This window comes from Olea europaea, chromosome 12 (genome assembly GCF_002742605.1).
Source record: "Olea europaea var. sylvestris chromosome 12, O_europaea_v1, whole genome shotgun sequence".
NCBI classification, from domain to species: Eukaryota; Viridiplantae; Streptophyta; class Magnoliopsida; order Lamiales; family Oleaceae; genus Olea; species Olea europaea.
In genome coordinates this window covers 9,089,877-9,161,965 of record NC_036248.1, presented here as the reverse complement: position 1 = coordinate 9,161,965, position 72,089 = coordinate 9,089,877, and the positions used below count along the sequence as shown (strand labels likewise).

At 33.1% G+C, this 72,089-nt stretch overlaps 5 protein-coding genes across 9 annotated transcripts in view; all 5 read left to right on the top strand.

Moving 5' to 3' along the window:
- The first annotated feature begins 13,618 nt into the window (after positions 1–13,618).
- Positions 13,619–22,254, top strand: LOC111405520 (cytochrome c oxidase subunit 5b-1, mitochondrial-like). Its single transcript, XM_023034449.1, has 6 exons — positions 13,619–13,914; positions 14,069–14,154; positions 14,282–14,332; positions 21,287–21,353; positions 21,471–21,550; positions 21,904–22,254. The coding sequence occupies exons 1-6, from the start codon at positions 13,770–13,772 to the stop codon at positions 21,967–21,969; spliced, it is 495 nt and encodes a 164-aa protein (XP_022890217.1). The 5' UTR covers positions 13,619–13,769; the 3' UTR covers positions 21,970–22,254.
- Positions 22,255–29,350: 7,096 nt separating this feature from the next.
- LOC111405518 (acyl-protein thioesterase 1 homolog 1-like) lies at positions 29,351–33,571 on the top strand. 4 transcript variants are annotated; one of them, XM_023034444.1, is made up of 11 exons: positions 29,352–29,527; positions 29,639–29,748; positions 30,057–30,133; positions 30,289–30,403; positions 31,278–31,314; positions 31,455–31,524; positions 31,613–31,717; positions 32,177–32,327; positions 32,540–32,622; positions 32,999–33,092; positions 33,171–33,571. In XM_023034444.1, exons 3-11 carry the CDS (start codon positions 30,103–30,105, stop codon positions 33,241–33,243), a joined length of 759 nt encoding a protein of 252 aa, XP_022890212.1. In that variant the 5' UTR covers positions 29,352–29,527; positions 29,639–29,748; positions 30,057–30,102; the 3' UTR covers positions 33,244–33,571. The 4 variants fall into 4 exon arrangements, with proteins under 4 accessions (XP_022890214.1, XP_022890212.1, XP_022890213.1 ...); XM_023034446.1 differs by lacking the exon at positions 29,639–29,748 and having other exon boundaries at positions 29,351–29,527; XM_023034445.1 differs by lacking the exon at positions 29,352–29,527 and having other exon boundaries at positions 29,564–29,731.
- Positions 33,572–43,212: 9,641 nt separating this feature from the next.
- On the top strand, positions 43,213–45,396 carry LOC111405517. The gene is made up of 2 exons (XM_023034442.1): positions 43,213–43,296; positions 44,072–45,396. The coding sequence occupies exon 2, from the start codon at positions 44,103–44,105 to the stop codon at positions 45,321–45,323; it is 1,221 nt and encodes a 406-aa protein (XP_022890210.1). The 5' UTR covers positions 43,213–43,296; positions 44,072–44,102; the 3' UTR covers positions 45,324–45,396.
- A 10,421-nt stretch (positions 45,397–55,817) lies between these two features.
- LOC111405519 (acyl-protein thioesterase 1 homolog 1-like) lies at positions 55,818–60,121 on the top strand. Of its 2 annotated transcripts, none has more exons than XM_023034448.1 (8): positions 55,818–56,390; positions 57,899–57,935; positions 58,043–58,112; positions 58,201–58,305; positions 58,769–58,919; positions 59,118–59,200; positions 59,570–59,663; positions 59,742–60,121. In XM_023034448.1, exons 5-8 carry the CDS (start codon positions 58,795–58,797, stop codon positions 59,812–59,814), a joined length of 375 nt encoding a protein of 124 aa, XP_022890216.1. In that variant the 5' UTR covers positions 55,818–56,390; positions 57,899–57,935; positions 58,043–58,112; positions 58,201–58,305; positions 58,769–58,794; the 3' UTR covers positions 59,815–60,121. The 2 variants fall into 2 exon arrangements, with proteins under 2 accessions (XP_022890216.1, XP_022890215.1); XM_023034447.1 differs by having other exon boundaries at positions 59,733–60,121.
- A 10,039-nt stretch (positions 60,122–70,160) lies between these two features.
- LOC111405516 overlaps positions 70,161–72,089 on the top strand; it is a 2,363-nt gene continuing 434 nt past the window's right edge. Inside the window, exons 1-2 of the mRNA XM_023034441.1 lie at positions 70,161–70,276; positions 71,036–72,089. The exon at positions 71,036–72,089 is cut by the window's right edge and continues 434 nt beyond it. Of these exons, the coding sequence (XP_022890209.1) occupies positions 71,067–72,089 (1,023 nt within the window). The 5' untranslated portion in view covers positions 70,161–70,276; positions 71,036–71,066. The remainder of the gene's footprint in view (positions 70,277–71,035) is intronic.

Below are 72,089 nucleotides of genomic sequence, written 5' to 3'. Positions count from 1 at the left end.
GTAATACTGAGTTGAATCCCAATGAGCATGTTCAAGCAATCATAACTCAAAGTTGGATGCAACTACTTGAAAGACACGTTGAGAGGCCGAGTATAAACAATGAGACAACACTCTCTACAGAAGAAGAGATTGTACAGCAAAATGAGCGAACACGTGAATCCACACCAAAGGAGAATTCAGAGACTTCACGGGGTCAGGCCACCATTCTAGCTAACCCCTATGAGCCACCCATTCCATTTTCCTAGAGGTTGAGGAAGCATATGATGGAGTAGCAATATAAGAAGTTCTTCGAAATCTTCAAAAAACTCCACATCATCACCCCGTTCACCGATGCACTATTCCAGATGTCCAACTATGCAAAGTTTCTGAAGGACATATTATCAAATAAATGCAAGCTGGAAAATCATGAAACAGTAATGCTAACTGAAGAGTGCAGCGCCAGGATCCAGAAAAAGCTCCCACCAAAATTGAAAGATTAAGGGAGTTTCACTATCCCTTGCACAATTGGTGATTTTTATTTTAATAAAGCATTGTGTGATTTTGGTGCATTAACTTGATGCCATTCTCTATTTTCAGGAAACTAGGTTTGGGAGAGCCTAAAGCAACTACAGTAACTCTACAGCTAGCTGATTGATCACTTACATATCCACGAGGGATTATCGAAGATGTATTAGTAAAAGTGGATAAACTTATATTCCCAGCGGACTTCTTAATTCTGAACATGGAAGAAGACAAGGACATGCCTATCATATGGGGCGACCATTTTTGCCAACTACAAGAGCTCTCATAGATGTACAACAATGACAGTTAACTCTGAAACTGGGGGAGGAGCTTGCCTCTTTTAATGTTTTCAAAGCAATGAAATATCCCACCGAGCCAGACACCTATTTCTAGATTGATGTGATTGACATAGGAATCCCCTACAATTACGAGTTGAAGAAATCGCCAGACATTCAGGAGGTCGTTATGATGTACCCTCAATCCACTCTCACTGACTCAAAGGAGATCGAGGTATACACCGTGGAGTCTCAAATGGATGATGAGGGAGAGTCATACCACTTGGAAAAGGACAGGCTTGAAGTGTGGAGGATAACTACAATGCAGAACAAGACCATATTGAACAAACTACGCAGGACCTCCCAATCTATATTTAAAGTACCTTAACACACCTATGCCAAAAATTGAGCTATAAAATAGCGCTGGTTGGGAGGCAGCCTAACGTTTCTATCATTTCATTTACTTCGTTTTGCAATAGTTTATGAACTTTTCAATTTTTTAGCATTATCAATAGTTTTAGGTCATCGATCATACATCCCTATCACATGGAGTCTAGGTATGGTCCACATGAGTCCCAATGCACTGAGCACGAGTCATGAGGTTGAAGTCCTATTTTAGTCAGTCATGTGTCAAATTGAACAAAGTGCATGTTTTGAGTGAAGTTTCCTTGGTGATTCACATTTTTATGATATAAACCCTATGTTGAGACATAAATTATGCATTCTGCACACCAACAATGTACACATGCACCTTTAAGCAAGTTTGATTTCACACACGCACATCGGGAATGCAATTAACAGGTAAAGGTTGGTTTCATTCTTACACTATTCAATTTTTTTATTTTTTATTTTTTGAAGTCAAATACTTGGTCTAGTCCTAAGACATGACAGGTTTTAAACCATGTTTGTTTAGTATTAAGCCACTATCTTGTTTGAGGACAAACAATAGTTCAAATTTGGGGGTTTGATAAGTCTATTTTTACACACTTTGTTAGTTCACAAACATGACTTAATTATGATCAAAGCGTTTGAATTATGGCTTAATTCTATGTAATTATATTTTGTATGACTATATTGATGAATGTGGTAGAATTCAAGAGAAAAGAAACAAAAAAGAATCAAGAAAGGAAGAAAATCCAAAGTATGAGGACTAAGTTGCAACATTTCAATAGTTGATTTGGATTACAAAATGAAGATTAATGATGGGTTCAATTGGATGCAATTAACAGTCAAAAGGTTGAAAATACAAGAGAAAGGACTTGAAAGAATCAAAAATTGACTTCGAGGGATAAAATGCAACATATGGAAGAAATTTTGTTTTGGCGACAGCCCAGTTATAAATACCAGGCAATCGTCCAACATGATTTTTTAATTACCGAGAAGAAATTCTTGGCCTAAACGACTGCCCAAGTTTTGCCTGTGCGATAGCCAAGCCAATCGCGATAAGAAAATCTGGTTTCCTTTTTTGAATGAAATTCTTATGGAAACAAATCTTGAGAAGTCTTTTAAAGTCCTAGGGACGTCCAAAAACATACACCCTGCATTATACATTATTTTGGGAGGATTTGAAGAAAAAGAAGAAGGAAGAACAAGAAGATTCAACCCAAGATTCAAGGTCTCACTTCAAGAATTTCAATAGGGTAATATCTTTTCTTGATTTTTTATTGTTGTATTCTTCTTCCCATCATGTTAGGCTAGAAAAATCTATATTAGAAGATCAATGAACCTTGTAATTTGATATTTAATTCTTTTTTCCGTATTTTGACATTAAAACACGTATTGATTGTTTGAATAATTTATATGCATTTAATTGCTTCCATGATTATGGGCCCGTAATTGTGTGAGTTTTGGTGGTTTGTTTTATCTATTTGAAAGAAGAGGAATAAATTCAACAAGGTACACATCATCATAGGGTCCGATAGGGGATAGAAATATACCCCTATGCTTTGCTTGGATCTTTAAGTACTCACAAAACTACATGCATTCTCGTATATTTGCATCCGTCATAGAAATATAAGCTGGTGGTGTATGAGAATAGGTACAATTCATCTCGAGAGAGAGTGTTGGATGGATTTAAGAGTATTAATTCTTCAAAATTTCATCGTGTTGTCAAAGTGTGGAATTAAGGTTAAATTGAACGTTACTTGGGAATTCGTGATCCTAGTATAACTCACATTCATTGAATACATTTAACCTGAGTCTCAATTATCAAACTATATTTTAGTTAAATTAAACTTTGTTTTGCATAGCATACCATCCAATTCATAATATCGGTACTCTAGTTTAGATTTAGGATTCCTTAGGATAAAAACTCATAATTGATCATTTAGATTCGGTTAATACTGAGATAAATACAATTGAACTACTCAATCTCTATGGGACGATATTCGGACTCTAAAAATCCACCTTATTACTTATTAACAAACTGTACACTTGCGATGATTTAAATCGAAAGAAAATATTTCGTGAACAACTATGTGGCTGCACAGCATTAATCTGTGTAGTCGCAAAGAAGCTGTACTTGTATCAAAGAGAGAAAGATCAGGCACATTGAAGATAGTTGAAATATTATACTCACTAAGAAGATCCAACTTGTAGGCAATATCATTAATCCTTTTCAAGAACTTGAAATGCACCATCTCCACGTAGCTGCTACAACTTTGATTTCCTTTGTTATGAAAAGCGTACATTTCTCAAGTGTACCCAAACCCTATCATCGAGTTTAAATGTAACGCTCTTTCGACCCTTGTTTGCTTGCGACGCTAGTACTTGTTCTTCTTTTCAATTTGCATTCTTACATTTTCCTGGAGTGATTTTACCAATTCAACTGTCTTCTTTCCATCTAAACTACCACGTTCATTCACAGGTAAATGAATTAAATCCAAAAGTGTTAGTAAATTAAGCCCATATACAATTTCAAATGATGAACATGAAGTAGTAGAATATATGGCCTATTAAATGCAAATTCAATGAATGGTAAGCATTCTTCCCACTCTTCAAATTTCTATTGAATATAGTGTGTAGCAATTGTAACATGGTCCTATTACCTACCTTAGTTTGTCGATCGGCTTGTGGGTGACAAGTTGTAGAAAACAATAACTTTTTGTCTAACTTATTCCACGGAACTCTCCAAAAGTGACTAAGGAATTTGATGGCTCTATCCGATACAATGCTCCTAGGAATGCCATGTAAATGCATTACTTTCTTAAAAAATAGATCCTTATATTAGTGGCATCACAGGTTTTATGGCATCGAATCTCATCCTTTCTTAGTCAGAGGTAAACCCAATACAAAATCCATAGAAATATCAACCCAATATTCACTAGGAACAGGTAGAGGTGTGTACAATCCTTGAGGTAAAACCTTAGACTTAGCATTTTTGTGAGTGATGCATCTACTACAAATCCTATCAATATCAATTTTCATTTTAGGCCAATAAAAATGTTCACATAATATCTAAGGTCTTCTTAATCCCAAAATGTCCCATTAAACACCCAATATGCATTTTCCTTACTTACAGCTCTCTCATTGAACAATTAGGAAAATACAAATTCTTTTCCTGAAATAGATAACCATCATGCCTAAAAAACCTATCCACAGCCACTTTATCACATGATTCATATATATTAGAAAAATCTAGGACATTTGCATGTATGTCCTTAATATATTCAAATCCAAGCAATTTAGCACTCAAGGAAGTTAAAAACACATACCTTTATGACAATGCAGCAACTACCACATTTTCTTTACCTTGTCTATACTGAATGACATATGGAAATGTCTCAATGAACTCCATCAATCTTGTACACCTCTTGTTTAGCTTATCTTGACTTCTCGAATGCTTCAAGAACTCATAATCGGTGTGAATCACGAACTCCTTTAGCCATAAGTAGTGCTTCCATGTCTTTAAAGCTCGAACAAGTGCACACAACTCCTTGTCATATTAGAATAACTGAGAGCTGCTCACTTAGCTTTTCACTAAAATAAGCTACCGATTTTCTATATTGCATTAAAACAGCTCCAATTCCTATCCCTGAGGCATTACATTCAATCTCAAATGTTTTGTCAAACTTAGGAAGCGATAAAACCAATGTCTTACACAATCTATCTTTAATAGTGTTAAATACATGTTCTTGCTCAATGCCCCAGTGAAATCCTATACTTTTCTTTACTATTTTCATGAATAGTGTGGCAATTGTGCTAAAGTTTTTAAAAAAATGCCTATAGAAACTAGCCAACCCGTGAAACTCCTTATCTCGATTATGCTTTTAGGTGTTGGCCATTGTTTAATAACATTGATTTTCTCTTCATCCACCTCTATCCCCTTTGCGCTAACCACATACCCAAGAAAGACAACTTTTTCCATGTAAAGTGTATACTTTTTAAAATTGGCATAAAGTTGTTCTTGTCTTAAGACCACAAGCACACATCGTAAACGTCATATATGCTCATTTAAGTCCTTACTATAAATCAAGATATCATCGAAGTAAATCACCACGAATTTGACTTTGAATGCACACAAAACATGATTCATCAAACGCATAAAAATATTAGGTGCATTATTAAGTTCAAATGACATAACTAACCATTCATACAATCCATATTTATTTTTAAAAGTAGTCTTCCATTCATCTTCTTCCCTCATTCTAATTTGATGGCTCTACAATCCACACATATTCTTTAGGTTCCATCTTTCTTTGGCATAAATAACACTGGCACGACACATGGACTCATACTCTCCCTCACATACCCCTTGCTCATTAATTTCTCCACTTGCCTTTGAAGTTCCTTTGTCTCATCAGGGTTACTTCAATAAGTCGGTCAGTTTGGAATGACTACTCCAGGTACAAAGTGAATTTGATGTTCAATGCATCGAATGGGTGACAACCCACTAGGTACGTCTGGGGGAGCACGTCTTTAAATTCCTGCAATAAAGAACTAGCCAAACTAGTAAAGGGTGCATTAGATTCCTCGAGATTGATGAGTGACTCTTTATAGACCAAAAAGATCATTGGTCGACTCTCAACTATTGTCCTCTTCAACTCACTCTCTTTTACAAAGAAATTCACTTATGATTTTTCTCTTTTCTTAAAAGACTCTTTTTCTTTTCGCTCTCATGGCTTTACTCTTTTTTTCTCACTACTAGCTACCTCATTATTTTCTCTCTTGCTCTTATCTCTTTCAATCTTCTCTCTTCCTTATTTTTCAATTTAATTTAATCATCATACACTTATGCCAGTGTTTATGGAGCAAGGATAATAGATTTTTTATTCTTGGTAAAGCTATACCTATTTTGGTACACATCATGAATCACTTTCCTATCATATTGCCTGGTCTACCCAATAAGATGTGCCCAGCATGCATAGGGACTACGTCACACATCAATTCGTCATGATAGCTACCAATTGAAAAGCTCACCAGTACCCTCTTATTCACCTAAATGTCTTCATATTCGTTCAACCATTGAAGCCTATAAGGTTTACTATATTTTAACAAGGTTAGCCCCAATTTTTCAACAAGTTTAGTGCTAACCACATTAGTACAACTACCCCCATCAATAATCATGGTACATACCTTGTTGTTGATATGGAACCTTGTATGAAATATGTTTTCGCTTTGCTACTCCAAATCATCAGCATTGATTTGAGCGCTAAGAGCTCGGCTCGTAACCAATAACTCGCCCACTGCATACTCCACCTTTTCACCATCACTAACCTCTTCCAATTTTCGGCATATCACCATAATCCTCCTCACTTTCGCTCACCACTTCTACATTGTCTTTGAAAATCATTACCCTTTTGCTGGGACATTGAAAAGTAATGTGTCCCGACTCCTGGATGGCTGAGATTTCACTTTAGTTATGACCTTGCTAGTACTTTCCTCTTTTCCCTTCGATATTTCCATTCTACTCTTTGAAATAGCTCCATCTCCCTTGTTGTTGTCTCACTTCGATTTTCAAAAAGAATTAGTCCCGAAAAACCCTATGGATACCCCAGATGTCTCCTTCTTCTTCAACTGTATCTTCACCTTCATAGTCACATATAGCATGTCCTCCAATTTCAACTAATGTTGTAACTTCACTACATTATCTATTTTCCTATTCAAACCATTCAAAAACTAAGCCATGATGGCCTTCCTATCCTCCTTAACATTTGCTCTAATCATCATCATCTCTATTTCCTTTTAATAGTCCTCTACACTCCTAGACCCTTGGTAGAGGCTTTGTAATTTCTGATGAAGCTCTCTATAATAATGACTAGACACAAATTTCTTCCTCATGATAACCTTTAATTTTTCCTAAGTACTAATAGGCCTCTCACGATTCCTCCTCCTAGATGTCACTACTTGATTTTACCATGTAACAGCATAATTGGTGAACTCAAGTACTGAAATTTTTACTTTCCTTTCCTCTGAGTAGTTATGACAATCAAATATTAGCTCGATCTTCTTCTCTCACTCCAAGTATGCTTCTGGATCTCTTCTTCCTTTGAATAAAGAAATTTTCATTTTGATATTACCCATACTTCCGTCCATTCCATCTCAAACAAGATCTCTACCCTTTCTTTCGAGCCTAACGCCTCTATTCCTTATTTTTCCTAACTTGGCATCCACTAATGTCCCATCATCAATGTCACACCTACTTCATATTCACCACAATTTTCCACCCTAGGCTCCCACCTATCCAGCCTCCTTGCATTGGGAACTCTCCTATGTGAATTGGCAAGCAATGGGTCTTGTCTTTCCATCCATGCCTCTTGCCTACCCAACCTATCCCTCACATCTTCCAACAGCCTTTCGAATTATCGCATCAATTCTTTCGACATATTAACTTGATTGTTATTCCGGTTTGAAGTAGAGTCGTCTCTATCAAACATCATAAATCTAAATAATGTTTGCCTCACGTGTATACGCTCGTGCATCACTCAAACTGGCTTTTTCCCTCTATTAGTCTCACCACTCTTACCTTTTTTCCACTCAATACTTTCACCCAAATGCTTCAAAGAACTAATTATGACTCAACCAAGTCCTATTCTCGAAAAATTCAAACTAGGATATGAGTAAGAAGTTGTAATTTAGAAGATTCAAGAATGAAATAAAAGAATTTTGTCACCTTTGAATGGGAACTACATTAATTCAAAAACGTGGTACTTGAATTTTGGGTTAAACAAGACTGTGTATATATATATATATATACACTAAAAAATTTGAACTTAAAAATTGATGGTAATTTTTGGATTTTTTGAGAATTTTTAATCGAAATTTCAACTACGGATCCAACAAAACAAACGAAAATTGATTTGGGTACTAAACTAGTCCAAAAACAATTTTTGAATTTTTTTGGTACTTTTATGGATTGAAGACTCAAAAAGACGAAGAACGTGGAGAAAAAGGAAAACAAAGACTTAAAATAAAAAGAAAATGTTATAACCCTGATTTTTGGAGCCTAAGTTCGGATACCAACTGAAGCGAACACACGTAGCAATCGAAGCTACGAAATCCAGAAAAGATTGATTTAAACCTAAGAAAGCCAAGAAACCAAAGTTTTGAGTTTGACCACAAATATTGAACCAAGCAACGAACAATCACTGACAATATGTTAACCTATTAGTCACAAGATTTGAAAATCTCACCTAGAAATTTTGAATGCCACAAGAATTAAAATCTTGATAAGTTCAATAAATTAGTTCAATGAAGAACGAGAAGAAAGCAATTTGCCTCTCAATTGAATATATGATAAAAGTTGTTTGTTAGAATGAAATAATAGGTCCTATTTATAGGTATCCTACAAAACCCAATTATAAGCAGAATTAAAGTCTAAAAGACTACAAAGATACCAAAGAAAATAAAATTCTAACCAAAATAAAAGATCTCAGAAAAATTGGAAAATTCGTCACAATTTTACACTATGTGGCGGCATAGTGTTAATCTATGCGGTCGCATAGAAGCTGCTTCTACCTCCTCCGATTTCTTCAAAAATGGCTATGCGGTCACGTAGCTAGGACAACTATGTGGTCGTATAATTGCTTGGTTGATTACCTTCCTTTGTTGCTCAAATGATCCAACCCGTTTCCTCACTCGAGTCCAACACAAAACTTGCTCATTTGCTTGCTAAGATCGATATTTCATCCATTGTAACTTGCACAAGTAATCCCATCACTTCCTTGACTCGCTTTGCTCACGATCGAGTCATCTGCCCTTCTTCGACTATCAACGGATCCTTGCTCACACTTGTATTCGTTGCATTCATTCCTCAGATCATATCATAACAAGTTCAGCTAAAGAATCTTTTAGAGTTGATTTTTTATATGTTGATGAATATCTTTCTTCACTTAAGTTATGGTTTGAACAAGTCCAATAAATATGAAGATATTTTTGGATTTTTGTTTGTTTCTTAGAAAATTGAAGACTGTAGATGATAATTCTTTAAAGAGTTTGTGTGATAATTTAAAGAATTTTTGAAGCACGATAGGAATTATGATATTATGGGCAAAAGTTAATTTTTGAGCTGCAACTTGAGAAATTGTTTGTCAGAAGAGATCAAAAAGATGATTGAAGTACTAGTCTATAGTAATAAAATAGTGATGGATTGTTGTTTTTCAAATATGTGGATTACTTGAAGAATATTATTGAATATATCAATTACAACTGCATTTGTCAAGAATAGCTTCTCAAAGTAAACTGATAAAATCCTACATTTAGTTAACAATGTCATGGTCTACATTGAAAAGAAGTTCAAAAAAAATTAATTGAAGTAGCGTAATTGTTGATTATCTATCAAAAAATCTAGAAGAGTAAATTTAATTTAGATATTTGAACTTCTCAGATTATTATTTTTATAATTTTGAATAGTTTTATTTAATAAAATTTATTATTTGTAACTATTATATATAGACAGAAACAATCTCCTAAATGCTGATGCTTAGCTTATCCTAAGCATCGATAACATGGTAGATTAACTATTAACAAATTCATCTACATCAACAACGTGAATTTGTATGTTTGGGAAATGATGGTGGGTCCCATACTAATTATTAAATTTGTTAATAGTTGACCAATCATGTCATCTGTGCTTAAGATAAACTACTTCATATAAATCCCTGGGGCCTTTCTTAAAACCGCTAGTGCAATTTATTCATTCACACACTATTACCCAACATCCATGAAGGGGAGATTTGTTGGGTATGTGCTTCATGTCCTGGGGATGGAATGTGAGACCAAGTCAAATAAATTGGTCCAATTAAGAAAATTCAATCTTAATTATCATTGAGAAATGGGATAAACTATAAATTTTAGTTAAAGCCTTAAGATATCAAGAAAACTTTGCACATTGTCTTCTTTTTATCGATAAGAAAAGGAAATGAAAAACGAGATTTCACTAGGAATTTTTCAGTCGATGCCTCAATACTATTAATGTAGGGCTGGACATGGTCCGGTTCGGTTCGGTTCTAACGAGAATCGAACCGACCCGAAATTTTCGGATATTTAGTAAGTGAAATCGTCGGGTCCAAATTTAATTACAAAATCGTTCGGGTTCGGTTCAGTTCGGTTCGGTCCGATCCGGTTCGATTCCATTCGATTCCGTATTATAATTAAATTTTTTAATATATACAAAGTTACGTTAATTTAATTAATGATATATTTAATATTAGCTCTTACAAAATAATGTAGTTCAATTTTATGTGTTTCACGTCTCTCTTTGCTGAATTCTTCATAAATTTGATTATTAAAATTACAGAAAAAGAAAGATAGCGAGCTCAAAATAATTAAGAAAGATGCTGTAGAGCTTTAATTCGATTTTCTCCGGTAGAAATGACACTACAGTAGAATAACAGATTTGGATAAAATTGAGGTCAATTTGATTAAGTCGATTTTGAACTGAATATTAGAAATAGGAAAATCATATTTTGTGGTTTGAACTAAATTAACTAGTTAATAAATTTATTTAGAAAAAATAAAATAATTTTATTTATTTAAAATAAATTAATTTAAAAAATTAAGGAGATTCGGTTCTTTTTCGGTTCTTCGGGTCTTGGCCTAGAATCGAGAACCGAACTATATCCGTCAGTTCTTGATTCAAATACCCATCCGGGTATTTAACTTGAGAAGAACCGTCGGGTTCGGTTCGGTCGGTTCGGTTCGGGAGTTTTGTCCAGCCCTAATTATATGGGATCAAATTCAGCCCCAAAAGAAAGAAATGCAAAAGCAACAATAAGAAAATTCATAGATTTGCATAGACGCAGATTAAACATTGATATTTGCATGCTCCATGCACTTAATATACCCAACTTATTTTCTTCAGATCCAACAATTAGAATCAAGATCAAATGGTTCATTCAAGAGGAATCACTGTCTAAATAGTAAAATTTGATGAGATCTTTTTTGTTATTTGTTATTAGTTATACTAGAATAGTTTTATTTAGAAAGTAGTAATTGGATAATTTTATTGTTTCTTTTGAGGAATTTTGTCTTTAAATAGGCCAAAAAAAAAAAATTATGAGTCAAGAATAGTTGATTTTTTAAGTTTTAGTTAGCCTTTAGTGCATTTAAGAGATTGTTGTAAAAAAAAGGTTGAACTCCAACCTTAAGGGTCCCTCACCGCCCCGTCCTTGGAGTATCGTGAGAGAGGTTAATAGCGGGATGTGCCCCAACAGACAAGGGAACAAGAACTACCTATACACTGATGCCCACAAAGAGTCTTAATCCATGTTTTAGGAATCGAACATTCACACCGCGGTTACCAATAAAGCTGAGTATACATCACCCTTATCCTTTACACCATTAGGATATGCTCCAGAGGGCTGTTGTACTCATTATTGTTGATTGTAGTGGAAGATTATTTGGAGTTGGGGAAGTAGACATAGGCACAATACTGAATCACTTTAAATATTGTGTTGCTATTTTTCCATATTTATAGCTTACTGTTAGACTTGCACGGAAAAGAAGAAAATATTTGTACTGTTGCAATATTGCTCTATATTGTGTTACATATTGGCATAACTTCCTAACACTTTCTGCAATTGATAAAAGAAGAAAAATGAAAATCTCATTGTAAAAGCATGTAGCATTTTGGAGCCTTAAACATTCGGTACAGTATCATTAAAATGAATGCGATTTTATGAGTTTTACTTGAATTCACGACGAAAACACAACTCTTTTCTCGTAAGAGAAAACTTTGTAGAATATGAAAGAGTGGAAGGAGCAGAAAGTTAAACTCGAAGCTGATACCAATGATGAGAAATGAATGAGATAGTCGTGGGATAATTTTGCCCTTCTAAAAAGTAAGCATGTGAAGAACACATTATGTACCATGTTTGTCGTAAACATATCTGTGTAATCAACAAATAATTTATTTTGGACATCAAATATTTGTATATAAATATATTATCATATTAAAAATAAAATCATTATGTACCATGTTTGTTGTAAACATATCTGTATAATCAACAAATAATTCATTCTGAACATCATAGTTATGTGTTGGTGCATCCTACATTAAAAGAATTGTGTCAAATAATGTCATTGACATAAATTCAAAAGTAAATAAGATAACACTTAAAACATCTTGTAAGTATACGAAATAGCATATGAATTGAAACTTTTCTAAATACTTATGAAAAAGCCCACTACAATAGAGAGCAAAATAAATAAAATGCGAAATAGCAGATGAATTGGAACTTTTTTCTAAATACTTGTGGAGAAACCGACTACAATTGGGAGCAAAAAGAAAAAGGTTTTGTTAACATAAAAAAAGAGCAGAGACAAATAAAAAATAATAATAATAAATAAATAAAATAAAAAAGAGTTTTGTCCATTGTTATCCAATCCTCTTTACCAAATGTATCATAAAAGGAAAAACAAGCTTCATTTTAGGGCTGAAGGTTAAAAGTTACTAAAAAACAATCCCTCAGCAAGCAATCAATTAACAAACAAATATAATTATGCACTTTAAAGTTTATCTTACAATCTTTCTAGTTCAACAACTAAGCAACAATTTATTTTTGTACTATATCTACAAGAAATTCCATTGTAGCCCCTCGATAAGGGTAATGAACATAAAGTCATTTAAGGACATTGTGCATTTAGAAAAATAGCAATGTGTGTACCAAAACTTAGGATTCTATACAACAAAGAATTAAAACTAGATAAAACAAAAACGATTTTCTATCTTTTCTTCTTTTTAGAGAAGTGAGGTGGTTAATAATTTAAAAAATAGAACATCACTTTCAAAATAGGCACTATTAGCTCTCCAGCATAGTTGAAAGGGAAGGGAAAAAAAGGCAATCCAGACAACAATCAAGAAAGGGTTTTCACATCATGGATGGCTCAATGACCAAAAACCCTTGCCAGTTAGACTTAGGGATAACATGTAAAATCAAGAAAAGAAAATTAAAACGTCCAAATCCAAACAAAAAGCAAACAACAAAACACGATAAAAAGGCAATCCTTATTTTTTTCAAATTCGGCTTCATATATTGCTATGTCTGTATATATTTGCTCAAGTGGCGTCTATTTCATTGTTTATTAAATTCTTTTCGAACACATTCATGTAATTTTCTCGGATTTATTAGGATTCTAGTTAAACACAAATTCTAAAAGAATATAAAAGGTTTTAGATTAATTTAATGAAAATGAAAATAAAAATAAGTGAATGAATATAGAGTTACGTATTTTTATTTATGTCTCTTTCAATAAATTTACATAGAATTTAAAATATAATAAAATTTTATTTTTAAAAGTGGATGTAAATATAAAAAGTGTAGATGAAAATAATGGTACCCGAAAACTAATGCATTCGCACGTGTGATATTCACACTGGAGCGTGTGAAACCATCTTCATTGTGCCACCAAAGTCATTATTCCCCCACGCCCTCTAATCTTTCATTTCCCATTTACCATTCGCCATTTATTGTTCTTTCAAATTTTGATCGTTGATCTCACCATTCAGGAGGGGTGTGACCTGAGAACAAACACTGATTGGCGCCTGAAAGAACCATGTTGAGAAGACTATTTTTCCAGCTCCGAACTCTCGCCCCGACTCGATCCGCCCCCAGACCCACCCGATTTATTTGCTCTCCGACTCAAGCACCGGTCCGACAGTCTTTGCTCATCGTCTCTCGCCAATTTAGTGCTGAATCTGGTATTTTCTCTGCCCAAGACCTTAATATATATATATATATGTATTGTTAAGAATTTATATAATGATGTACAAATTGTTTAAGGGAATGTACGTGTCCATATATTTATGTCAATTTTTTTTATTTATTTATTTTTTTGCGAATTTTGTTTAATAGGCAATGTGACTACAAAGAAAAAGGTCGAGGATGTAATGCCTATTGCTACGGGTCATGAGCGTGAAGAGCTTGCAGCTGAGCTTGAAGTGAATTAATTTTATTATTCATAAAGTTTTTCTTTTCTCGAGGCTTTTGATTCGTGATACAGTAAATATCTTTAATCGTCTCATTCATATTTGCTCATTTTTGTTTGATTATTTTTTTTTTTATCAGGGAAAGGACCTTCTGGAAATTAACTATCCGGCTGGTCCTTTTGGAACGAAGGTCAGGTTCATGTACAGTTTTTTAAATGAATTATTATACTATCTTAGCTGATTTACTTAACTGATGAATTCCATCTTACTTCTAGAATATGGTGTTTCAATTACACACATAATGCTCGTGCTGTTTTGCAATTAAATATATTTTGTATTGATGATAACACTGAGAATACTTTCCTGGTGCATATGCCTTAGTCACCAAATATCATGTGATTGATGTTTTTATTTTTATGTGTTGATGAATTTGCAGAGTTATTGTATATCCTTTGTCATTTATCCTTGATGTGTGTTCCTTCATGTCACCGTTTCAGGGACCTACCATTGTTGTCTTTTCCGCCTGACAAGCCTAGACTTGAAATTTCCTGTTATTATTCTTTCAATTTTCATTTGCTTATGTAGATCACTACAATTTAAGCAACAATAATAAGAATGTAATTTGTTGAGTGTAGATTTTATTCACTAGACAGGCATTGTCGTGAGACCGACACAGTTGATGTATTTGTGAGATATTAATGACTGTAGTTTCCTATAAATGATAGAAGCTTGTTCTATTTTGATCAAGTTCTTTTTTTGACATATCTTGTGGTGGCTGGTGTTGTTTATCTTGAGCTAAGCACTCTGTGTAGAGTGAGAAATTGGAAAGATAGAGAAAGAGAGAAAGGAGAAGAATCGAAGAACTTATAGAGAAACTCAAGAAATTTCAATACATCGAATATCACAAAATCAATGATCTACATTATTTAGAAATATTAGTCCCATTTATACTTAAGCCCTCGTTTGGGCCCCATTCGTTTAGAATAGTTTTTGTAAAAAGTGAATTTTTTTTTTTTTTGGGAGAATATGTGGTTAAAAAAGTAGGTAAAGTTTTGGTTTTGAGTGAAAAATTATTTTATTGGTAGAATGTGTTGTTGATATGAGTTTGGAAAACATGAATTTTAAAGAATAGGGCTTAAACATTGGCTAAATTACAAACACAAATCAAAAGTTCCAAAATAACAAACTGAACACTTCCCCAACTTAAAACTAAGGTAAGAAGACAAATCAAAATCTATTTCTTTCCTTTCTGCGTAAACTTATTGCATATTTTTGGTAGTTTTTAATAAAATCTCCATCATTTCCCTAGTCAAAAAGAACACAACTCTAGCTGGCTAATCCATCTATAGTGATCTAATATATTTGGATCAAAATGGTAGCACTACTTTTTCTAACCAAGCCTTGGAATTGCACAGAACATGTCATAATAGAATTGGAGATACGTTGAAAACTTCATTTACAGTTCAGAATCTCTGATGGAACTTTACTCTAATTTTTTTTTTTTGAAAGGCCACTTTACTAACAATAGTATATCGTAGCTTTTGCAGGTGACCAATCAGTGGAACGAATAGGCTTTGGTACCAATTGATGTAGAATGAAAAGGAGGAATCAATAGGAAGAAGTAGAGATAGATAAAAACTTTTTGCACCATAGAACGCTAAGTTGTCTAGAGCAATTAACGTTGTCTCCACCTACACTCCTTTCCTAATTTGTGATTTCTATCACCATAAAAAAAAATAAAAAATAAATAAATAACCCACTTAAATGTTTATGAAAAAGTTTAGGCTCTCATAATCCTGTTCACGGACCTATAAACCGATTGAAATTCGCAGAAGATGCTCTAGTACGGTTAGTATGGATTCACACTGTTAATTTAGAGACCGCTCCTAGTGAGCATCATGAGTAGTCTACGTAGGCCATGTTAAGCACTCGGCACTCCCCAAGCCATATATGTCTAAAGGGTTCACGAGTAGTTATTATTAACATGCATCTGTTGTGTATAAATAGAATTATTCATATAGACATCATCAAGGCTATTGACTTTTTTACGATGATGCAAGTGAGGCCCATTGGTCTTTTACCACCATTTGCCCATCAATGTCCGAGAAATAGTTTTAGACGCGTGGAATCCCAAGACAGACAATGGTGCTCCTCACCTCTTCAATGTCCTTATGATGAAACTAGGAACAATTGTGGTAAAGGATATTATAGGAGAGTCAAATTAGAATTCACTTAATTTGATGGTAGACTTAACTCGAAAGCATTTCTTGATTGGGCAGATACTCATGGCATGCTAAATTTAATATGTAATAAGCCAACATATTCCTTTTGCTAAGATGAAGCTCATAGGATTTGCTAGGCATTATTAGCAATCAGTACTGCATAACATTTAGCATCTAAGTCTGGACTTCTTGTGAGCCCAAAGGAAGTCAAAGTTTAGATTAAAATACGTTTTAACCAATTATGGGGATTAAATGTATAATTAAGCATTATTATATGAACTCGCTAAGGAGCTAATATGAAGGTGTTAAAATTCTTTATGTCCTTGTTTCTTCATTTCTAATACTGTGAGCACTAATATTAACCATGAGGTCACAATAATTTCCTTAAAGCACGTTAAGGCCTTAGAACTTATACAATATCTAGGTTTATTACTCTGTGGGATGTGCATCTTGCCCACTTGTTGATTTTGGATAAGCTTAGTCCCTTTGCTAGTCCATGTAAAATATTTCAATTTGCACTTTTGCGAACATCAAATGGACTAAAGCCCACTATCTGAGTCATGAGTAACACTATTTTTTTTTTTTGTCAAGACAATGTCTTCTCCTTCTACCTTGTTCGCATGAAATCCGCAAGTGTAGGGATAGTTGTACGAATAATAGAATTAGTGAGTTTCGAGTTTATCATTCCCACAAGGAATAAGGTTTAAAATATAGTTCAACAGTTTGTATTAAATTCGAGTAAGTACTGACAGAAAAAGAGTGATTTGTGGTTGTTTATACTACTTCTAATCTATACTAATAAAGCAAGTAAATTTTGATTTTATCGAATGTGAATGCTTCTATTGGATTCATGATTCCCCCTATTTCCATCTATTTCAATTATCAACTAATAATCTAGTTAATTTCATGTATTCTTGACATTTGATAACGCTAATATGTTAAATGCTCTTTTCCAAGATACACCAACCTATGATTAACATGACCCGATCCTATTCATAACCTGAATTCATATGAAAATCATATATTTAGGTTAGGTTATCTACATGATTGCACATAGGGCTGGACAAAACTCCCGAGCCGAACCCGACGGTTCTTTTCAAGTTAAATACCCGAACGGGTATTTGTATCAAGAACTGACAGGTATGGTTCGGTTCTCGATTTTAGGCCAAGACCCGAAAAACCGAATAAGAACCGAATCTCCATAATTTTTTTAATTAATTTATTTTAAATAAGTAAAATTATTTTATTTTTTCTAAATAAATTTGTTAACTACTTAATTTAGTTCAAACCACAAAATATGATTTTCCTATTTCTAATTTTCAGTTCAAAATCAACTTAATCAAATTGACCTCAATTTTATCCAAATCTGTTATTCTAATGTAGTGTCGTTTCTACCGGAGAAAATCGAATTAAAGCTCTACAACATCTCTCTTAATTATTTTGAGCTCGCTATCTTTTTTTTCTATGATTTTAATAATCAAATTTATGAAGAATTCAGTAAAGAGAGATGTGAAATACAAAAGATTGAACTACGTTATTTTGTAAGAGTTAATATTTAACAATTCATTAATTAAATTAACGTAACTTTGTATATATATTAAAAAATTTAATTATAATACGGAATCAAATAGAAACGAACCGGACAGAATCGAACCGAATGGAAACGAACCCGAACGGTTCCATAATTAAATTTGAACCCGACGGTTCCACTTACTAAATACCCGAAAGTTTCGAGTCGGTTTGGTTCTCGTTAGAATCGAATCGAAGCGAACCATGTCCAGTCCTAATTGCACATAGATATTATTCCTAATATCTATTGCCCATGTGTTGATTTTACTTCGTTCTAAATTTATGGTGAGTATTCTACACTACAACAAGTAACTAACTATTCAATTGATGGCCAAACAATTAAATAGTACAATGGGAATGCAAAATCAATTAAGAAATATCTAAATTAAACTCTTAAATTTAAATAAACAAAAATAGGGTTCCTCAATTATCCAATATAATTGAAAAACTAGCGTAACATGTTTAAAATTAAATTACAAAAGAACAATTGGAAAATCATCACACGGAAAGAAGAAATAATGAAGAAACATGATTTTTTCACATTCTTGATGTGAATCTTAAATCCAGATGAAGAATCTTCAATATCATTACAATTTGCCATGATTCTACATTGTTAGCCTTGTTCTTTGCCTCCAAAATATGTAGAATATGTTATTTTTAGGTCAAAGGGAGGTTTTTTAACTTTTGGAATTGCTTATGGTTTAGTGTGCCAAAAGATTGTATACTCAAAAGTTTTCAAAATGGAATAAGGAAACAAAATTTTTTCCCGGAATTAAACCATGCGTACGCATGGTTCATTTGATGCATATGCACTATTCAGGTGATTTGGTCCCTGGAGTGGATTTTTTTTACCTTGCTTAAGCACGGCTTGCAGGTCTATTCTTAAGCATGTTACAATTTTTTGTCGAACATTCTCATGCGTGTATTTTGATCATTTTCAATAAATTCTCATTTTGTTGACTTATCTTTAGCTCCATTTTTCCTTGGCATTCTTGAATCATCATTTTGCGATCCGACTCAACTTTTGAAGTTTTGCATTTTAGTCCCCAAACTTTGTATTTGATTCGATCGAGCCATTTTCTCTTGTAATCATGCTCTTTTATCTTCCAATTGTATCCAATTAAATCCTTGGCATCTTTGATCTTCATTTTGTTGTCGTTTCATCTATGGATTGTTTTCAATTTAGTCATCGACTTTTGGATTTTGCCCTTTTTCACTATTTTTGCATTATTTTCTCTAATTCTTCATCAAACATTGAGTTTTACCTATTTAACATAATATAACACAAATTAGGCTATATTTCATGAGAAAAATTACAAAATATTATTATTTAAAGTCCCGAATAAGTGTATAAAATACACTTATCACACCTCATGTCCATTTGGTTCTCAACGTAAAGTCACTATTGTTATGCTTGATGACACATAAATTCCTATCCACGGCAAAATCTTTTGCAGTTGTTAAAACCCCTAAAATAACATTCTACTCTTGAAAAAACCAGTCAAAAGGTATGGGATCAGTAATAGAATGCTCAAAAGATACATGATGAACTAGTACGTGTACAATCGTTTTGAGATTTAGCCATGAGGCATAAGCTTTGACAAATAACAAAAAGGCTTTTAATGAAAGCCTCACATTAGGCATACTTCAGGTTCAACCTACAGCGCTTTGAGAACTTTGGGCATAAAAGTACTCAAGTGTTTTTCCTTGAACGTAAAACAATTGTGTTGAGATTCGCTAAGCTCTAGTTTTTACAAGCAAGCCCACAAGCAAATATCACCTCTAGAACCAAAAAAGAATGGGATTTAGCTGATCTATGTTTTAAGAATTTTGAGCATGAAGGTAAGTGATGCAATTTGGAAATTCTATTCGAGGCGTAGAAGAAATTAACATCAATTATGAGATAATATAACATTATCGCATTTGAATTTTCTATCACGTTTGATTCATTTTTGGTTAAATTGATTTTGTAAAAGGAAAAGTCCAACTTTCCTTAGTAGTCGTAATTTCCTTTATTAGTTATGTTTTTAGCCTATATAAAGAGATCCATTGATTGTAATAATACAAACTTGAATATTGAATAAACATACAATCTTTCCCTCAATTTTCTCTTCCTACTTCCATTTCTTTCTTCTTTATTGTATGATCATTACAATCGGCATCAATAAGTCATGTAGCTCCAAGGGCCTCATAACTCTTACTACTCATAGTTAAAGGTGCATTTGATTGCAAACATAAAATTTGTATGGAAGAAAATAAATTCTAAACAATTGAGTTGCCTGCATCTTATTTGTATGAAAATTATTAATTAAATGTGTTGATTGATTAAGTTTTTAACTTATAAAATATTATATTTGTCCTTTTTTATTGGTGAGTAGATGAGAGAGAGGAGATAGATAAGAGAGAGAAAGAGAGAAGAAATTACCTGAAAAATAAAAATCATCCCTCCCTAAAGAAATGTTATCCTCATTTTTGAGGAAAATATAGTCATATGACGAAAAGTTGGAAAATATTTTTCATGGAAAAATTGTCATTCAAACACCCGAAAAGTAAGAATTTGGGTGGAAAAATGATATTTTTTAAGAAAATAATGCCAATCAAACACACTTTTAATTATTTTCTTATAAGATTTTCAAAGTTTCATCTCGTAAAGATCAAAGTTGAGGAAGTTGTTGGATGGCTAAGTTTAGTTTTCCTTCTCACTTAACCTCATATGAAGCATATTCTTTCACCAACTTGCAATTTTCTAGGGAAACAAAGTTCTTTCTTATCATCTGTTGACTACAGGCAAGAAATATCAGGCCTCCTTTTGGAAGATGGTCAATCTTTTTTTCCCACAATTGATTGTACAATGTTAATCACAAGGACTACATATAATAATTTTACCCTTGTTAATAGATTAGGTGAATGCAAATGAAGTTGAGCTTGATACCAGAAATGAGCCTAATTTTATGTCTGCTTTGTTTATTATTTAAGATGTACTTAAAAAAATAAAATTTGATGAGTCAAAAAAGATCAGAAGTCGAGCAGTTTGGTTAATTTACTCTACATTTGTTACTTATTAGCTTAGGAATTGAATTCTAGCAAAGTTCAAATATTTTACAAGTTTGAAATGTGCTTATGCTCTCTGGTTTCATCCTTCCGCCAAGGTTGGATGAGTTATTAGCAGTCCAAGCTTGAGCCAAGCCTGAACTCGTTGAGAGTGTGTACAACCAGACCTCTTATAAATGAATGTATCAGACCATCAGCCATCAATTGACCTTTATTTTTGTTTTGAGAACTTGATTTGGTCTGTTCTTATCTCTTCTAATGATGATTATATGTGATGCCTTCCTTATCTTGTTTGCTTGCAGGAAGAACCTGCTGTCATAAAGTCTTACTACGACAAAAGAATTGTGGGATGCCCTGGTACTGAAGGCGGTAAGTCTCAATTTCCTGTCTGGTTTTTTCCTATTAATGAAGTAGTAATTGTACTTTGGAGTCTTTAGCTCAATTCTTACTGGCTTTTGACCATTTCTCTGCCCCGATATTTGACAGAGGACGAACATGATGTTGTTTGGTTCTGGCTAGAGAAGGGCAAACCACATGAATGCCCAGTATGCTCACAGTACTTTGTGGTAATTACATGATTGCCTTCAATATTATTCTTATTGTGCCAATGATTCGTAGATAATAATTCTGGAAATACGACGTAGTGAATATATTTGTATGCATTGAACCCATGTTCAACCTCTAGCGTAATTCACGCGAGCATCAGCTGAAATGCCTGCTTATAATTGATTTTCATGGTGGTATTGAATACCCATTTCAATTTTTTATGTCATCCTTAGTCGATAGAAACCTTTGTTTTATCATTTCACTTAAATTGTATATTCTCCGGACTTGAGATCGTTTTCATTGCTTCTGTTTCTAGATGTTGATAAGTATCCTGAGTTGCCCTCTAAATTTATTCATTTTTCTTTGAATGCAGTTGGAAGTGGTTGGCCCAGGTGGACCTCCCGATGGACATGGCGATGATGACGACGACCATCACTGACTATTGTTGGGATTTTTTGTGCCACGTAAATCTGGTAATATGTTGAGAATTTGCATAGTATATTCTTCAGCTTGTGGATTCAAAAGCTGTCTTTTGCTTGCATTTGATGAATCTGTCATTATGGTTGCTTTGGCTACGATGGAATCTGCTAGCCTTTCTTGAAATTTCTTTAAGATTTTAACATTGTCCAGTCGTCGGACTTTCAGCATTTCTTAGGCATAACGAAATAATTTATGGCTATATTCATTTATAATGCATATGGCATTCTTTTTTCTCTAAATTAAATCCATTTATTGATATATATATCAAATTTTAGAAATGTAATTTCATCACTGACACAACTTGTGGCTATATAGCAAAAATGAGGTAGAAAATGTTATATTGTACAATATTCAATATATTAAAGAAAATGAAGTAAAAATTTGCTGTTATAATGTCGAATTGACTTCAATTGATGAGCTATTGAATTTATGAATCGACTTAAATGCTTTTGTATTAGAATATAGACCAGTTAAGTATTATACTCTGCTCCAATATATACTTTTCCCAATATAATCTGATTGAAAATAAGATCTATTTTTTCTGTTGCACTTACCATATACATCTTCGACTCCTTATACAAGCTATTTGTTCATCGTAAGGGTAAGAATCTTCTACCTGACCATGCCTAGAGTTCAGCTCATTATCGCCAACAATGGCTGATCTATCCTCCGGTCTAGATTTAGGGGCTCTTTCTATAGTCGAACGTGCATACAAAACAATCGTTTCTATAGAGATCAAATGGGGGGATTTGGTCGATTTTGGTTTAAAAAAATCATTGGATAGTATTTTGAGAAAGAATTTGTTTTTTAAGCTATTTTTGAAACTTTCCCATCATATTGTTCTTTTTTACATTAAAGTGTTTAACATTTTGTAACACGATGTGGTGTGTCACAAAACCATTTTCATTGTCGCCGCCACTCATTTCCATCACCATCAACACTGCTGTCTCCACCATCGCAAAAGCAACCATCACCGTCAACACTCCCCCTAATCTCTTATTTCATTTAAGAACTCATCCCAAATAAAAGTTAAATCCATAGAGGATTAACATTTGCAGTTTCTCAATCACATCCGCGTTACCAAATCTTGATGGTTGCAGCAAAACTATAGGGCGGCAGCAAGGGTGGGAGAAGAAAGTCCAGACCTGTCTCAAGTCCATTTAGATTTATTTATTTATTATGTATATGTGAATTTTTTATTTTTTGTATTAGCTTAATATGAAAAAGATTGTCCGGCTCCTCTCACTTGTGGTCGGTGGTAGTGGTGGTGGTGTGCATGCTTCTTGTTTGTTTGTGTATTTGTATTTGTATCTAAAAGAAAGTCAGTAATCATGAAATTGAATCAAAAAAGAAATGGTAATTGTGAAATTTGAAAAGTAAATAAGAAGGTGGCATAATTTTCCCATTAATTATCGCACGTGTATAGCAATCGTCGAGTTATAAGGACAAATATACATGTTATTTATGCGGACTTAGTTTATTCCACTTGTACATCGAACTTTGTATTTGAAGTTCAAAATTTTGGTCTTGACATACCTTCGAATCTTTAGTAAATTTTGTGTACGGTTACTACTTATAAGGACGATTATGTGTGGATGTTCAATCCTTCTCAACCACGTGGTTGATACTCTCGACGTGATGGCTTTACTTTACATATATTTAATTTCCATTTTATTTGATACATGACAAGCAATAATAGAAAATCAATGTGAATGGTGTGATGAAGAGAGAATCAAACTAGAATAGATTCTAGAGGTGACCATATGTTCCCATCTTACAAATAATGGGAAAAGATGAACAAGAGATGTGTTTCCATTCCTTTGGAATATAATGAAGAGACAGAATTGCATGGAGAAGTGTTTTTTTTTTTTTTTTTTGACATGTAATTAAATAGTTCCTTCTAGAGGAATAACTTTTACATATATCCTATGTTTTTTTCATATGAATATAACTAAGTATATTTAAATATACTGTCACATCAAAGGTTCCTTTTGCTTTCACAAGGAAAAGGGTTCACTTGTCTTGTAGAATATACATTGGTGCTCCAATGAAGCCTTAGATTTCAAAAGATTTAATAAAGAATTTGTTAAGGGATAAATATAAAGTCAATTAATACTAAAATATTAAAAAACTTATATTGGCGTGGAAAAATATTCTTAATAACACTAATCTTTTTTAAGCTAAGAAATTCAGGTCTTAATACGGTATCAGAGTCTATAATTCAAAAAAAGCAATCCCATTCGTTTAAAACTCAAATGAGCATCAAAATTCCAAGTTTTATTTGTTCAACCAAGTAACCATCTTATATGTAACCATCTTATATTTGCGAGTCACTCAATTAAGTGATAGAAATTCAAGTTTAGTATACTCAAACAACTAAAAATCTTGCGTGGACGTATTAAAGATAAATTTCATATATACTAAATATAAAAATATTTACCAATATTTATGAGTTTGAGTTAATCCTCTACCAAATTATTATTTTTTAAATGAAATCTCAAGTCTTGATTGAATTAATATGGAATTAGAAATTCCATTTATTATGTGCTTGCATGTATAATAATAAATGAATAGAGTTAAACTGAATTGAAAATTCTTCAATCTTAGCTTCATGCAAAATTTATTAATTTCTAGAGTACACTTATGATTCAATACACAATTTATTTGGGTGAAATTAATACAAGTTTAGAGGTTTCAAATTTAGAAGACATCAGTGACAAATCATTAAATTTATAGTTTTTACCAAATTATTGATTTATGGTATCAAAGGACACAAATTTGTATAAGAAATTCCCAAAATGTATTATCTTATCGATTTATCAAAATTGTTTGTTTATTTTATTAGCTCAAGTCAGGATAAAAAAAAAATAATAGAGGTTATTAATTTATAAAAATTATATTTTATTTTATTTTTTAATAGCTGACCTATAAAAAGAATAATGTATTCTAAATCTTACTTCTTTAATTATAAGTGATTGTTTAAGTAAGCCAAAAATGAAATTGTGTATTAGTAAAGCGACCTCACTTCACATCTTTTAGCCCCCGTTGCGTAGTAATTTTTCACCCCAAAAAAATCAATTTTTTTACCGTCATTTCACAATTCAACAGTTATTTTTTACTTCTTCACTCATAGGTGAAACCCACTTTTCTCTCTAACGATCAAAAAATCAATTCTCATAATCACTATCGAATAGGAGTTTGATCTTCGATATATATAAGTTGGCCGTTTGACCTTTTTATAGTGGGTTAAGCTTTTTCTATAGACCACTATTTTAGAACCGCTGCCAAAACGAGGGATAAGTTCCTTTAAGTGTAAAGCTTTTTCTTTAAATTATCAGAAATATCTTTAAAAATATCAAATGAAAGAAATTCATTGAACCAAACATAGAACTTGTTTGGAAATGATTTTTCGGGAAAAAAATTCTCTTCAAAATCATTTTCAATCACATATTTTATAGGATTCGTAACATTTTTTTTCCTACTTTTAAGTTCTGACCTTAACTAAGTCTCTTTTTCAATTTTCGAAATGGTCGAGGGAATAAAGGCAGCATATAACAAACCAATTGTTGGTACAATAGACAGAAAATCGAACCAAAAAAAAGAGAGAGAACTTTTTATTAAACAGAAGTTAAAAGGAGCATTCCTCATTAGGTTTAGTGATCTTGTTTTAATAAGTGGAAATTATGGAATTCATTCAATGATAATAATTTAAACAAGAAGCTAGTGTTAGGAGCATATGCTTGATTAAACAAATTAAGTAAAAATTTAAGATTTAATAATTATTTTAAATTAATGTGGATTCTTAGGTTTTAGTGGAGTTGACATACAAAGATTCTCACTAAATTTACTCTTCTAAAGGTAGGGAATATTACTTAGGCTAAATAACAATTATTTTTCATTTTTATTTCTTGTTAGTGAGTTTAGATGTTTGAGAAATCAACGAAATTCAATAAATTAAATAGACCTTAAATAACTTCAAGTAGGAAATAACTCCGGTGTAAAGCTCATCATGTCTCTCTCGAGAACGTTTTGATCTTAAAAACCTATATTTTTTTCTCAATTTGCAGTCTTGTTTAGATTATTTTAAAATGGAATCCTGAAATTCTGAAATATGGTTTTGGCTCTTGGATAAGTGCAAGTATACAAGCAGCCTTCCACCCTGTACCCTTGGAGGCATAACCTGCGATTTACCTCCCTCACGATGGTCCAGGGGCAGGGGTGGTGGGGGACCTTTAAGGTTAGGGTTTAACCTTTTTTTAGATTATTTTAAAATGGTGTAAAAACTACTTAATAGTTATTTTGCATGTGTTTCCTTATATACTTCCAAGTAATTTCACTTGTAATAACAAAATTTTTGCCTTGAAACATTCTTCACGACCCCATTTCAGCATAATAGCTGAAAATGACTTTTCATGGAAAAAAAATAAAAAATAAAAAAATTGTTTAAATCGATGTTTGCCCTATAAATATGCCTACAAAAAATTTTTTGCCTAAAAATATTTTTTCCCACAAGTAAGAACATTTCCATACAAATAAATTTTGTAGGAAAGACATAAACTTCTTGTATTGCACAAAAATTGAAGTCTAAATCGATAGATGAGTAATACCCACAACATGAGATCTAACTCAACTCAGGACGATACGTGTTGAGGGACAAGAACATGCATCATAAACAAGAGAATCAAACGTATTTTTTTGTATCTTTCACTTCTTGTAGTTTTCAATTTTCGATTTGACATCTGATTGGTGACATGTCTTCCAATTACCCACTAAGTTATTTCGACAAAGCATAAAGTAGTGTTTGACATAATCTAAAGTGCCTTTTAACATGGCATCAAACACGACTTTACATGTAATAATGTTTGACATTCTCAAGAGTTGCTTGATGTAGCATTAAGCACTATTAAAATTAAGCACCATTAATGAAAGTTGAGTAAAAATTAAAAATTGCTCTATTTCGATAAACTATCTATGATCAAACTAAGAAAATCAAAAAGGGAAGGGTCGATTTGCCCTAAGGCTGGTCCAAAATCGTGAGAAACTTGTTGAGATATGTGTTCAAAATTATTTAGATTTTATTGTAGATAAGATAAATGTTTCAAATTTTAATTTATTTTATTTTCATAAAAGGGAGTTGCATTATATTTTGAGCATGAGCACAAAATGCCCTCTATTAAAGTGAAATATAAAATAGGGTGGTTAATACTGAAGATATTGTTTTGAATATTAATCGAGAAATTCAATGTCCACGACCATAGGATAAGAGGTTGGCACTCTATTCCTTTAAGATTTAAGATTGTAATAGTTGCTAATCTACCAATTGATTATGCAGTTTGTATTAATTGGAACGAGAAATCACAAAAGTAGTGACCCTAGTACATTTAAACCCCGTTTGTTTCTCATTTTCTCAAGAATGAAAATGAAAAATATAGTCGTTACGGGCCCCATACAAAAGATAAAAATTCAAATTTAGTAGCTTGATGTGATGGATAATGGTCATATTTTTCATTTTAATGAGGAAAGAATGGAAAACAAACGGCGTCTTAATATATCAGAAAATGTACTACTAAAATAACCAAACTTTTTAACCATGAAACAAGAATTATTCAAGTCCATATAAAGATTTAAAGTCTTGATATTTTTAATATCACGTTATCTTGATATCTAGTGTCAAGCTTCGAAATAATAGTTGTCAAATTGGGCTCTACATCAACCACAAAAGAGTCCCATTGCATGTGTAGGTGTCACAAAATAAATATTTACGCCTTAACCTCCAAAGCATGTCTAGCAAAAAATGCACCGAAATCACTAAAGCTTCCCTTATTGAGAAAACGCAGACCCTCAATCACTTTGCTAAATGAAAATTGGAAGCCTCGTCCAAACAACATTAATGGCCTTTGTTCAGTCTTGAATGTAGACGTCATTTAAGTGAGAACTTGACGCAATCATATTAACTTAGACTTCAATGCAATAAAATCATGAGTGCACCTAACGAATTACATGATAAATATCACTACAGCACAAAACCTCTCAGCGAAAATCTTGAAATTTGAACTTAATCATAACTTCAACATAATGATGGGAATAAAGATGATCCAAAAGCCCCTAAAAGTCAATTAAAAAATGATTGAAAATCTAAGATCCAATGGAAAATCTTGCCAAAATTTTGGCAGGAAACTTGAAAGTTGACTTTAAAAATATTTCCAAATCTTAAGGTTAACATCTAGTAACAAGTGCTTGAAATAGGCTCTTGTCTTAGAATTCTTAAACCAATCTTGGTGTTCACTCATCATGGTTAAACTCTTTATTGGTGATGAAACTGTAGGGAATGTCCTGCAGAAAAATAGATCGACACTAGAATGATAAAAAAGTTTAACACCACTAATTCTTATTCCCTTTTTAACAAAAAAAAAAATTAAAAATCAAAATGTCATCTTATTGAAAACCCCAATTATTACAACAATGTGGAGTCGAATTTGTCGATTCTCGCTTACTCCTACAATTACTTATTCGTTGAGAAAATATCCTACGTGCAATATGAACTTGAAGAATAATAAATATCGATGCTTAACTTATGTTAAATATCGGTGAGATAGTACATCATTTAATCGATGAATTATTAAATATATAGGATCTATCATTAACTTATTTATCAATTAAATGACGTGTCATATCACTGGTGCTTAACTTAAGTTAAGCACAGGTATTTAGGAAATCATTTTCGTGTGTGTGTGTGTATATATATATAATGATGAGGGAGTCCCTCACGATGCTCCAGGAGCGAGGCGATGGGGGCCCTCAAGATTAGGGTTCAACTTTTTTTTTAATGATGAGGGAGCGGTTGCCCACTGAACGTCCCTTTGCCTCTGTATTAATGGGATTGTGGAATATCAAAAGAAGGCTCGCACAAATACTCATCTTAATGACAAAAATAGTGTAGCATAAAATATCACTATCTTAGAATGAAAGCCCTTGTTTAAGCCATATTCTTTTAAAAATATATCTCTTTAAAACTCGTTTTCTATAACACATTTTTCAATAAAATAATATTACACGTAAATTGAAATTTTTTTATTAATTTTTAACCATATATTTTTTATTAATCTGCTATTCAAAATGCATTATTTCCCTTAAATGGGGGGCAAATTTCATCTAGTATTAAGGATGCTACACCCGAAAGTAACCCGAAGAGTCACAATCTTACCCTTATAATTTCAAAATCCTTCCAAGAATTTCTGATTCAAATTCTACTTTCAAGAAATTCTTATGCCACGTTGGAGCTATGAAAATAATAAGTGGCTAGCAATAGAAAGAAAGTTCGTACGCTTTTCCCAATGCAGTACCTCTCCACCAAGAACAATTCCTATTTATTCTGTACCGTCAAATGTTGTATTCTAACTCATATAGCAATACAAAACCTGTACCTACAATTTGCTGTTCCCTTATTATTTACATTAGTGCCTGTGACAGAATGATGAAAAATTGGACAGTTTTGAACTTCACATGCAAGATAACGGGTATAATCAGAAATATATAAACAATTGATTGAAAGAAAGTTATTTTTCTTGAATTTATTCCTTGTTTTCAGCTATATTCTTGAAATTTTAATTTGTGTACTTTATTTATAGAGACTGCCAACAAGCATAGATTCCTTTTATGCTGTAAATCTAGAGCCCCCAACCTCAACGGCTCAGGGAAATTCATGGAATGAATGTACTCTTGTGGGTTTTATTTTCTGGTTTGATTCCCCCCCTTTTTTTAAATTTTGGTTGTTGATAAAAAGATTTCTGCTTTTTGTCATTGTCTTCACCTCTCCTTTCCATGGAAGCTTCTTCTCTCTCTCTCTCTCTCTCTCTCTCTCTCTCTCTCTCTCTCTCTCTCTCTCTCTCTCTCTCGCTTTTTCAGTTTATAGGCAATGTTTAGCTGGTTCACACATACGTGTTTTGATTCCATTTTTTCAATTAATCTGAACTTTCGAGTATAAATAGGGGTGTGTCTGCTTTTGTAGTTTTCATTGCTTACAGTTCATTTCATATTGCATACAAGGTGTTCTTGAAAATTCCGAGCTGAACTTTAATCTCCACCCTCAAAGATGAGCTATCCAAATTTTTCCGTGGGCTCTGGTCAGTTGAGATTTTTGCTTTTTCTTTCAGCATTTTCATTACTTATAACGTAGAAATGAACTGCTTATCACAGTTATCTCTGTTTCTTTCTGTCATTATACTCGATGTATTCATTTTGTTGAGTAGAATAATGACTTTGCTAAACAAATTTGTAGGAAGTAGAACAGCTGGAAGGACATTTGAGTTTGGGAGGACATATGTGGTGAGGCCTAGAGGGAAACATCAGGCAACAATAGTTTGGTTGCATGGCCTTGGCGATAATGGCTCAAGGTAGAACTATTCTAACTTTTGGCGTTTTGTGATTATGAATTATGAGTTTTGATTTTCTCAATTTGAGTATCAATGGTTTATGATTGCGGAAAAAAGCTTAAATTATTAATAAGGGGACCATGATATGTTGATTTCTATATTCAACTTGACTGTTAAGTATTCCTTCTGATTAGTATATGCCTGATAATAAAGTGGTAGTAAACAAGTGGACCTTTTGCCACAAAAGAAAGGGGAAAGTTCCTCTTGAAAGAATGTCAATGGCTAAATAAGTCATGCTTACACACTTGTCCTTTTATCAAGACTACATTTTTTATCTCGGCCTCTAACAACTCTAAGTGCGTGTTTGAGCCACATTATTTTGAAATAATATATTTTGTAATAGTAGATTGACGGAGAATGTGTGGTTAAAAAATAAAGAAATTTTTTTATTTTGTTTGTAATATTACTTTATTGAAGAATGTGTGATTGAAATAATGTCAAATCAATGTTTAAGAATGTATTTCTTTCAAAAAATTCTGCTCAAACAGGGTCTAAATGTAATTAACATTAGAAATCTTGAATAAAACGTGTATGCAATGCAAGCCGTATGTTTTATTGAAATCACTAGTTCACTTAATTTTGAAGGCTGCCAGAACGGTTCGAATTCAAATTTTTTATTGATTCCTTCCCTTTGTACTTTGAGCCTTTTCATATAGTACTTTTTATGGAAATATTTACAAACTTGGTCTATATCTCCTTATAATCAAAATTCCTAGCGTCTGTACTTACACAAAGCACTCGTCCTTTATGATAGTATATAGCAGTTATTTTATAATGTAGAAAGCAGAAAGTTAAAATGAAAATTTTCTCCCTTTGTTTTCTGTACTTTTTGCAGCTGCTCGCAACTTTTGGAAAGTCTTCCCCTTCCAAATGTAAGTTATCTATCGTACTTTTAACCAGTATAATTTACTTTGTTCTTCTTTAGTTGCATAACTAGACTACCTGACTTTCCAAAAGAAATTGTTTTCAATCCTACCCTACTGAAATGTTGTGCTTAAACTTTCTCATGCAGGTAAAATGGATATGTCCTACTGCTCCTAGTCGCCCAGTAGCGATGCTTGGTGGAATTCCTTGCAATGCATGTAAGCAACAAGCAAAAAATTCAAATATGGTGATTTCAATGATCTATTAGTTGAAGTCACACGTCTCTTTTCATGGTTTTTATATCAGGGTTTGATGTAGGAGAGCTTTCTGAAAATGGTTCTGATGATTCGGAAGGTATAGATGCTTCAGCAGCACATGTTGCAAACTTATTATCTACAGAGCCTTCTGATGGTAAGATTATTACTCTTGCTTCATCTTGGATAGTTCACTATAAACAGTTTGACTACATCTTTAAATGTAACGTATCATCTCTTAGTTTTGTGTACTTCTATTTACTCGTTTTTTCAGTTTCAAAAGAATAAAAATAAATTTAACTTTTATCAACAAAGATTAACTCCTTTTTGGATAAAAGTGTCGTTTGGAATTTTATCGGTGACCTATGTATGAAGTTAAGAGTCTTGTTCGTATCTTTAGGTGATCTTTTAGCATGTCTTAAGTTCAATTTAACATCAATTTTGAAGATTTGTCAGTTCATCTTTACGAATCCCTAAAAGTTTTCCTTTTTTTTGAGATTTGCACCAAGTTTGCTCAATATCTTAGTCATCATCGACAGAATTCATACTTACTTTTTGGATCATTCTATATTTGGGATTGCATATTCTAATTACCAATGGATGCTGTCTTGTACAGTTAAGCTCGGTATTGGAGGCTTCAGCATGGGTGCTGCAATTGCCCTCTATTCTGCAACTTGCTTTGCTCATGGAAAATATGGAAATGGCAATCCTTACCTTGTTACCTTAAGGGCTGTTGTTGGTCTAAGCGGGTGGCTTCCTGGTGCTAGGTAAGATTCCATTGATTGGTCTCAAATGATACAAAAACTATAGAATACAAAACAAGAATTATCAAAGATCCAATGATTATTTGACTATATCTTATCTTGCTTGTGCTCATTGCATATACAAACTAAGATGTGAAATTTTCATATTCGTATTCGGGCAAATGATATTCGCTTACCTTTAGTCTCTAATTAATTGCTTCTATAATTAATTGCAGCAATGTGAGAAACAGGATAGCAGGATCGCATGAGGCTGCAAGGCGTGCCGCATCTCTTCCCATTTTGCTCTGTCATGGACTCTGTATGCTTATACTTCCTTAAGATGTTAAAGCAGTCATATTATATATCCTAAATTCCTAAAATATTTAAGCTTTTAGCATATTTAATAATACCCCAAGAATCCCTCTCAACTTCTCGTCTGAAACTTAATTGTTACTAAGCCTATGTTTGGCCCCCATTTTCTCAAAAATTCATTTTTTCGAAACTCATTTTCAACCACGCATTCTCCCATAAAATAATATTACCCGTAAAGCAATAACTTTTCGTTATTTTTTGACCATACATTCTCCAACAAAATCTCTATTCCAAAACTCATTTTTCCCCTAATCTCCATTAAAATGGAGCCTAATATTGTCAATGAGCTGTTTTGTTTCTCACCTCATTAGTTTCTTTAACAGGTGATGAAGTGGTCCCTCATACACAAGGAGAGAAGTCCTTCAACGCCTTGAGCTTAGCTGGATTTCATGACCTTGTGTTTAAATCATATGACGGGTAATTGAGTCTTTACATTTAAATCAAGCTATCTCATACATTTGGATGAAACTACAAATCTTATGTCGGTTTCTGCAGGCTTGGTCATTATACCATGCCTAACGAGATGGACGAGGTCTGCAATTGGTTGAATACGAGGTTGGGGTTTTAGGAGTAGAAATTTCAAGTTTTCCCTTACGGATTGAAGTGGCTGAGGGTCAACAAGTGGAGGAGCTAAAACAAGGGAAAACATACACACTTGTAGACAGACACATGGTAGTTAGCTGTGGCTTGCATTGGTGAATTCAGTAGTAAATAATATTCCATCAAGTTTTGTTATGTTTTGCATGCAGTAAAATAAAGGCTTTGTTGAATTCTATAGTAAATAGGTTACCATCTGGTTTTGTTATGTTATGCTGCAGTGAAATAAAGATTTTGAATTGGTACTATGTAATTTGCTGAGTATCTTTGTTTTAGTAATAGTATGTCACTATGATGTATCCATCGATCTCTCTTTTTCTGCGCTTGTCTGCGTGCGTGTTTTTCCTTCATATAGACACCAAAAGTCGACTAGTCACTGAGTTGGGACACGAGATTTTTGGAGTTCTATGATTGTTGCAGAACTTTATTAGCAAAAATGAATGTTCTTGTTGACCTCGAAGATGGATCAACAAACTTCTCTTATTTAACTTTTTTCCTTCTAAAATCGTTGATTTTATGATCAAGTAGGAGCAAGAAGAGAAATGTCAATTTGAAAGAAGGATACTTCGATTTGCATGTCTTTCTTTGTTCCCAGCTATACCTATTTATATGTTTCCAATGAGGACAAAGGGGGTAATTAGGTCCTTTCCATTAATGACATGTGATAATCTTTGATTAGTCAACTTTTAATTGAATGTGTTAGCTTTTCACGTTTTATCCACCCCTCCACGTGTTACTCATTCATTGGTTGTGAAGTCATGCTTTACATTCTTATTCACGTGTTTTTTGATGATGATTTATGCTAATATGGAATAGTTGGTGAAAACTCGAGGTTGATTGTAAGGTTGTGCCTTTCAAATGCTTGCTTATTTTATTATGAACTCGGATATGACTTTGAAAATGTTCGCTTGACAAGAGGTATAGTTTTGTCATTAATATTTTGTGAATTTTAATTGATAGTAAATAGTTTTTGAAGTTCAAGTTTAATCATTTATATTAGGGTTAAGACTTTATTGTTAAATTTATGTATTATGCAAACCTAAAATGATTTTATTTTGTGGAAATTACACCGATCCATAGTTTTAAAATATGCAATTTAAAAATCAGATTTAAAGAATTTTTATGCAAAAATCAGATGATTTTTTAAATAATAATAAAAATATTAAAAATTAAATTTAATCTATATATTCATCCTTTCATTTTCAAACCCTAATATTTTTCCTTATTTTTTATCTCTCTACCCTCTTCCTTCTCTCTCCTCTCATGTTCTATCCATTTTCTTCCTCATTTAACGATCTCGTCGGAAGACGAGAAGACGCCACCAGAAGACATCACCAAATGGCACTGCGATGCCGTTGTGCGATGACGCTGCTACAGCAGCGGAGTTGTGCATATTCTGTCTTTGCAGCTACCTCGAACTACAACTCCAAGGCTGCTGCGAACTCGCAATTGCGTTGCCCTGCAGTGCACCAACCGCCGTAGCAGAAAAATTGGGGGAGGGGTTGGTTTTGGATTTTGGATGTTATTTTAATTTTGTATTGTTTTCGTAAACTTGTAATGCTCAAATTTTTGCGTACATAATTGAAAATGTTATTAGATTTTTACGTAAATTTTTACGTTGATTTCGTCCGGGGGCCCAATTTACGGACCTCGCATCGGGCCTCCATTATCACAGGACCGGCCCTGATGGCACTGCGATGTCGTTGTGCGATGACGCCGCTACAGCAGCGGAGTTGTGCATACTCTGTCTTTGCAGCTACCTCGAACTACTACTCCAAGTCTGCTGCGAACTTGCAATAGCGTTGCCCTGCAGTGCACCAACCGTCGTCGCAAAAAAATTGGGGGAGGGGTTTTGGGGATTTTCAACAGCCGACAGCAGAGAACAGTTGGGAAGGGATTTGGGGTTTTTTGGCGTGATTTTGATCACCGCAACTTTGCTTGACGGTGTGCCCGTCACCATAACAAAAAAAAATTGGGAAGGGGTTTGGGGATTTTTTGTCGTCGTACAGAGAAAATTTCAGTCGCTGTAGCATAGACGTCTTCTTCGCAGTATTGGAGAAATCCAGTCGTGGTTTTGGTGTTAGTGGTGGTGTTGGTGGTTGGGTTGGGTTGGGTTGGGTTGATGGTGTTGTGGGCGCTGTGGTAGTTTTGCAGTTGCTGTGGTGAGTTGGTAGTGGTGGCAATAGGCGGAGTCGGCTCGGCCCTTAATCGCACGAGCTAGGTCGGCTCATTCAATTTGGGCGAGCACGAGCTCGTGGGCCGAGCCGAGCTTGGGCTTGTCAATTTTTTTTTTGTAAGAGTTTTACGAATAAATGAAATAATAGAAAACACTTTAAAAAAAAATAAAAAGTGTTAAAAAATACAAATAATTTAACGAAAACAATTTTTTATTTTTTTATTTCATATTGTAATACTTTTTATAACGTAAAAATTATGTATACAATGAAAACGAATTATTTTTTGAAATACATTTACAAAAAATATATATTTTTGATTTTCTTTTAAAGTAGATAAAATGTAAACACTCCTCCTTTATTCGGACTTGAGACTAGCTACATCAATTTTAAGTAGGCAGAGTTAAAAATTGTACATGAATAACTTGTTGTAACGTGTACAATTTTTTAAAGAAAATTAAATTTAACGATTAAAAAATAAAGAAATTTTGATTAATATAATTAAATCAATATCACTTACCTGACGACATGCAATTTCAACATATTTATCTTGTAATCTAAAATGAGCGTCCTGTCAATCCTTCACACACATTAATGCTTCCAAAACATATTCTTTTAGTCGGCTCCGAAATAACAGTACTAACCGAAGGTATCAATAGATATTTCGCAATTGTAGAAACAATTGGCCAACGCCTTTCATACTTTCGCTAGAATTCAATTACTTCTTCTGAACTTTTTTTAATTGTTCTGTTTGTTAGCATATTATGATTGAAGTAATCAATTAATTCGGTAGGAATCGCATTTTGAGTTTCGATCGATGTTTGATGATATGCAAATGTAGACAACATAGCATTAGATGAACACATTGCAGTTGCATCATATCTAAATGTATTAATGCCTTGAAATAAATTCATTATTTCGGCATCATCTTTTTCAATTTCAGCAGAAAAAGTAGATGCAGAGGGTACCCGACTAACATTCGCACACATTCTTTCCGCATATAAATCATACATTCTACATAAAGTTTGCTCTAAATTCTTATAGGTAATAGGTGTGTCAAGTATTAAAGTTTTATTGATTTGATCAATTACGTATTTAGTTCTCGAAATATTATATTGAGGGTCCATTGCGCATGCTAAAAGAAATAACGTAGGCAGTTCTTCCCAATATTTTCTAAATTTTAATTTCATAACAATTATAATTTCACTAAAAGTAGGATCATTTTTATATTTATTGAATGTTCTTGCAATTATATAAAGGCGTTCAAGAACCATACAACTTATGGGATAATAAACGCTAGATAAAATCTTTGTGGTCTCATAAAAAGATGTCAAAAATCTTTTAACCTTCAAAACTAAAATCCAATCGGATTCATTTAACATACCATCGTCATCACTTCTAACGTGTCTATTGTTGTAAAAGTCAGTTATTAAATTTTCGAAACCTTCACATGACTTTAACAGCAAGTAAGTAGAATTTCATCTATAGCCTACGTCGCTAACAAATGTTTTAGCAGTCGTCACCCATAATTCAGCACAAAAATCTTCAAATGCTTGTTTTCTACTAGGAGACATCGTAATATCTACTAATGCATTCCTAATCCTTTGAAATTCATCATTTATATGTTTTAAACCATTTTACACAATTAAATTCAAGATATAACACACAACGAATATGAAACAAATACCCACCAAAATTAGGTCGAAGTGTCCTACACAATTTATCAACGACTACCTTATTAACACTAGCATTATCAAAAAGAACAGATCAAATTCTAGTCTCGCAATGATATTCTCTAACAATACTGATAATAGCATTATATATGTTATTAGCATTGTGAGGAAACTCAATAATTCTAAAAGCAATAATTTTCTTATGCATGCACCAAAGTAGGTCTATATAGTGTACGATTGCAGTTATATATGCTCTTTTATTAACCCCTTCTCATATATCAAAAGTTAAAGATATAACACCCTCATATTGTTGCAAATCTTTAATTAATTGTTGTTTTGAATTATTGAAATAATTTATTGTATCGGCATGAAGAGTGTTTTGACTTACCCCCAACGTACCTCAGTTGTAGATATTCTTTCACGAACGAGACGAAGTGTTGGTTGTCTGCAATAGCCAGAGGCAACTCAGTGGTGGCAACAAATTTCACCATTCCGGTTTGAGTATTGTCCTCCGAGTACACCCACGTGGATAGGGGTGAAGTTGTAGAATCGGCATCTGGATTGCCAAATTGTAATTGTGTTTGACCAGTTGGAAGAAGTCCATGTCTGGCCGCACATGCTCTGTAGTGGCGGTTGAGATGGGTGGTACCAATTCCTTTTTACTAGGCCAATTTTTGTTGGCAGAATTTACATACTGCTTTAGATTCTGCAAGGCCATCGATGACTTTTCTCGTTGAAATCAATTTAAAGTTATCCCAACATTTTGCTTGTTTTTTGGTCTTTCGCTTTCCCTTCACATCTGGGATGTTTAATTTAGCATCTTCATCCTCATGTTCCTCTTCGAAAACGTTAATATCATCCAAATCAATTGGATTGTGACTTTCCTGACCGTGAATGAGAACATCTTCAAGTATCGGTAGGTCATTTAGACCGACAAATTCATTTGGAAATTGACTTTACGGTGTCCTAGGCGATTCGTCATAATGTGGCCCACATCCTGTATCGAACAAGCTTTCAACAAATGAGCGTTGATCCATTTGTTTGATTGTTTATGATGAAATCTTAACTAGAAGAATATAAATGTAGTGAGATTGTGAGAATTGAGAATTAGATGAATTGAAATGTAACTAATAAACTGTAAAAATTGAATTGATATTGTATATTTTTCAGCACAAGAGAGTAAAAACTCGATAATTGATATAATAAAATAGAGTTGGAGATTTGGAGTAGCAATCGGCTCGTGGGCGGCTCGTGCTTGGGCTCGTGATTTTACGAGCCCGATCAGCCCACGAGCCCCATTTTCACGAGCTGAGCCGTCGAGCCGACAAGCGGCTCGGCCCTTTTGATATCCCTAGGTCAAGGTGGTCATGGCTATAGTACGGGCGTCATGGTGGGGGTGTCTGTGATCAATTATTTGATTGATTGTGATCAATAAATTGGTTATTAGTGAACAATAAATATGTGACCTAAAAAATATGATTGTAACTCGTAATTTATTAAATTGTGATCAAGAAATTATTTATGATCAATTAATTCGATAATTTGTAACCATTAAATAGGTTGTGACTTATGAAGTTTGTGATTTAGTGAACGAAAAATAAATTGTGATCCATAAAATTTTTGAGTTGTGATCAAGAATAATTAGTAACCTATAAATTTTTTGATCTGTGATCTAGAAATAATTTGTCGCCTGTAAATTTTTTTATTTATGATTGAAAAATAATTTGTAAACAATAACTTCAATAATTATGATCAAATTGTATAGAATTGTAATCTTAATATATTTAATTAATAAAATGTAATTAATATTAGATTTTTGAAGTTTTAAACCTTATTTCCTAATTTTGAAATAGATAATACTTAAACTCTTATATATGAAATTTTCCTTTAATTTTACCAGAATTTTTTGATGGTTTGGGCTTTAATGATTCATCATAATAAGTTGATCCAAAATTTTATTTAATAAATTTTTGGCTTGATGTATTAGTGAACTAGCTCTTCACAAAATCGAGAATGGGTAAATCAAGTCCCGAAAATTCGAGCTTAACTATTTATGTTGAGTGGCGAGCTTGTGGACTTTAGGTAAGGAATAAATACGGCAACTTCCAACATTATTCTACGCACTAATGATAGTTGACGCGTGATTAGAAGAAACAACTTCATTATTATTGCATTTTAATTCATTTTCTTATGTCCATGTATTTCTATGCGCGTCATACACACGCATGATCTGAACTGTTTGCATTGGTATGCCCTTTCGTATTCAATGGGCTAAGATTATTTTATTTTTAGACGATCATAGTTGATTTTGTTGGGATCCAATGGCCAGGAGATATCTTCAAAGGTTACAATTACCGTCTTAGTGTCATTATCGTAATTTACCTCATAAAGTACAGGAGACGTTTTTCCATTGAGAGAGTCTACAAATACAGAAAATGAGTTTACAGAACTTGTATATAATGATTTATGCTAAAGTAACAGGGCATTGTAACAGGATTTGGGATAGGGATCGAGGTGGCACCACCTCGGCCCTTGACCTGATGTTTTGATCAGATCAAAAAATTAGATCAAGGGCCCCTGTTGCGACACCTCGGCCCCTTGTTACCAGTCCTGTCCCCAGCCCTGTTGTTGTAGCAGGGCTCGTATATAATACACACAATATGGGGTGTGGGTGGTTTTTTTGGACAATATTTTAAATACGTGGAGCCCACCCACATGTGAGCATCTATAGCAATTATGTGAAACCATTTGCTGTACAAATGGTTTAAACATTTTCCATTCTGTTATTAAATTTTTAGAATTATTGATCCTTAGGAAAAATATTTCAAATTGATTCTCAAAATAGTTTGTCTGATAGCAATCTTTCGCGTTGTTTTTCGCATTTTAACATATGTCATCTGGGAGAAATCACTAAGGAGGAAGAGGCATTGGTTCCTGCTGGCTGCTACACCGTATAGGCTATCAGACAACTGCGTTCCATTTCATCAAACTTGTTTCCACCAAAACTAGTTGTCGAACTAAATTTCTATCTGTGACAACTATTCACCTAAGTTACCATCCTTTTTTTATCAATTAGAGTGTGATTTTTTTAAATGGCTTATGCGAAGTCATTTTTCGTACTTTGTGATTTCTTTTTGTAATAAAAAGAACTTTTAGGATTTTCTATCTACTTATCCATTGTCAATTTGCTCAAATACTCACATTATGTATCACGCATAAGTTGGAAAGCTCGTATACCTAACTTGGATAGTCTAAAAAATTTGCGACACCATCGAAACTAAAAGTCATTTTGGGCGAACAACTTAGTTCTCTAAGAGAAATGTATATAATTTTAACGAAAAGCGAACTGAGTTTCATTATTTATTGATAATATTTAATTAGATGTTCACCATTCCAAAGGTGTATAAGATGTTCACTCATTTCATCCGCAAGTTTATATATTTTCAATCTTATCACTTCGACTATAGTATATGGCCCTTCTCAATTTGAACATAAACATATTTCTTTGTCTGCGACAAAGATTTTTTTCAAAATTATATCGCCTATCTTAAAGGTTCTTAAAGGTTTTCCTATGAACCTTTGAATTGAAATGTCTTTCCATCTTTCTTTGATATACCACAAGTGTCATTTTTGAGAAGCATCTCGCCTTTCTTCTAGGAAATTCAGGTTTTCATTCATGGCTTCATCATTTTGTTTTTCATCAAATTTAACTTCCTTGTAGAACTCAGGCTCACTATCATCGGTATCAAAGCTTCGACTCCATAAGCCAATGAGAATGTAATCTCTCTAGTGGCAATCACTGTAGTATACAATAGCAGCAAAATTTATGGTAACTCATTGGCCTATAGTCCCTTCGAGGAATCAAGCTATCTCTCCAAAATTCTTTTCAACATTTTGTTTACTATTTCCACTTATCCGTTAACTTGAGGGTATTATGGAGTGAAAAAATTCTATGGAATCCTAGTTCTTCGAACATGGCTTTTAGCTTTTTTGTTTGGAATTGGGAGCCATTATCTTATAGAGTTCGAGATTTCAAATTGACTGATGATGTTTTTCAAATGAACTTACAGGTATTAGCCTCAATAGAAGTTCTACTTCTACCCTACTTGATGAAGTAATCTGTTGCCACGATCATGGACCTAAATTTAGACATATTTCTGATAGGAGTCCCATAAAATCAACACCCCACTTTGTAAAAAGGCCAAGGGCTATTGGTGGTAATCAACTCTTGTGACGATTGACATGGTATAACTACGAATCCTGATATTTTTCATATTTTCTAGCAAAATACATAACTTTACAATTACCAATGCGGTTCCATTGGGTGTTTTCAGGGTGGGAATTAATTAACTAATTAATTTTTTATATTGTTATTGGACGGGTTCATTTCTGCCTTGTTTACTATTTAGGTCGAGACAATGTAGGACGAATTAGGGTTGGGAAATTTTGCCATCTTTGAAGTGAAAGTGAATAAGACATTACGAAAAGTCAATTCTTTGCCTCGAAGAAAGTATTATTTGGGGTCAATTTTATTCGTAGTCATCGTGTCATCATCCTTTTTAGGACATAAAATGAGCTTTTGCTACTGTCTTGTGTAGATTAAAATGAAATTTTGAAAATAGATAATGAAATGTATGGTTAAAAAGTTGTGATTCTCATTAAATATATTATTAAAGTTAATTATTGATTTTGACTTCGAATTTTAACAATTTTTAACACTTAATTATATTACTCCCAAAAATATTTATTATTTTTCTCTACATTTTATTTTGACTAGCTTTTCATTAGATTATTTTATTATATTCCTACATTAAAAATTGAAACAATTTGAATGTATTTAATTATAAAATGTGAGTTTGGTTTTCCAAATTTGGAAAGACAACATCACTCTCTAAATTAAAATGTTAATTTAAGGAGTCTATTAGAGTATGATTTTAAAGATTGACTCTTTAAAATAGAAAACATCTCATATTTAGAACAAAATTTAGAAATGAGCATCTTTCATAGACTCATTATTTGTAAAAAGAATATTCTATTACTTGGAGAACATCTCTGAATTTAGAGAGTTAAAATTTTGAAATACTCCAACAACTCTTTATATTTAATGCTTAATTTTACTCCTTCCAAAAATATTTATTATATTTCTCTATCTTTTATTTTAACTAGCTTTTTTTAGATTTTTTTATTATTTTCATTAATTGAAAATTAAAACACTATGAATTCATTTAATTTTAGAGGGGGCCAAAATCACTTTCTAAATTAAAATATTAATTTAAAGATTCTCTTAGAGTATGATTTTAAGGATAAACTCTTTATAATAGAGAGTGTATTCATGTTTTAAAAGTCTCTTGAAAATATTCTTAGTATTTAAGCTTTGTCAATTTTTAGCGTTAGACATAGTGATGAATTGAACGAAGTGATTTATATCATGACAAAATTAAAATACAATAACTCATCTCACATCAAATTAAAGAATAACAATCCAATTAAAACAAATGAAGGCATAATAACTCAATTTTGACACCTTCCTTAACAGAATGACACGTGACACTATATTATTGGGCAATTAAAACAGTTAATTTTATCATCCAATCATTGATTACCATACCTCATTTCGTCATTCAAGATGTTAAAAAAATCTGACAAAGTAGATTAAATCATCATCTAATGTGATATCCCAATTAAAAATTAAGTTAATGTACAATCACAACGACCACGAATAGAAATTACAATTAAACTACTTTGTCAGAATTTTGTTTAACATAATGGTTGACATCCTCTTATAGCGCGTGGACCCTGTATGAATAAAAAAGTTCAAAAAAGAAGTGGGCCCCGTTAATGTGAGTATTGATCATTCATTATATCAAAAAAAAATCTGCCACCATAGCATTATTATAGAAATTAATCCATATTATTATTATTATTATTATTTGTAACAAATTCCGAAGAACCTTCTGAATTCGGGTTACTGCCAAGCCCATCTAATATGACTGTGACGGGATCCAGAGAAGAGGGTCTTTATGTAATTTTACACTTTCAGTCTCTCAATATAAATAACCACCGCGTCCGCCTCTTTCATATTGCTCCAGCGCTTTCTCTAGGAAATTTTCTGCCGCTACTCAATCTTCCAATACAAAATCTCCTGCTTCACTTCCACTGAAACGGATCTGGCCTCAGGTCCGTATAAGTCCACTAGTTTCAAGATATTTTTAATCTTATGATCATAACTTTTGATGTCAAAATATTGATGTATGGAAATTATGCTTCGATTAAAATTTTGGCTGTTGGAGGTTGTTTAGCTCGTTTCTTGGGCTTCAGATGATTAATTATGGTGTAAATAGTGATTATATGAATTTTTGTAATAAAGAGGTATATTTTTCCGAATTTTTTTATGTTTCGCCCTTTTTAGATTTAGTTTCTGGAGGTATGGTGTGGTTGTTTTCTGATAAGTTGAGATTTTGATTGGTTGTCTCTGTCTTGGTTGTGCTTGATTTTTTCAATTGCTAGATGAAAACAATAATCATAATATATGTAGTGTCGGTTAAATATCTTGGAAAATTTTAGGCTTAAACTGTTAAATTCTATAAACTTGCCTGATTGGCTTGTGTAGAAAAATGTGAGATAGTAATTAATGTTTAATTGCTCAAGAATAAATTCAAAATCTCACAATTTCTCTTATTTGTAATGCCGCGTGTACTTTTCTGTATTGTGTTTAAACTTTAAAATTATTAACTTTAAAATTATTGGAGAATTGTTGTATTCAGAATTATCAGGGGTTGATGAACTGGATTTTAGGACAAGAAAATTGATTTTTTATATGAATTAATGTGGTCTTTTTTAAGTACTGAATTGGTTAACTTGTTAAAATCTAATATTGTTAACTTGTACATGTACCGTTAAGTATATGATAACTAACATCATCATGAAATTGTGATTGGATATATGGAAGCAGTCTTGGCACATTGATTTTGTTAAAATCTCAAATGCCGAAAGATAGAAGGGTGAATTCCTCATCTTTTGACCAGTCTAGGGTATCTCCTTGCGCTGGCAGCTCAAAGATTTCTGATTCTACCAAGTCAGAAAGATATTTGCCTCGTGTTGGTGATGAAGCTGAATGGGAAGAAGCTAGATGCCCCATTTGTATGGAGCATCCACACAATGCTGTCTTATTACTATGTTCTTCCCACGATAAAGGCTGTCGACCATACATGTGTGACACAAGTTCTCGACATTCAAATTGCTTTGGTCAGTTTCGCAAGTCATCTAGTGCATTATCACCAACTCCACTAGTGGACACTCCACAAGAAGATGACTCAGCACCGAGGACCTCAGCCCGCAGACACAGAGGGGACCAAACATTATCTAGGCCGATAAATTCCCTCGAGGGACAGCAACATGTTTTTATCTGCCCCCTTTGCCGGGGACAGATCACTGGATGGCTTGCTATGGAGCCTGCACGAAGGTTCATGAACTCCAAACTGAGGAGTTGTTCTTTAGAAAATTGTAACTTCAGTGGAAATTATTCCGAGTTAAGGAAGCATGCCACTCTCGAGCATCCCTCTGTTCGGCCGTCAGAGACCAACACCCAGCGGCAATCTGAATGGATGAGGTTGGAGCGACAAAGGGACCTTGAGGATGCACTTAGTATGTACCGGCCAGATTTCGAATATGACTGGGTTGACTTGGACGAATTGCCTAGCGGGGATGAATGGGGTGAAGATGGTCTGGGGAGTGATTGGAATTTCTTTGACTTCCCAAGTGGACTGTCGGATGACGAGGATGAATTGAGTGAAAACAATAATATATTTACGGATCTAGAGGTTGAGTTCTTTCTCTCATTCCTTGAGTATCTAGCTTTTCCTGAGAGATATGCGACAGCAAGTAATGACAGAGTACGTGACAGGAGACGGCTGAATTTAAGGTCAAGTGATCCCAGTGGAAACAACTCAACAGGTTCAAGGTCTAGATCAAATTTTAATAGGGAAAATGTTCCCCCAAGTTCAAGATCAAGTTATAATGGAGGAAATACCCCGGCAAGTTCGAGGTCAACTTATCTCAGGAGATACACACCGACAAGATCAAGGTCAAGGTTGGGGTCAAGGTCAAGTTATAATAGGGCAAACAGAACCCATGTGAGACCGAATGCATCAGGACGGCAGATGGCTGGCTCTTCACAATGGCGCCAGTCAAGTCGGAGATCCTGAAGATCACTAAATCTGGTATTTATTTTACGGTGCTTCTGCAACTGTCAATGAAAATCTACCTTTAGTTTACAGTTTCTATTGATGGTGTGGTGGGGGGGGGGGGGGGGGGGGGGTAAATAAAATTGTGATATTGACCAAAAATGCCCACAAGTGTAATGTTCATATTAGTCAACATTCGGCCAAATCCATATGCATGTTCTTGGGGGGTAAATAAGATTGTGATATTGACCAAAAATGCCCACAAGTGTAATGTTCATATTAGTCAACATTCGGCCAAATCCATATGCATGTTCTTGGGGGGTAAATAAGATTGTGATATTGACCAAAAATGCCCACAAGTGTAATGTTCATATTAGTCAACATTCGGCCAAATCCATATGCATGTTCTTGGGGGGTAAATAAGATTGTGATATTGACCAAAAATGCCCACAAGTGTAATGTTCAGATTAGTCAACATTCGACCAAATCCATATGCATGTTCTTAATGCCTAACTTCGGTTTACATTTCTCTGCTTAATGAATTAATTAACTTTATTGGACAATGTGAATCATATGATTGTGGTTCCATGACTACATTGACATGCATAATATCGTTGAGTCTGATTTTTTGCAACAAAAATTGGAAATTTCTTTGAAGTTTGCTCCTTTCATAGTTAAAGACCAGGAAATACAAAACTGTTCAAATAACTTGAAAATCGACTTGTTCATCCTGCAAATTGGCTAGATTAGCTAAGAAAATCTAGCCTCTTCATTCGGAGAGAAGCTGCAGTACGACGAATCTAGATGCATGAATCATATCTTGAACTTTGAGCCACTCAAATGGTTGATGTCTCGGTGCTGTACATTCATTTTGTTTTTGTTTTTGTCTCTTACACTTCATATGTTTAGGTATCGTGATTTTTGATAGCTGGCTTAAGGGACTCTTCATTTCGGAGATAAGGCAAAGGAGGTGTTTGATTATGCTCAATGTAGCAAAATAAATATATTATCTTAAACAGATAAGCGTATTATATATTATTTTATGATATTTGACTAAGAAAGCACCAAACTTTAGCCATCAACTGGTCCCTAATGTTCATTAGTCACATTGTGGACTAAAATATTAACCACTTAATTGGAAAATAATTAAGAGTTTTGGTACTTTACAGTAATTTTTTAGTTAGAGAAGTAAATCAAAATCAGTGACCTCTTAACATGGCCTTGCCCATAAAGAAGACAATTTTCCTCAGAAATTGATTCTTTATCAGCTCAATATGAGTGGAGATTTGTTGTCCTAATATCATAATCTCGACAATTGTCTTTCACTAATATTTTGACATCTCTATTCAATTTTAAGTTATCGAAAAATTAGCGAAACATAATCGAGCATATAAAAAATCAAAAGATTTCTCGGTTTCATAAATTTTTTCGCGCTTCAAAATATAGATATTCAAACATTAATGAAGGGATAGCCAACAAGATATTCCTCAACTTCTCACGGTGCTTGACGTTGAGCTGGTGACATCTCTTACCAATAAATTAGAACTTCTTTTCACGGTGCTTGACGTTAAGCTGGTGACATCGCTTGCCAATAAATTAGAACTCTGTTTTTCCCTATTATTTTACCTTGCAAGTGACAAAAATATAATATTCAACTCTACTCGATGTTTGATACGTTCTTAAAGGTCTAATGAGAAAATATTTTTTCAAAATATTCAAACTTACTAAGTTGATTTGTTCTGTTTGTGAAATTTTAAAATAACTAAGAACAGAAAGACAATTATTAAATCAAGAGTAATAACTAATACCAGAAAGCAAATTATTAAATCAAAGTAATCAATGGAATAAACATAATATTTTTATAATTGCAATTTAAGATAATCATCCATCTCATGCTTGAAAAGAGAGATAATAAGTAATATTTTACCTACTACTTTATAAGCAATTTTCATATGAAGAAGAGAGATCCCTAAATATTCATCTGGGAAAAGAGATAGATAAATAGGACTAGGACTCTTGAAAGAAGGGCGCATTAGTGAACTTATTGAAAACTAAAGTAAGAATGTGCTTATAAAATCATATATATATAATTTTTTAATTGCATTTTTGTGTACAAATTAGTTTTGAATAAAATATGTTGATAGGAAATAATTATTTTACTAAGGGTCCTTCTGATTGCAAGGATGGAATTTGAATGAAAGGAAAATGAATTCCAAGAAATCAAATTATTTAGAATTTGTTTTATTGAAAATTGTCAATTAAATGTGATTGTTTTGTATAATTTTTCACCTAAAAATGTTGAAATTTTATCTCTTTTGATGCTCGCTTGACTTTGTTTTTATGAAAATTGTCAATTAAAGAGATATAATTTATTACAATTGTGGATATAATTTGTTTCCATTGCCAAAAATTTGAAATTTTTTTTTTTTGCTGAAAATCACTTTCCCACCAAAATCAAAGGAAAACAAATTTCTTAAAAACCAAGAAAAGGGGTCACGTGGGGGGGGGGGGGGGGGAAACCAAATTTCATGAAAAATGTTGTCCATCAAGCAAGACAAAATGGGTGGAAAACGGAATTTGAATTCCAATTTCCATGGAATTGGCTTGTATCAAATAGGTCCTAAGTGTAAAATAAGAAGAAAATTCGAAAACGTGACAGAAATCACTCATTTAAGATTTATGCCTTGTATGATCTCCATTATTTACAAATTACAATTTTCTCTTTCTTCCTTTGAATCACATATTTTTTAATAAAATAATATTACATGCGAATTTAAAAAAAAAAATCTTATTTTTTTAACCACACATTCTTCATCAATCTACTATTTTAAAATACATTCTTAAAAGAAAATGTGGCTCAAACATACATTATACTTAAAAGAAATTACATCCCATGTCACTTTCTGATTTTACATTTTCAAAAATGTCACGTTAAGCCCTTGTTTGAATCCCCTTTTTTTAGAAAAAATGCATTTTTCAATAGTATTTTAACATCATTTCAACCACACATTATTCAATAAAATAATATTACACGTAAATTAAAAAATCTTCTTTATTTTTTAATCACATATTTTTCATCAATATACTATTCAAAAATTTATTCTTCCCAAAAATAGGGCTCAAACGAGGGATGAGACTTTTATCCCTGTAAACAATTTAAATCCCATATATGTCTGTAATTCATGTTAATGTAATTAGATGAAAAAAAAAAAAATTTGTAGAAAATAATACACAAACATCCCATCAAACCCGCCTAAACCACAACCCATCATTTCCCCTTTCTAAACCTAACCAAAAAAAGAATATTCAACTAATTCCCAAAGATTGAAAGAAACCTCTCGAACCATTCCGAAGAATTTGTGCGAGAAATCTCACTTTTGACATTTTTGGGAGATCTTTTTCTTCCCAACAATCAAGATTTTCTATTTCTAGGTTTGGATTCTCTCTATGATTTTTTTTTTCTTGTTGAAAAAATTGTATTTCGTTCTTTTTGCATTTTTGGAAATGTTTATTAGAAAAATGTGGGATATAAGAAATGAATAAATAAATTTAATATTTAAGAATTCCTTTTCAAGTTTCGGGATATTCAAAGATATTTGGACAGATTTAAAAGTAATTTATTTGCCATTTTCTCATTTTCTTAGGTGTATGAGAAAATTCAAAATTTTTATTTCTGGAATTGATTTTTGAAAAATTTATTTCAATAATTTATTTGTGCTCAACACGAATAAAACATTATTTTTTTGTCTAAAAAAAAATTCAATCCGACAGTCCATTTTCGTTCCCTACGAAAAATTTAATGTTATTTATTCTTCAATTTCATGAGTGTGAAGTGGTTTTAGTGTAATGTAAAATACATCCTATGTTAATATAAAAACAGTTTCTTAATGAGTTTGAAGTGGGTTTATTTTTTTCTAGAGGGTTTATTGTAACATCCCAAAAAAAAAAAAAAAAAAAAAATTTTTTTGGATAAAAATTTATTTAATATCTATATTATATTATTTCAAAAGTTGAGGGACTAAGAAGTAAAATATTTTAAATTCTTATACTTTGAGTCAAATAATTAAATTTCGATAGAGTAAATATAAGTATATTAATATCATACTCGTTGGATAGCCAGTATTTAATTATGAATTTTAGGCTTGAGAAATAGTCGATTTGGATAACTCAGCACCAAGAAATTTCGATTTGAAGAAATTGGTTTTCAAATTCAATTAAAACTTGGAAGGAAGATGTGATGTTCACACGTGTACATGGAATTGTCTTGATTTTGTATGGTGCGTACGTATAGAGATGGTTATGAATAAAAAGAAATAGGTTTATTTTAATAATTATTTGCTTTGATTTTGGAGAAAAAGAAGGGTAGGTTTCCTTGATTTTAGGGATTGATTATTTTAGTATTATTTAATTACTTGACTTTATGAGTTGATAGACTCCACGTGATGTTTAGATAAGGGAAAAATAACTGTAGATTATGCTGGATTGAGGCATTTTATGGGAAAAGCCGTCATGGAATAATGAAACAAGATTAAATAGAATTAGGAATTAATATAATTCCCTTTAATTAAATATTCTAGGCAGTGCTGACTAATTATGCTACATTTTGTTTAAATATAATATTTATTAAAATAAGATAGAATTTTAATTATTTTGGAGCATTTATTTTGGAAGATAAACTATATTATAATAGATAAGTGATGGCAAATAAATTTTCTATTTGCAAATATAGTATTGTAAATAGTCTCAAACTCATTTGAATTTAGATGATTTTTCAAAACAGTCATGTATGTGTACAAAGAATGAATATATTAAACAAAGTCAAAAGCTAGCTGTCGATTTCAGAATTTATGATAGAAGATATCTTTGATGTAGTCATATTAGAGTTTGAAAAGTTGATGTCTCATTTAGCTATCATGTTTCTTCACGTTGGCATGCATTGGATAACAAACCAACTCTCTATTTTCTTTTTGATAACAACAAAAAGGCCTAGTACAAATCAAGTAAAAATCTTTTGGTTAGGATAAGACCTATCTTCTACTCTAGTCTACACCTATAAATAGTAGGCTAGAACCCCACATTTTACCACACCAAAAATTCACACGTGAAATAGAGAAAGAGAAAAATAAAAGAGAGAGAGAAAGAAAGGAGAGAAAAAGGAAGACAGAAAGCAGCATTAGAAATAGAATTTCATACATCGAGTATTTTAATCACATACTTTCAAAGCGGAGGAACGATTTTCAACATACTGTAGATTCAACGAGGTAAGTTACATTTATATGCAAAGTGTTTACGTTTCCTTATGCTCTTATATGTGATTAAATATGCATGGAATGCTAGTGGACCTTCGGGTTCTAGAGAAAGAGATATGAAATTTCTACATGGAAATTAAGAGGACATAAGGTGGGTGTGTCGCTTGGTCACCGATATACTCCATAAGAGAAGAGCGGTATGAAGTATATTATTTATTTGTTATATATTTGTGTATGGAAATTTGCATGTATCTTGCTGGGTATTTTTAAAACTCACTCTTACATTAATTTTACAGATTAGTTCGGGTCGATTGGAACAGTGGAGAATTGGTGATGCGGACTGCCAAGTGGATAAAGAATAGAGAAAAAGAAATAAGTTTGCCATTTTAAATTTAGCAATTTGTTTATTTTAATTTAGAACGCATTATTTGAATTACTTAGGAGTTTATGTTTATGGTTAGATACGCTTTTAATAATTTTAATTTAAACGTTACAATTATTTGTTTATTGAAGAATTTTATATAGTTCCGCATTTTTAAATTAAAGAAAAATGAGTTTTCGTAACGTTTAATGTAAAGGAAAGAAAAATTGGGGCGTTAAATTTATTATTCATGAGTATGAAGTGATTTTATTTTTCGCCATCATTCTATGTTAATGTAAAATACTTGAATTTTGTTGCATGTCCAAGTTGGGGACCCTATTATTGGAGATTCACGAGTTTGAGCACGAGCCGAGCGGGTTTCACCGAAAGGCGAGCCGAGTGAAGACAAGCCGCCCACGAGCGGCTCGTGGCTCGCAAAGTATAGTGACCAAAACGATCACTTTTTCAGTGATTGAAACGGTCATTGAAATTTTATTTTTTTTAATTTTTTCCCCTTCTACTATAAATACCCCTTAACTATTTTTTTTTTCATATTAATTATCTCCTCTCAATCACTACATCTCATTTCTCAACTCTCTTTTATTATATTAATTATCGAGTTTTTACTTTCTTGTGCTGCAAAATATACAATATCGATTCATTTTTTACGGTTTATTCAGTTACAATTTCAATTCATCTAATTCTCAATTCTCACAATCTAACTACATTTATCTTTTTCTAGTTATTATATTATGATTTCATCATAAACAATCAAATAAATGGATGAAAGCTCATTTGTTGAGAGCTTATTCGATACGGGATGTGGGCCACATCGCGAATCGCTTAGGACGCTGCAAAGTCAATTTTCAAATGAATTTGTTGATTTAAATGACGTATCCATACCTGAAGATGTTCACATTCACGGTCAGGGAAGTCACAATCCAATTGATTTGGATAATATTAACGTTCCTGAAGCGGAAGATGAGGACGAAGATGTTGGATTAAACATCCCAGATGTGAGGGGAAAGCGATAGGGCAAAAAACAAGCAAAATGTTGAGATCACTTTCAGTTGATTTTAACAAAAAAAGTCGTCGATGACCTTGCAGAATCTAAAGCACTACGTAAATACTGCCAACAAAGATTGGCATGGTAAAAAGAAATTGGTACTACTCACTCAACCGCCACTACAAAGCATGTGCGGCCAAACATGGACTTCTTCCAGCTGGTCAAATACAATTGCAATTTAGCAGTCCAAGCGCCAGTTCTACGACTTCACCCCTATCTACGTGGGTGTATTTAGAGGACAATACTCGAACTGGAATGGTGAAATTTGTTGCTCCAACTGAGTTGCCTTCGGCTATTGCAAACAATCAACACTTTGTCTCGCTCGTGAAAGAATATCTGCAACCAAGGTACGTTGGGATAAGTCGAAACACTCTTCGTGTCGATATAATATAATATTTCAATAATTCAAAACAACAATTAATTATGGATTACTAACAATATGGGGGTGTTATATATTTAACTTCTGATATATGGGAAGGGGTTAATAAAAAAGCATATATAGTTGCAACCACACACTATATGGACCCACTTTGGTGCATGCATAAAAAAATTATTGCTTTTAAAATTATTGAATTTTTTCTCACAATGCTAATAATATATATAATGCTATTATCGGTATTGTTAGAGAATATAATTGCGAGACTAAAATTCAATCTTTTACTTTTGATAATGCTAGTGTTAATAAAGTAGTCGTCAATAAATTGTGTAGGATACTTCAACCTGATTTTGATGGGTATTTGTTTTATATTTGTTGTGTGTTTCATATTTTGAATTTAATTGTGCAAGATAGCTTAAAACATATAAAGAATGAATTTCAAAGGATTATAAATGCATTAGTATATATTACGATCTCTCATAGTAGAAAACAAGCATTTGAAGATTTTTGTGTTAAACTAGGCGTGACGATTGCAAAACATTTGTTAGCTACGTAGGCCATAGATGGAACTTTACTTACTTGCTATTAAAGTCATGTGAAGGTTTCGAACATTTAATAACTGATTTTTATAACAATAGACACGTTAGAAGTGATGATGATGGTATGTTGAATGAATCCGATTGGGTTTTAACTTTGAAAGCTAAACGATTTTTGACATTTTTTTATGAGATCACAAAGGTTTTATTCGGCGTTTATTATCCCACAAGTTATATGGTGCTTGAACGCTTTTATATAATTGCAAAAATATTCCATAAATATAAAAATGATCATACTTTTAGTGAAATTATAATTGCTATGGAATTCAAGTTTAGAAAATATTGGGAAGAACTGCCCACGTTATTTCATTTAGTATGCGCAATGGACTCCTGATATAATATTTTGGAAACTAAATACGTAATTGATCAAATCAATAAAGTCTTAACACTTGATATACCTATCACCTATAAGAATTTAGAGCAAATATTGTGTGGAATGTATGATTTATATGCCAACGTGCGAATGTTAGTCAGGGACCCTCTGTACCTACTCTTTCAGCTGAAATTGAAGAAGATGATGCTGAAATAATGAATTTATTTCAAGGCATTGATACATTTAGATATTATACAACTACAATGTGTTCATCTAGTGTCATGTCTTCTACATTTGTATCTCATCGAATATCGATTGCAACTCAAAATGCGATGCCTGCTGAATTAATTGATTACTTCAATTATAATATGTCAACAAACAAAACAATTAAAAAAAGTTCAGAAGAAGTAATTGAATTCTGGCGAAAGTATGAAAGACGTTGGCCAATTGTTTCTACAATCGCGAAAGATCTGCTGACACCTCCGGTTAGCACTGTTGCTTCGGAGTCTGCTTTTAGTGCAGATAAAGGGATTTTGATCGATGTCAGAAGCCAACTGAAAGAAGATGTTTTGGAAGCGTTAATGTGCGTGAAGGATTGGCAGGACGCTTATTTTCGACTAAAAGATAAATATACTGAAATTGCATGTCGTCAGGTAAGTAATATTTGATTTAATTATATTAATCAAAATTTCCTTATTTTTTAATCGTTAAATTTAATTTTTCTTTAAAAAATTGTACAATTTGTTCGTGTACAATTTTTAATTCCGCCTACTTGAAATTGATGTAGCCGGCCCTAAGCCCGGATAAAAGGATGAGGGTTTACATTTTATCTACTTTAAAAATAAATAAAAAATATATATTTTTTAAATGTATTTTAAAAAACAATTCGTCTTCATTATATAAATATTTTATACTTTATAAAAAAATATTACAATATGATATAAAAAAAAAAGAAAAAAAAGTCTTTTTTCAATTATTTGTATTTTTTCAACACTTCTAATTTTTTTTTAAAAAGTGTTTTCATTACATTATTTGTGTTTTTCTCTATTTTAAAAATAAATAAAAAACGAAAAAGATAACGAGCTTGTGAGCCAAAGCTCGGCTCAGCCCACGAGCTCGTGGGCAGAGCAGAGCTCACCCAAAATCAGTTGAAAACGAGACACGAGCGTGAGCCGAGCTCGTGAGGTTAAGGATCGGCTCAGCCCATTGTCACAACTATTAGTTTGCATGCCAAAATTTGTAGCTTCTTAATGACTCAAATATTTAGATGTTGATGTTGAATATGTAAATGGAACATTGCTCAAATTCATACATTGAAGCTATTAAATTTGTTTCTTGAACTTCAATCGTTGATTTTGTAGGGTTGTCAATAATGTCTTTTGCTTTTATATTTACCATGGAAAATCAATATGAAAAGTTAAGATTGCAATGATAAACATTATGCATAATTAATAGCATGAAAGTGGCACCTTCGAATATTTAAATCTAAACAATAGCAAATGGGTCAAATCGACAATTAAAATGTTTATCCCGACATTTTGAAAATATTGAATTTGACAATTTGTTTCGACAGCTTGTCAAAATTGACGAAAAACATTTAATGGGTGTGTTTGGAAGACATTCTTCACAATATTAAGTATTGATATCTTTATTCAAAATTATTTTAAGAGCCAAATCGAATTAACGAATAATAATTTAGAACATTTCAAATACATATGACCATGTTGTATTTAGTAATTCAAAAATAATAAATTATAAGATAAAAATATAAACAATTTGTAAATATCAACTTCTCAAAATGCAAAATGAATCTACTAATAATTTCTTCTTCTTGTTGGAATAGAGAATATGTGAAGAAAGTTGAAACTTTTTGAGCATGAAAATCAATTTATACATTCATATGAATCTGTTGTTGTCTCTCTCTCTCTCTCTCTCTCTCTCTGTACAATATACATATATCCAATAATTTTTAATATACAACTCAAAATAGCATTTAATACAAAGCATGAATCCCAAAAAGATATATTTAAGAATGATTTAAACATTTCATACTCAAAAAGTGACATTTTTGAATGTCATTTGTAAAATTAACTACTTTTGATGTATTTTGAAATTTCGTGATATCTATAAAACTATTCCCTCAAAGGAAATTGCAAATAGGCCCTAAGACACCAAAGATTCAAAATTTACAATCCACACCCCTAGTCGCCGAGTTAATTTTTCAATGGTTATTGGACTCAAATCCATATCTTTGATTGGTCAATGAAATTTAAAATATCAAGTTTATGATCTCTGAACTTTGAAAAATGTTGTACATTACTCCTAATAAACTTGACATTTTTCAGAGATCAATATTAATATTAGTGAGTAACGTACAATATTTTTCAAGGTTTAGTAGCTAAAACTCGAAATTTTAAATTTCATTGAACAGTTGAAAATATGGATTTAAGTTTAGTAATCAAAGCGTAATAATTTAAACTTAAGTGATCAATAAAAGACATGACCTAGGTTCAGTGACCATTGGGCAATTAATTCTCCGGTCCTCCTTCCGCCCCCAACTCAGCTCTTCCCGTCCCTCTCTGTCGCCACTATATACATTGTACTGTATGTATATACTTGGATTTCAAATTATTTCCCGTTAATCTAGTTTTGGCTATTGAAGTGATTAACAAAGAACTTTGGATGAAAATTCTCTATCCATTAACCAATTCTCAGTTTCGAAGGTACAGCTGTAGGTTGAGGGAGGAAGTGTGGGAAGGATGTGATGGTGGCACCCACCAGGAGAGTTATGTTAAAATGCAAGTTAGGCGATGACCGAAAATTGGTGGGTGGGTGTTTCAAGATGTGGCTAGGCTGAGATTTTGTAAAGGAGGTCTCAATGGCGGCCAATGGAGATTTTGTGTTGGGATGGCCGGTGGGAGAAGGAGAATCCTTTTTCCTTTTGTTTTCTTTATTATTATTTTAATTTAATACAAAAGGTTAGGATCCTCTCCTTCAGCGAGTGACATTACCTTGCTGAATAGCCAAGTCGATTGTAATAACTATGATGTTAACAACACAATTTCTTCGCTGTCAATCAAAGGCTAGAAGAGATGAATGACGAGTGATTTACAGTCTTGTCGTGAAGGTATGCGTTTTTTACCCATCTGCTATTACGTGATTTTCAGTCACTAAATTCTTCTAAAGTTTGAATATTTGTTTCTTTCTTAGTTTGATCTCCAATGGGTCACCATTTTCAGTGCTAATTCATCAAGGCACAGCAGCTGTTTTTGATTGATTTCGTGAATTGGCTCTCATTTTTAGACTAAGTTCGAAGGCCATTATTATTATTATTATTATTATTATTATTATTATTATTATTATTACTATTACTATTACTATTACTATTATGTTGTTTTAGTGCCTTTAGAACCCAATATTACGTGATATTGGATTTGATTTCGTATAAAATGCTGATAAATCATTTTTCCCCATATTGCTGTTACTTATAGACTTTAGAATCCAACATCTTGAGGGCGGAAGAAGAAAATAAAAAGCACGATGTGATTATTGTTTTCTAATTATTCAAGACAAGCCTAGATGATTGCATGTTCCACTTTGTTGCTGATATTCTCTATGTAATTGAATATCACGTTATTGCAAATTGGATATCCCATTTTACTTTCTCGTGACAGTCTATCATAGGAAGTAATTCAGAGAACGAATCCAGACAAGTTCACCCACAGGACACACATTCTAAATAATCAGTATTAGTAGAACTATTCTAAATTTTGGCGTTTTGTGATTATGAATTATGAGTATTGATTTTCTCAATTTGAGTATCAATGGTGGGTGATTGTGAAAAAAAGCTTAAACTATTAATATGGGGATCAAGATATGTTGATTTCTATATTCAACTTGACTGTTAATTATTCCTGGTGATTAGTATATGCCTGATAATAAAGTGTCAGTAAGCAAGTGGACCTTTTGTCACAAAAGAAATGGGAAAGTTCCTCTTGAAAGAATGTCAATGGCTAAAATAAGTCTTGCTTACCCACTTGCCCTTTTATCAAGACTATATATATATTTTTTTATCTCGGCCTCTATCAAGTCTAAGTGTGCGAGCCACATTATTTTGAAAGAATATATTTTGGAATAGTAGATTGATAGAGAATGTGTGGTTAAAAAATAAGAATTTTTTTTGAATTTGAGTGTAATATTATTTTATTGAAAAATGTGTGGTTGAAATAATGTCAAATCACTATTTAAGAATGTATTTCTTTCAAAGAATGCGGCTCAAACAGGCCTAAATGTAATTAATATTATAAATCTTGAATAAAACATGTATGCACTGCAAACCGTATGTTTCATTGAAATCACTTGTTCACTTAATTTTGAAGGCTGCCAAGAACAGTTCCGAATTCAAGTTTTTTGTTGATTCCTTCCCTTGGTACTTTGAGCCTTTTCATATGGTACTTTTTATGGAAATATTTACAAACTTGGTCTATATCTCCTTATAATCAAAATTCCAAGTGTCTATAGTTACGCAAAGCGCTCATCCTTTATGATAGTATATAGCAGTCATTTTATAATGTAGAAAGCAGAAAGTTAAAATGAAAATTTTCTGCTCTTTGTTTTCTGTACTTCTTTTCACAGCTGCTCGCAACTTTTGGAAAGTCTTCCCCTTCCAAATGTAAGTTATCTATCCTACTTTTAATTAGTATAATTTACTTTTTTCTTCTTTAGTTGCATGACTAGACTTACTGTACTGAAATGTTGTGCTTAACTTTTGTCGTGCAGGTAAAATGGATATGCCCTACTGCTCCTAGTCGCCCAGTAACGATGCTTGGTAGAATTCCTTGCAATGCATGTAAGCAAAAAGCAGAAAATTCAAATATGGTGATTTCAATGATCTATTAGTTGAAGTCACACGTCTCTTTTCGTGGTTTTTATATTAGGGTTTGATGTGGGAGAGCTTTCTGAAAATGGTTCCGATGATTTATAAGGTTTAGATGCTTCAGCAGCACATATTGCAAACTTATTATCTACAGAGCCTTCTGATGGTAAGATTATTACTCTTGCTTCATCGTGGATAGTTCACTGTAAACAGTTAGTTGACTACATCTTTAAATGTAACGAGTCATCTCTTAGTTTTGCGTAATTCTAATTACTCGTTTGTTCTATTTCAAAAGAATAAAAATAAATTGAACTTTTATCGACAAAGATTAACTCCTTTTTGGATAAAAGTGTCATTCGGAATTTTATCGGTGACCTATGTATGAAGTTAAGAGTCTTGTTCGTATCTTTAGGTGATCTTTTAGTGTGTCTTAAGTTCAATTTATCATCAATTTTGAAGATTTGTCAGTTCATCTTTACAAATCCCTAAAAGTCTTCCTGTTTTTTTGAGATTTGCACCAAGTTTGGTCAATATCTGAGTCATCATTGACAGAATTCATACTTACTTTTTGGTTTATTCCATATTTGGGATTGCATATTCTAATTACCAATGGATGCTGTCTGGTACAGTTAAGCTCGGTATTGAAAGCTTCAGCATGGGTGCTGCAATTGCCCTTTATTCTGCAACTTGCTTTGCTCATGGAAAATATGGAAATGGCAATCCTTACCCTGTTACCTTAAGGGCTGTTGTTGATCTAAGCGGGTGGCTTCCTGGTGCTGGGTAAGATTCCATAGATTGGTCTCAAATGATACAAAAACTATAGAATACAAAACAAGAATTATCAAAGATCCAATGATTATTTGACTATACCTTATCTTGCTTGTGCTCATTGCATATACAAACTAAGATGTGAAATTTTCATATTCTTATTCGGGGGCAAATGATATTCGCTTACCTTTAGTCTATAATTAATTGCAGCAATGTGAGAAACAGGATAGCAGGATCGCATGAGGCTGCAAGGCGTGCCGCATCTCTTCCCATTTTGATCTGTCATGGATTCTGTATGCTTATACTTCCTTAAGATGTTAAAAACATTCTTATTATATATCCTAAATTCCTAAAATATTTAAGCTTTTAGCATATTTAATAATACCCCAAGAATCCCTCTCGTCTGAAACTTAATTGTTACTAAACCTGTGTTTAGCCCCCATTTTTTCAAAAACCCTTTTTTTCGAAACTCATTTTGAACCAGGCATTCACCCATAAAATAATATTACACGTAAAGCAATAACTTTTCCTTACTTTTTGACCATACATTCTCCAACAAAATCTCTATTCCAAAACTTATTTTTCCCCTAATCTCCATTAAAATGGAGCCTAATATAGTCGATGAGCTGTTTTGTTTCTCACCTCATTAGTTTCTTTGACAGGTGATGAAGTGGTCCCTCATGCACAAGGAGAGAAGTCCTTCAACGCCTTGAGCTTAGCTGGATTTCATAACCTTGTGTTTAAACCATATGACGGGTAATTGAGTCTTTACATTTAAATCAAGCTAACTCATACATTTGGATGAAACTACAAATATTATATCAGATTCTGCAGGCTTAGTCATTATACCGTGCCTAATGAGATGGACGATGTCTACAATTGGCTGAATACGAGGTTGGGGTTTTAGGAGTAGAAATTTCAAGTTTTCCCTTACGGATTGAAGTGGCTAAGGATCAACAAGTGGAGGAGCTACAACAAGGGAAAACATACACACTTGTAGACAGACACATGGTAGTTAGCTGTGGCTTGTATTAGTGAATTCAGTGGTAAACAATATTCCATCAAGTTTAGTTATGTTTTGCCTGCAGTAAAATAAAAGCTTTGTTGAATTCTGTAGTAAATAGGTTAACCATCCGGTTTTGTTATGTTATGCCTGCAGTGAAATAAAGATTTTGAATTGGTACTATGTAATTTGCTAAGTATTTTGGTTTTAGTAATAGTATGTCACTATGTTGTATCCATCGATCTCTCCCTCTTTTTCTGCACACGTGTTTTTCCTTCATATAGGCACCAAAAGTCGACTAGTCACTTAGCTGGGACGAGATTTTTGGAGTTCTATGACCGTTGCAGAACTTTCACTAGCAAAAATGAATGTTCTTGTCGACCTCAAAAATGGGATCAACAAATTTCTCTTACCTAAGATTTTTTTTTCCTTCTAAAATCACTGATTTTATGCTCAAGTAGGAGCAAGAAGAGAAACGTCAATTTGAGAGGAGGATACATAGATTTATATGTCTTTCTTTGTTCCCAACTATACCTATTTATAGGTTTCCAATGCATAGGGGTAATTAGGTCCCTTCGTTAATGACATGTGATAATCTTTGATTATTTAACTTTTAACTGAATGTGTTAGCTTTTCAAGTTTTATCCACCCGTCCACGTGTTTTTCATTCATTGGTTGTGAAGTCATAGTTTACATTATTTTTCAACCTGATTTTTTTATAACGATTTATGCTAATATGAAATAGTTGGTGAAATCAGTTAAAGTATACTTGCTCGTTGTGGTATGCTTGAGGTTGATTATATGTTCGTGCCTTACAAATGCTCGCATATGATTTGATTGGCTTTGAAAACGTTTGCTTGACAAAGGAATGGGTTTGTCATTGATCCTTTGTGAATTTTAATTGATAACAAATAGTTTCCGAAGTCCGAGTTTAATCATTTATATTAGGGTTAGGACTTTATTGTTTAATTTATGTATTATTTGAACCTAAAATGATTTTATTTTACTTGATTTTTGATGGTATGGGCTTTAATGATTCATCGTAGTAAGCGGACCCAAAATTTTACTCACTTGTTTGGTAGGGATTTTGTTAATTGATTTTTTGACAGTTAAAGATAAAGTGGGTGCTACTCCTGAGAGAAGAATTCAAAAATGACGGTTGAAATATTAAAATAACGGTAAAAAAATTGATGTTAATTGGATTTCCAAAATTTCAAACTTAACTATTTATTTTGCACAATAACAATAGTTGGCACATGATTAGAAGAAACGACTCCATTATTGCATTTTAATTCATTTTCTTATGTGCATGTATTTCTATGCGCTTGGTACACACGCATGATCTGAACTATTTGCATGGGCATGCCTTTTCGTAACAATGGCTAAGATTATTTTATTTTTAGACGATCGTGATTGATTTTGTTGGGATCCAATGGCCAGGAGATATCTTCAAAAATTATTATTACCATGTTAGTGTCATTATTGTAATTACCTCATAAAGTACAGTAATTGTTTTTACATTCAATTAAATTTTTAGGATTATTGATCGTTAGGAAGAATAATTCCATAAAATTTTTTTTTTTTAAAATTGATTCTCAAAATATTTTTGTTAGTTTAAGGATTTTATCTAGAGATAATGATGTTTTATTGTCGTCGTCGACTCCATTTTGTTTCCCTAGCATGCCTTTGATATGTACTCCATTTTGGGTTGATGGTGTTGTGGGTGCTGTGGTGGTGGTTTTATAGTTGCTTTGGTGAGTTGGTCGTGGTTAGGGTGGTGGCTATGGTGCGGTGGTCGTGGGTGGAGATGGCCGGATGGAGTGGGGGTGTTTGTGACCAATTAATTAGTTGATTGTGATCAATAAATTAGTTAATTTGTGAACAATAAATATGTGATCTAAAAGATATGATTGTAACTCACAATTTATTAAGTTGTGATCGAGAAATTCGTTGTGACCAATTAATTTGATAATATATGACTGTTAAATAAGTTGACTTATGAAGTTTGTAATTTTATGATTGATAAATAAATTGTGATCTACAAAATTTTTTAATTGTGATCAAGAATAATTTGTGACCTATAAATTTTTTGATCTGTAATCTAGAAATAATTCGTAACCTATAAGTTTTTTATTTGTAACCGAAAAATAATTTGTAATCAATTAATTCAATTATTATGATCAAATTGTATAGAATTGTGATCTTAATATATTTATTTTATAAATAAAATGTAATTAATATTAGATTTTCGAAGTTTTAAACCTTGTTTCTTAATTTTGAAATATATACTGCGTAAACTTATGAAATTTTCCTTTAATTTTACCAGAATTTTTTGATGGTATGGGTTCTAATGATTCATCATAATAAGCTTGAGGTTAGGAAGAAATACTGCAACATCCAACATTATTCTACGCATTAATGATAGTTGACCCGTGATTAGAAGAAACGACTTCTTTAGTATTGCATTTTAATTCATTTTCTTATGTCCATGTCTTTCTATGCACATGGTACCCACACATGATCTAAAATGTTTGCACGGGTATGCCTTTTCGTATTCAATGTCTAAGATTATTTTATTTTTAGACGATCATAGTTGATTTTGTTGGGATCCAATGGCCAGGAGATATCTTCAAAGACTACAATTACCTTGTTAGTGTCATTATTGTGATTTACCTCACATAGTACAAGAGATATTTCCCATTGAGAGAGTCTACACGTATAGAAAATGAGTTTATAGAACTTCTACAGAATACACACAACATGGAGGTGGGTGGTTTTTTTGGACAATATTTTAAACACGTGGAGCCCACTCCCATGTGAGCATCTGTAGCAATTCTATGAAACCATTTGCTGTATAAATGGTTTAAACCTTTTCCATTCCGTTATACAATTTTTAGGATTATTGATCCGTAGGAAAAATATTTCAAATTGATTCTCAAAATAGTTTGTCTGATAGCAATCTTTCGCATTGTTTTTGCATTTTCACATATGTCATCTGGGAGAAATCACTAAGGAGGAAGAGGCATTGGTTCCTGCTGGCTGCTACACCGTATAGGCTATCAGACAATTGCGTTCCATTTCATCAAACTTGTTTCCACCAAAAGAAATGGGATATTGTGTTCGCATCGTTCTAAAAACACTAGATGTTATGCATTTCATAGAAATTTGCTAAGTTACCATCCTTTTTTTATCAATTAGAATGTGATTTTTTAAATGGCTTATGTGAAGTCATTTTCGTACTTTGTAATATATTTTTGTAATAAAAAGAATTTTTAGGATTTTCTATCAACTTATCCATAGTCAATTTGCTTGAATGCTCAACATTATGTATTACGCATAAGTTGGAAAGCTCGTATACCTAACTTGGATAGTCTAAAAAATTTGCAACACCATCGAAACTAAAAGTTGTTTTGGGCCAGCAACTTAGTTCACTAAGAGAAATGTATATAATTTTAACGAAAAGTGAACAGAGTTTCATTATTTATTGATAATATTTAATTAGATGTTCGCCATTCCAAGGGTGTATAAGATGTTCACCCATTTTGTCCGTAAGTTTATATATTTTCAATCTTATCACTTCGACTATAGTATATAGCCCTTCTCAATTTGAACATATACATATTTCTTTGTCTGCAACAAAGATTTTCTTCAAAATTATATCGCCTATCTTAAAGGCTCTTAAAGGTTTTCTTGTGAACCTTTGAATTGAAATGTCTTCCCATCTTTCTTTGATATACCACAAGTATCATTTGAGAAGCATCTCGCCTTTCTTCTAGGAAGTTCAGGTTTTCATTCATGGCTTCATCATTTTGTTTTTCATCAAAGTTTAACTTCCTTGTAGAACTTAGGCTCACTATCATCAGTATCAAAGCTTCGACTCCATAAGCCAATGAGAATGGAATCTCTCTAGTGGCAATCATTGTAGTATACGATAGCGGCAAAATTTATGGTAACTCATTGGCCCATAGTCCCTTTGAGGAATCAAGCTTTCTTCAAAATTCTTTTCAACGTTTTGTTTACTATTTCCACTTATCCGTTAATTTGAGGGTATTATGGAGTGAAATAATTCTATGGAATCCTAGTTCTTCGAACATGGCTTTGAACTTTTTTCTTTGGAACTGGGCGCCATTATCTTATATAATAGAGTTCTAGATTTCGAGTTGACTGATGATGTTTTTCAAACGAACTTACAAGTATTAGCCTCGGTAGTAGAGTTTCTACTTCTACCGTACTTGATGAAGTAATCTGTTGCCACGATCATGAACCTAAAGTTAGACATACTTCTAATAGGGGTCCCTTAAAATCAATACCCCACTTTGTAAAAGGCCAAGGGCTATTGGTGCTAATCAACTTTTGTGACGGTTGACGAGGTATAACTAGAATCTCTGATATTTTTCATATCTTCTAGCAAAATATATAACTTTACAATTACCATTGTTGTTCCATTGGGAATTTTCTGGAAGCAGGGTGGGAATTAATTAACTAATTAATTTTTTTATATTGTTATAGGACGGGTCCATTTCTGCCTTGTTTACTATTTGGGTCAAGACAATGTAGGACGAATTAGGGATGGGAAATTTTGCCATCTTCGAAGTGAAAGTGAATAAAACATTACAAAAAGTCAATTCTTTGCCTCAAAGAATGTAATATTTGGGGTCAATTTTATTCATAGTCATGTGTCATCATCCATTTTAGGACACAGAATGAGCTTTAGCTACTGTTTGGTGTAGATTAAAATTAAATTTTAGTAAATTTTGAAAATAGATAATGAAATGTATGGTTAAAGAGTTGTGATTCTCATTAAATATATGATTAAAGTTAATTATTGATTTTGACTTCGAATTTTAGCAACTTTTAACTGTTGGGTTTTTTGATACCCAATAATCCTAGGCGATGATATTAAATCGATGTTGGATAAATTAATTATCGACACCCAAGATTGAGGACCCGGCCCTAAAATTATTTAGACCATTGGAAGCAACCTAATTAATTAGTGTTGCTCATGGCCCGACTTTTACACTCATTGGACGGCTTATTTTGTTAGCCCACTTACCAATATTCGTATTGGACTTGGCTACACAACTTTGATCTAACCTAAACTATATAAGCTAGCCCCTTAGTCTTCTATCTCTAACGTGTGTTTCTTGGCTTTGGAAGAAAACTCTCTGTCACTTTTGCTTTGTGCTCTTTATCGACTGGTCTTTTTTTTTCTTCTTACTTCTTCATAGCCTTTATGGCTGAAAAACACCGTCCCTATTGTGTCTTTAGTGGGTACAAGGTAAAGTAACCAGAGTATGGAAGAAAGATTGGAGGTTTAGGTCGTGCTTTGCTTGGGGGTGTTGTAAGGTTGAGATTGGTATACTGACCCCGAAAAACTCACCAATTGGAAGTCAATTATTCAACATTTGGTATCAGAGCGAAGTTGGGGTGGAATTTTTGGCCAAAATTTGACAAGAAAATCGGCAGAAATTGGCATAAACTACTGTCCAATTTTTGCACTAAAAAATAAAACCTGTAAGCCTAGTTTCCCAGCGATCCAGACGTCTTTTAGTGAAATGGAGGCTGAATCGTGATCTGCATGTGGAGGCGGTGTTGGGTGGCCGAGGCATCTGGGCGACTGCAGCTGGCGATGGCAGTGGGTGGAGCGTTCGACAAAGGCGTGTACGGGTGCCTGCAGGAGGAGGTCCCTTCAGGTAGTTTCTTCCTTACGTTATTTCTGACAATTTTTTGTGTTGAAAATTTTATGTTTCAGGGCCTACAGTAGAATCTGGACAGCGTTGTTCTTCAGGCGTTCTAGACTCGATCGTGATTTCTTCGTTGCTACAGTTTTCAGAGACTTTAAGACGAATAGTGGTCGTCCTAAAGTGATAAATTCGCATCTCTCGTAAATTACGGACTCATATAGGTTCGCTACGGTATATTGGCTTATCTCAATTTAAATTTCAGTATTAGCAGATCATCGTGTGAGGTGATTGTTAGGATTGGAGGTTGTCGTTGCTTGTGTTAGAAATTAGAATTACTTGCTCTTAATTTTTTGTGATTGAGTACTTAATTTTGGATAAATTAACGTATTGTACTTTATGCTAAAATTGTCGTGAAATTTCATTGATTGGATATACCTATTTAGTTGTATCGTAAATTCCTCTATGTTGTTACTTCCGTTCGAATACCTAGACCTTACCCGTTCAATCGTTCCCTTGATCTGAGACCGCGAGTTTTACGAAACCCTGGAAATCTGGGACGATGTATATTACGGTCGTAGGTTTACTTTGTGTGACCTATTCGTGCATTTGATTGCTTCGTTTTTTCAAAAAATGTCTTCGCATTTCGAAGTTGGTATTTTTAATGGAAAATGTGATTTTTCAATTTGATAACAAAAAATAAAATGTATTTTGGTCCAACAAAAAGTTTCAAAAGTCATTGAAGGTAATTTCTCAGCTAATTTTTCAAAAGAATAAAAAGAAACAGCCAATGAGCTTGCTTATACCTCAATCATTTTACACCCGTCTAACGCTATTTTGAGAAAAGTAAGAAAATTGAAAACTACAAAAAAAATTTGAAAAAAGTTGGAAGATATGTATTTGCTTAAATCCATTCCCAATAAACTTGATCTCCTTGAGCGTTTCTTCAGTTTTAAAATAGATCATTCAAAGGATCTTGACGACAATCTGGATGTTTTCAATGAACTTGTCCAAGATATTGATAATTGTGAAAAAGCCGTATCTGAAACATATAAGGTTATTATCCTGCTTAATTCCATGCCTGAGCCATATAAAGAAGTTAAAAATGTCATTAAGTATGGTAGGGATACGTCAACACCTAAAATTGTCATATAGTCTCTTAGGAGTAAAGAGATGGAAATTAAGGCTGAAAATGAAGATAAGAAGATTGGTGAGTTACACATGATAAGTAGGATGAAGTTTAAGCAAATAAATTTGGGTAGAACTCAAAATAGTGGTGACTCGAGTAGTGACTCAAGTAATGAAAGTGGTAAGATAAAGGGCAAGGGATGGAACAAGTTTAGTGGTAGACAGTGTTACAGTTGCGGTAAATTTGGACACTTTATTAGGGACTATCCCAATAAGAAGGATAGGCTGAAGGGTAAGATAAGAGGTGAGATGAATGTGGTTGAGGGGTTGAGCTATGACCCCAGTGAGGTTTATTGAGAGAGTAAAGCTAGTCACTGCATATGCATCTGTGTGTGATTGCCTAATTTGTTGCATGATTATATGTTGCATTTCAATTTGTTTGATATGTGTGTTTGCATGAATTTGAGGTAATGAAATTACTTGGTGTTGGGGTTAGGATGCATTAGCAGTGTGTTAGATGTCTTTTGGTAAGGTGGAGTATAGATGCCTAAAGGTACATGGTGATTTGTACCGGAAGATGTAGAGTGTGACATTTGAATCACGAGTGGAGGTGTGATCAAATGTGTAGAATCCTTTATCTGTGAAAGAGACCCTGTACAGGTGGAGTGTGAGATAGACACTTCTATCACTTCTGTAAGGTGGAGGCTCATTATCCACGTAGATTCGGAGAAGTGATGTGGTGATAGAGGATTATCCCGAGAACTTAGGATCTATTGTGACTTGCCAGTTAGACACGAGTTGAGTGGTCTGTTTAGTGAGCATGGTGAGCGATGAGAGGAGATATGTGTTCTCGAGGTGGGAGTAACACATAATGGGATAGGATAAGTATGGTGAGATTTTTTCATAAGGTCATTTATGCATTTATTGCATTTGTGTTTGACCGTGTGCTAATTAACTTAGTGTTAATTTGTTGTTCTATGTAAACATGATTTTCTTAAAAGATCTGTGTAGTATCCTATATAATATCTTCATCGCATGATGATTTGTTTACCGTGATACTTGTCCCTATTTGGGTGTTTTTTGGACCTTAACTCCGGTGAGTACATGGAGCAGTTATGATGTGTGTTTCGAACGAAACACGAGGTAAGGTCTATGATACTAATTTTATTGGATTACCTTGATTATGCAAGTTTAAACTTTGTGTTTTGGTTGCTTGCAGATTATTGAGCATCAATGTGAAGATTATTGGGTTTTTTGATATCAAATAATCTCGGGCGATGATGTTTAATCGATGTTGGATAAATTAATTATCGACACCTAAGAATGAGAACCCAATCCTAAAACTATTTAGACCATAGGAAGCAACCTAATTAATTAGTATTACTCATGGCCCAACTTTCACACTCATTGGACGGCTTATTTTGTTAGCCCATTTACCGGTATTCGTATTGGACTTGGCCTACACAATTTTGACCTAACATAAACTATATAAGCTTGCCCCTTAGTCTTCTATCTCTCACATGTGTTTCCTGGCTTTGGAAGAAAACTCTTTGCCTCTTTTGTTTTGTGCTCTATCTCGGTTGGTTTTCTTTTTTCTTCTTGCTTCTTCATAGCCTTTGTGGCTGAAAAACACCATCCTTATTGTGTCCTTAGTGGGTACAAGGTAAAGCAACCGGAGTGTGAAAGAAGGATTGGAGGTTTGGGTCGTTATTTGCTTGGGTGTTGTAAGGTTGAGATTAGTATACTGAGCCCGAAAAATCCACCAATTAGAAGTCGATTGTTCAACATTAACACTTAATTATACTATTCCCAAAAAATATTTATTATTTTTCTCTATATTTTATTTTGACTAGCTTTTCTTTAAATTATTTTATTATTTTCCTACATTAAAAATTGATACAATTCAAATGTATTTAATTATAAAGGATGAGTTTGGTTTTCCAAATTTGGAAAGACAAAATCACTCTTTAAATTAAAATGTTAATTTAAAGAGTATATTAGAGTATGATTTTAAAGATCGACTCTTTAAAATAGAGAGTATATCATTTAAAAAAAGTCTTTTGGAAATGAGCACCTTTAATAGAATCATTATTTTTAAAAAGCATATTCTATTATTTGGAGAATATTTATGAATTTAGAGAGTTAAAATGTTTAAGTTCTCCAACAACTCTTTATATTTAACACTTAATTTTATTATTTCCAAAAATATTTATTATTTTAACTAACTTTTTAAAATTATTTTATTATTTTCCTACATTAAAAAAAAACACTATGAATGCATTTAATTTTAGAGAGAATTAAACTTATTCTCTAAATTAAAAATGTTAATTCAAAGAGTCTATTGGAGTATGCTTTTAAAGATATGATTTTAAAAATAGGCTCTTTAAAATAGAGAGTGTATTATTTTTTTAAAAATTTCTTGGAGATACTCTTAGTATTTAAGCTTTGTCAATTTTAACATTAGATATAGTGATGAATGAACGAAGTGATTTATATCATGACAGATTAAAATACATTAACTCATCTTACATCAAATTAAAGTATAGAAATCCGCCCCCCAGGGCACATCCGAGTTGGTGGAACAATCACTTCGCTGGGACGCTGGAAGCAAGGGTGGAGAGTTCGATTCCTGGAGTTAACACTGGGTGCTAAAATGGAGGGGAAGCCATTTGGTTGAACAAACGCCCAGTGAGGAGAGCTCTCTTTGCGGAAGGAGTCCAAATGAGTTGTGGGAACCTGGGAGCCAACAAGGGCACATCCTGCGATTTACCTCCCTGAGCTGCTGAGGGGCCGGAGGTTCAGGGACAAGGATCTAGTCGGACGCAAGCCCGGACACCTTGTAAAAAAAAAAAAAAAGGTATAGAAATCCAATTAAAACAAATTAAGGCATAATAACTTAATTTTGACACCTTCCTTGGCATAATGACACGTGACAATATATTATTGGCCAATTAAAACAGTTAACTCTGTCATCCAATCATTGGTTACCACACCTCATTCTGTCATCCAAGATGTTAAAAAAAACTGACAAAGTAGATTACATCATCATTTAATGTGATATCCCAATTACAAAGTGAGTTAAGGTACAATCACAAGGACCACGAATAGAAATTACAATTAAACTACTTTTTCAAAATTTTGTTTGACATAATGGTTGACATCTTCTTACAGCGCATGAACCCCGCATGAATAAAAAAGTTCAAAAAAGAAGCGAGCCCGCCAATATGAGTGTCGATCATTCATTATATCAAAAAAAAATTGTCACCATAGCATTATTGTAGAAATTAATCCATATTATTATTATTATTTGTAACAAAATTCCGAAGAACCTACTGAATTCGGGTTACTGCCAAGCCCATCTAATATGACTTTGAATGGATCCACAGTAAGAGGGTCTTTTATGTAATTTTACACTGTCAGTCTCAATATAAATATAACCACCGCGTTTCCTTCTTTCATTTTGCTCCAGTGCTCACTCTTGGAAATTCTCTGCCGCTACTCAATCTTCTAATACAAAATCCCCTGCTTCGCTTCCACTGAAACGGATCTGGTCTCAGGTCCGTATAATTCAACTAGTTTCAAGAATTTTAATCTTATGATCATAAGTTTTGATGTCAAAATATTGATGTATGGAAATTATGCTTCGATTAAAATTTTGGCTGTTGGAGATTGTTTAGCTCGTTTCTTCGGCTTCAGATAATTAATTATGGTGTAAATGGTGATTATATAAATTTTTGTAATAAAGAGGTATATTTTTCCGAATTTTTTTATGTTTCGCCTTTTTTAGATTTAGTTTATGAAGGTATGGTGTGGTTGTTTTCTGATGAGTTAAGATTTTGATTGGTTGTCTCTGTCGTGGTTGTGCTTGACTTTTTCAATTGCTAGATGAAAACAATAATCATTATACATGTATTGTCGGTTAAAGATCTTGGGAAATTTTAGGCTTAAACTGTTAAATTCTATAAACTTGCCTGATTGGCTTGTGTAGAAAAATTTGAGATAGTAATTAATGATTAACTGCTCAAGAATAAATTCAAAATCTCACAATTTCTCTTATTTGTAATGCCACATGTACTTTTCTGTATTGTGTTTAAACTTTAAAATTATCAGAGAATTGTTGTATTCAGAATTATGAGGGGTTGATGAACTGGATTTTAAGACAAGAAAATTGATTTTTTATATGAATTGATGTGGTTTTTTTTTAAGTACTGAATTGGTTAACTTGTTAAAATCTTATATTGTTAACTTGTACATGTACCGTTAAATATATGATAACTAACGTCATCATGAAATTGTGATTGGATATATGGAAGCAGTCTTGGCACATTGATTTTGTTAAAATCTCAAATGTCAAAAGATAGAAGGATGAATTCCTCATCTTTTGACCAGTCTGGGGTATCTCCTTGCGCTGGCAGCTCGAAGATTTCTGATTCTACCGAGTCAGAAAGATATTTGCCTCGTGTTGGTGATGAAGCAGAATGGGAAGAAGCTAGATGCCCCATTTGTATGGAGCATCCACACAATGCTGTCTTATTACTATGTTCTTCCCACGATAAAGGCTGTCGACCATACATGTGTGACACAAGTTCTCGACATTCAAATTGCTTTGGTCAGTTTCGCAAGTCATCTAGTGCATTATCACCAACTCCACTAGTGGAAACTCCACAAGAAGATGACTCAGCACTGATGACCTCACCCCGCAGACACATAGGGGACCAAACATTAACTAGGCCGATAAATTTCCTCGAGGGACAGCAACATGTTTTTATCTGCCCCCTTTGCCGGGGACAGATCACTGGATGGCTTGCTATGGAGCCTGCACGAAGGTTCATGAACTCCAAACTGAGGAGTTGTTCTTTAGAAAATTGTAACTTCAGTGGAAATTATTCCGATCTAAGGAAGCATGCCAAGCTTGAGCATCCCTCTGTTCGGCCGTCAGAGACCAACACCCAGCGGCAATCTGAATGGATGAGGTTGGAGCGACAAAGGGACCTTGAGGATGCACTTAGTATGTACCAGCCAGATTTCGAATATGACAGGGGTGACTTGGACGAATTGCCTAGCTGGGATGAATGGGGTGAAGATGGTCTGGGGAGTGATTGGAATTTCTTTGACTTCCCAAGTGGACTGTTTGATAACGAGGGTGAATTGAATGAAGATAATAATATATTTACGGATCTAGAGGTTGAGTTCTCTTTCTCATTCCTTGAGCATCCAGCTTTTCCTGAGATAGAAGTGACCACAAGTAATGACAGAGTACTTGACTGGAGACGGCTGAGTCTAAGGTCAAGTGATCTCAGTGGAAACAGCTCAACAGGTTCAAGGTCTAGATTAAATTATAATAGGGAAAATGTTCCCCCAAGTTCAAGA

Excerpts from the sequence above, each read along its gene's own strand:
- LOC111405520 (XM_023034449.1), top strand. The coding sequence starts at position 13,770 with ATGTTGAGAAGACTATTTTTCCAGCTCCGAACTCTCGCCCCGACTCGA. Across the intron at positions 21,354-21,470 it reads ATGCCCTGGTACTGAAGGCG|AGGACGAACATGATGTTGTT; the intron begins GTAAGTCTCAAT and ends GATATTTGACAG. Across the intron at positions 21,551-21,903 it reads TATGCTCACAGTACTTTGTG|TTGGAAGTGGTTGGCCCAGG; the intron begins GTAATTACATGA and ends CTTTGAATGCAG.
- LOC111405519 (XM_023034447.1), top strand. The coding sequence starts at position 58,795 with ATGGGTGCTGCAATTGCCCTTTATTCTGCAACTTGCTTTGCTCATGGA. Across the intron at positions 58,920-59,117 it reads GGGTGGCTTCCTGGTGCTGG|CAATGTGAGAAACAGGATAG; the intron begins GTAAGATTCCAT and ends AATTAATTGCAG. Across the intron at positions 59,201-59,569 it reads TTTGATCTGTCATGGATTCT|GTGATGAAGTGGTCCCTCAT; the intron begins GTATGCTTATAC and ends TTTCTTTGACAG.
- LOC111405517 (XM_023034442.1), top strand. The coding sequence starts at position 44,103 with ATGCCGAAAGATAGAAGGGTGAATTCCTCATCTTTTGACCAGTCTAGG.
- LOC111405518 (XM_023034446.1), top strand. The coding sequence starts at position 30,103 with ATGAGCTATCCAAATTTTTCCGTGGGCTCTG. Across the intron at positions 31,718-32,176 it reads ATCTACAGAGCCTTCTGATG|TTAAGCTCGGTATTGGAGGC; the intron begins GTAAGATTATTA and ends TGTCTTGTACAG. Across the intron at positions 33,093-33,170 it reads GTGTTTAAATCATATGACGG|GCTTGGTCATTATACCATGC; the intron begins GTAATTGAGTCT and ends CGGTTTCTGCAG.